At 44.8% G+C, this 72089-nt stretch overlaps 1 protein-coding gene across 1 annotated transcript; it reads right to left on the reverse strand.

Annotated features, from left to right (window-relative positions):
* Positions 1-26887: 26887 nt before the first annotated feature.
* On the reverse strand, positions 26888-52879 carry LOC128901903 (uncharacterized). The gene is given in 3 exon segments (XM_054184051.1): positions 26888-27096; positions 27099-27849; positions 52823-52879. Coding segments are annotated over 3 exon segments (1017 nt in total).
* Between the last annotated feature and the right edge of the window lie 19210 nt (positions 52880-72089).

Below are 72089 nucleotides of genomic sequence, written 5' to 3' on the forward strand. Positions count from 1 at the left end.
TCTGGGGGTTTTATATTGCTAACTTTTCTGAAGGCAGGACTTCATACCAAACCACTTCCTCACTTAGACTTCAGGATAGGAAACAAATTCTTCTGAGATATGCACTTTTTTCTAAAGCAAAAAGAAAGAAAAATCATGGCTTTCCTCACTCACCACAGACATCTTCAACGAATGCACTTTGACCCTACATCACATCTCTCAGCCATTTGGAGCTCATTTTTATATCCACTGCTTTTCCCAATAACTTCCTCTCCACTTCAGCCTCAGGTAAAGGGCAGAGGCAGCCCTGAACATCTCTGAGGTATCAGTTCTTGACATCAGTGGATTTCTGCAGTACCAAGAGAAGAAGCCAAGCTAGAGAAGTACAAATCTGAGTGACAACTCATTTTGAATAATCTATTTAATTATCTATCCTCACCTAAGCTGGTAATTTAAGCTTCTAGTTTCCCTTTCCTATAAAGATTTGCTACTTCATTCTTTGTGACACTGAGACATTGCAGGATATGGGTAAGGATGAGTTTATTTACTCCCCCACTCAGTTTTTCCCCCTCTCAATTAATATAATTCCCCCCGTCTAATATAATTATATATTAGACATTTTTATGTCATTATACAGATATTTTTAACTCTTATCATCCCTTATGATACAGTGGTAAATCTTTGGAAGTCACTGACAATCACACATGTACTTCGGTAATATAACTCAAAACAGACCATTCTTCATAACTTAGACAGCATATACTCATATACACAACTGTCATGGTTTGGGCCAGGTGGGCCAATGACAAGACAACAGACACTATCTCCCACCTCTCACTCTAAGGAGAGAAAGAAAAGAAGTAAAGAGATTTGTGAGTTTAGAAAAAACTAAACTAATGAATTATCAATAATAAAATAAAAAGGAAATAATGAAATAGACACAATATATACAAATACACACAAAACTGTATCAAGCTCCCAGGGAGATGTCACTGGCAGGCACTGGGGAAGTTTCAGACTGGACTCAGCAACAAATGGGAACTGGAACACACTGACCAGAATCAAAAGGCAGATAAGCTGACAGGGTCCTCCTCAGACATGAGCCGTTGAAGAGAGCCGTTGAAGAGAGCCATTGAAGAGGATTGTGTTACGTGGAATTCATTAATCCAGTTTCAAAAATGAACCTTACTTTAAAATGAGTTTACACAGTAATTTATCCCTTGAATAACATAACAATTTCACAGGATTTACTCAGTGACTACAATAATGTATTTCTTCATATCAAAAGTCCACACATTTTAAATACACATATATCTTAAATATGTATATATTTTAACCTAAAAACAGTGGAATTGTCTCATTTTTTCAATAAATGTTTGGAAATTAAAGACTAACATAACTGTTTTGTGTCTACAGAATCCAAACAATGCTAAACTCTGAATTTAGAAACTCTAGACTGTAAAAAAATGTCATGAATGATTTTCCCTACCGCAGAACATAAATGGCTAAGAAAATAAAAGATCTTTTATCTCCAAATCAGAATGGTTAATTAGGAATGAATATTCAAAACCGATTTTTTTTTTCTTTCACAACTTAAAGAGAATACTGATAGTGAATAGTGCGAGTGCTTTACAACACAACTGAACCAAGAAAGATGAATTTCTTATACGTGACTATGATGTAACAGCTAGAGTTGTTTGAAATTCAGAAATCCCACCTCAAAAGAAATTTGACATTTAACTTTTTATTTTTCATCCTAGGAAGGAAAAGTTGCAATTTTCCACATAAGGGAGAATTTCAAATAATGTTATTTGGAAATATCAGCATGTTTTGATCTAGATAAAATGCCAGACATTAAAAAAATTGAAAGATTTGATTAAAATTTGTCGCAACAGTTCAAAATGCTAAATTTCCCTTTGCCATGTTGTATAAGGGGTTTGGACATCTGATTTCAGTTCTCTCTGCTGGATCATGTCCTCAGGGGTGGCCGTATCTCCCATAACATACACATACAAGCAGACTATTATGCACCTGAAATTATGGAGCAGAAGAATGTGTTCTGTGGCATATTTTTTCTACCACTATGTGGGTAAAGAAAAATGTGATTTTTCACTACTTATTAATTAGTCATGGGTTCTGTGTTTTACCAGAAGACAAGAAACTACAGAAGATGGGCCACAATCTGAAAACTGGGTAGGATTACAATTAAGGTTTCTAGAAATTAATTCACAAAATTTGACATGATATAATTAATGTGTTTGGATCTTTTGGCTTAATGTCTTATTCAGTAAAAAATTAGATGACTGTATTTAACAACAGTGTTAATTAGGAAACAACATTACCTGTACAGCAAGCATTATAAATCCATCATAAAATAAAATTCTCTATATACCGTCCTTGGCTTCAATATTAACCTGAGGAAGTGACTCACAGTCAACTCACTGGTTGCTTTTCCTTACTGCCCCAGAACAGATGCCCCACTCAAACTGATTTCTTTGGAGGAGCTGTATTTATAAGCAGGGAATAATTCAAATGTCATTTGGCTAGAATGAGGCCAAGAATGAATCTCTGTTCCAGTTCCTAGGATAGCCACTTTGAATATGGGAAAATGTCTGGGTCATGCTCCAGTGATTCCTGTAACTCAGGTGAAACTCTGAATAAAATTAATGTAATGTAATATAATATAATCTTAAAAAAGTAATCAGAGTGAAGTCCAAAATGAGCTTCTGTCCCCATCCTCCCAATAGGAGCCCTGTTCACTAGCTTTTTTTCCTCTTCCCGACTTAACAATTCTTACTGAGCAACAGTACATGTTTAGCAAAAGATGTAAAAAAACACCCTGATGTCATTGCAGTCTCTTCCACACTTGTTTGCAGGACCATAAAACAACTCAGGTTGTATTTGGGGGTGGAAGGAACCTCAGGAGGTCTTTAGGCCAGCATCTGCCTCAAAGTAGGGACAGCTAGGAGGTCCAGACAACATTACTCAGGGCTTTATTCCATTCAGTGTGGCCTTTTTAGCCTGATCATATAGCCAGTATTTTGTCCATCTGGTTGCCCACCCATACCATACATCCTAACTGGGATACAGAAGTGCTGTGGGAGAGTGGTGAGAAAAGAGGGAAATAGCATGGATCTCTCATTTGGAGTGTGTTCCCCAATCACAAAACTACTGGATTTGGAGTTGGTGACAGGGAAAAAGGTGAGAAGTAACAGCAATATTTCTTCCTTTTGCTACATTTCCAAGTGGTAGTAGCATTTAGGGAGTTGCCCAAAACTGCTCTGGAAATATCTTCTGGACTTTGATCCCTTCAGCAGGTTTTGAGGAAGGAGCATGTAGCTCCTGTGCCTTGGCCTTGCTCCACATGCGCCAGGCTCTGCGCTGCTTTGTTTTGTCAGCTCTGGGAAATCGCTGGGTGTGCACAGGCACAAAGATGTTAGTGTCTGGGAAGCTAATGTCAAAATGATAGTCAGTGACAGCCTGGAGTGCCTTTGGTTTTGGCAGTGGTTAAGGGGCTCCCTTTAGGTTGTAAATTTAGATTCACATAACAAGATTCTACCTATGTCCCATTTTTGGCACCATAACTGTGAGGAGAGGGTTCATCTAACACCATTATAGAACCCAAATAGACTACAGGTAAAAGGGGAAAGTAGGGCTGTCTACAGAATTAAGACTGAGATTTTCAGACCATTTTAGTGTATGAGTTTTAATGGAAGATTTGTAGGTAAATGCTTGTCAAGATGTATAACTTTAGGCATTGATATTTAAAATGAATCTTTCAGGCTTGGAGCTGTAACTGAACTCAACTATACACAATATTATCTCTTCACTGGAGTGCTGCAGCACAAAAAGGAAAGGATATTCTTCTGGAGGGAGAAGTAGGCTGTAGTTCTGTCTTCTAGAAGGAGAAACTTCCTACTGGGAAGGTTACATTTAAGGAAATTCTATTATGCAGCTGTCCATTTACAGCCATTTAGTATGAATTTTCCATGTGAAAATCAAAAAACTGTTGAAAAACTATGAAAACTATGATGTAGTCGCCATCACGGAAATGTGGTGGGATGACTTGCACTGGAGTGCTGAATTAGATGGCTACACCTGTCTCAAAGGGGGAAAAGGATCTTTACACAGGAGTTGTCAGGGCTCATCAAATGGGCTTTAAACTAGATCTGAAGGGGGAAGGGGATGAATCCAGCAGCAGAGACACAAGGGTCGTTGATGGGTTAGAAACTATGGCTGCGCCTGGGAATCATAGAATCATAGAATCTTCATGGTTGGAAAGGACCTTTGAGATCATCGAGTCCAACCATACACACACACAAAATAAAAACAAACACCAAAAAAAACAACCTACAATCTCTGCCACTAGAGCATGCCCTGAAGTGCCAAATCTAGACGTTTCTTAAACACCTCTAGGGATGGTGACTCAACCACCTCCCTGGGCAGGCCGTTCCAGTGCCTGACCACTCTTTCAGTAAAGTAATTCTTCCTAATATCTAATCTCAACCTCCCGTGCCGCAACTTCAGACCATTTCCTCTGGTCCTGTCAGAGGACAGGAGGAAGGAGGTCCTGTCAGAGGACCTGGGAGAAGAGGCCAACACCCAGCTCTCTACAACCTCCTTTCAGGTAGTTGTAGAGGGCAATGAGGTCTCCCCTCAGCCTCTCTTCTCCAAGCTGAACACGCCCAGCTCCCTCAGCCTCTCCTCGTATGACCTGGTCTCCAGACCCCTCACCAGCCTGGTGGCTCTCCTCTGGACATGCTCCAGCACCTCAATGTCCCTCTTGTACAGAGGGGCCCAGAACTGAACACAGTACTCGAGGTGAGGCCTCACCAGTGCCAAGTACAGGGGGACAATCACTTCCCTGGTCCTACTCACCACACTATTCCTGATACAGGCCAGGATGCTGTTGGCCTCCTTGGCCACCTGGGCACACTGCTGGCTCATGTTAAGCTGGCCGTCCACCAGCACCCCCAGGTCCTTTTCTGCTGGGCAGCTCTCCAGCCACTCTTCCCCAAGCCTGTAGCGTTGCATGGGGTTGTTATGACCCGAGTGCAGGACCCGGCACTTGGCCTTGTTGATCGTCATACCGTTGGCCTCAGCCCATCGATCCAGCCTGTCCAGATCCCTCTGCAAAGCCTTCCTACCCTCAAGCAGGTCGACACTCCCATCTGACTTGGTGTCGTCTGCAAACTTCCTGAGGGTGCACTCAATCCCCTCATCCAGATCATTGATAAAGATATTAAACAAAACTGGCCCCAAAACTGAGCCCTGAGGGACACCACCGGTGACCGGCCGCCAAGAGGATTTCACCCCATTAATCACAGCTCTCTGGGCACGGCCATCCAGCCAGTTTTTAACCCAGCGAAGAGTATGCTTGTCTATGCCATGATTCACCAGCTTCTCCAGGAGAATGCTGTGGGGGACGGTGTCAAAGGCCTTACCAAAGTCCAGATAGACAACATCCACAGCCTCCCCCGCGTCCAGAAGGCGGGTCACATGGTCATAGAAAGAGATCAGGTTGGTTAAGCAGGACCTCCCTTTCCTAAACCCATGCTGGCTGGCCCTGATCCCTTGGCTGCCCTGTACTTGCCCTGAGAGCTCACTCAAGATGATCCTCTCCATGATCTTTCCTGGTATCGAGGTCAGGCTGACAGGCCTGTAGTTCCCCGGATCCTCCTTCTGACCCTCCTTGTAGATGGGCGTCACATTAGCCACCCTCCAGTCATCTGGTACCTGCCCTGTTGACCAGGATTGTTGATAAATGATGGAGAGAGGCTTGGTGAGCTCTCCCGCCAGCTCCCTGAGTACTCTTGGGTGAATCCCACCCGGCCCCATAGACTTGTGTGTGTCTAGATGCAGAAGCAGATCGTTGACTACTTCTTCCTGGATTATGGGTGGGTTGTTCTGCTCTCCACCCTTATCTTCCAGCTCAGGAGGCTGAACACCCTGGGGATAGCTGGTCTGACTGTTGAAGACGGAGGCAAAGAAGGCATTAAGTATCTCAGCCTTCTCCTCGTCCTTGGTTGCAACTTTCCCCCCCGCATCCGGTAAGGGATGGAGATCCTCCCTGGCTCTCTTTTTGTTGATGTATTTATAAAAATTTTTTTTGTTGTCCTTAATGTTAGTGGCCAGGTTGAGGTCCAGCTGGGCTTTTGCCTTCCTAATTTTCTCTCTGTATAACCTCACGAGATCTCTGTACTCCTCCTGAGTTGCCTGTCCCTTCTTCCAAAGGTGGTAAACCCTCCTTTTATTCCTAAGTCCCATCAGAAGTTCCTTATTCATCCAGGCTGGCCATTTTGCCTGCCCTTTAGACTTGCGACACTTGGGGACGGCCTGCTCCTGGGCCTTTAAGATTTCCTTCTTGAAGAGCGTCCAGCCTTCCTCGACCCCTTTGCCCTTCAGCACTATCTCTCAAGGGACTCTCATTCCCAAGGGAATGGTCAGGTAGAAGTTAAGGCTGCTTCCAGCAAAAAGGTGGCAGGACCAGTATCCCAGCTGAAGTGCTTCTACACTAATGCACGCAGCATGGGCAACAAGCAGGAGGAGCTGGAAGCCATTGTGCAGCAGGAAAACTATGATGTAGTCGTGGTGGGATGACTTGCGTGACTGGAGTGCTGCATTTGATGGCTACAAACCCTTCAGAAGGCATAGGCAAGGAAGGAGAGGAGGTGAGGTGGCCCTGTATGTTTGGGAGTGTTACGAATGTCGAGAAATTAATGATGGTGACAATAGGGTTGAGTGTTTATGGGTAAGAATCAGGGGGAGGGCCAACAAGACAGACATCATGGTGGGAGTCTGTTATAGATGAAATATTCTACAAGCAGGTGGGAGAAGTCTCAAGATCACTCGTCCTTGTGGGAGACTTCAGCCTACCAGATGTCTGCTGGGAATACAATACAGCTGAGAGGGAACAGTCTAGGAGGTTCCTGGAGTGTGTTGAGGATAACCTCCTGACACAGCCGGTGAGGGAGACGACTAGGGAAGACACCCTGCTGGACCTGTTGACACACAAGTCTACGGGGACGGATGGGATCCACCCAAGGGTACTGAGGGAGCTGGCGGAAGTGCTCACTGAGCCACTTTCCATCATTTACCAGCAGTCCTGGCAAACGGGGGAGGTCCCAGTTGACTGGAGGCTAGCAAATGTGACGCCCATCCACAAGAAGGGCCGGAAGGAGGCTCCAGGGAAGTATAGGCTTGTCAGTCTGACCTCGGTGCCTGGGAAGGTCATGGAACAGATCATCCTGAGTGCCATTATGCGGCACGTGAAGGACAACCAGGCGATCAGGCCCAGTCAGCATGGGTTTATGAAAGGCAGGTCCTACTTGACAAACCTGATCTCCTTCTATGACAAGGTGACCCGCTTGGTGGATGGGGGAAAGGCTGTGGATGTCGTTTACCTGGGCTTTAGTAAGGCCTTTGACACAGTTTCCCACAGCATTCTCCTGGAGAAACTGGCTGCCCATGGCTTGGACGGGAGTACTCTATCTTGGGTAAAAAACTGGCTGGAGGGCCGGGCCCAGAGAGTGGTGGTGAATGGAGTTAAATCCAGTTGGCGGCCGGTCACGAGTGGTGTTCCCCAGGGCTCGGTATTGGGGCCGGTTCTCTTTAATATCTTTATCAGTGATCTGGATGAGGGGATGGAGTGCACCCTGAGGAAGTTTGCAGACGACACCAAGTCAGATGGGAGTGTCGACCTGCTTGAGGGTAGGAAGGCTTTGCAGAGGGATCTGGACAGGCTGGATCGATGGGCTGAGGCCAACGGTATGACGATCAACAAGGCCAAGTGCCGGGTCCTGCACTCGGGTCATAACAACCCCATGCAACGCTACAGGCTTGGGGAGCAGTGGCTGGAGAGCTGCCTGGCAGAAAAGGACCTGGGGGTGTTGGTCAACAGCCGGCTGAATATGAGCCAGCAGTGTGCCCAGGTGGCCAAGGCAGCCAACAGCATCCTGGCCTGTATCAGGAATAGTGTGGTGAGTAGGACCAGGGAAGTGATTGTCCCCCTGTACTTGGCACTGGTGAGGCCTCACCTCGAGTACTGTGTCCAGTTTTGGGCCCTTCACTACAGGAAAAACATTTTGATTCTGGAGCAAGTCCAGAGAAGGGCAACAAAGCTTGTGAGGGGTCTAGAGAACAAGTCTTTTGAGAAGCAACTGAGGGAACTGGGGTTGTTTAGCCTGGAGAAAAGGAGGCTGAGGGGAGACCTTATCGCCCTCTACAACTACCTGAAAGGAGGTTGTAGAGAGGTGGGCGTCGGTCTCTTCTCCCAAGTAGCAAGTGATAGGACAAGAGGAAATGGCCTCAAGTTGCTCCAGGGGAGGTTTAGGATGGATATTAGGAAAAATTTCTTCACAGAAAGGGTTATTAAGCATTGGAACAGGCTGTCCAGGGAAGTGGTGGAATCGTCATCCCTGGAGGTATTTAAAAGACAGTTAGACGTGGTGCTCAGTGACATGGTTTAGTGATGGTTTTTGTCAGTGTTAGGTTGATGGTTGGACTCGATGATCTTAAAGGTCCCTCCCAACCTAGACAATTCTATGATTCTATGATTAATTTGGCTCTAGTTCATACAGATTGTGCATATATTTATTTTTTAAAAGCTCTTAAAATATTCAGCAGCAACAAAGAAACTGTGCTTTGGCTTTAAAGCCTGAATGATTCCCTTTGTGCATCATAATGATATTATCAATACTGATTACATGGGATTATGCATACATTAGAGTTTATAAAAGAGATCATTTGCATACTAAGCTTCATTAATCATTGAAATCCAACATATTAAAAATGCTACCTTGATAGTATTTGTATAACATAGAATCATAGAATGGTTTGCGTTGGAAGGGATGTCATGTATTTATACTAGAAAACTCGTCAGACTATAACATATAATCGGCTATATACTCAGCTGGCAACTCTAATGCTTTACAGCAGCTGACAATCCAAGCTAATACTCAACATATGTGAAGTCCTTAGTGCACAGAAAATCAATAGCAAAATTTCCCACGGTTAGGTTTTGTGTCTCAACTAATTTTTGAATATTTCTAGGTCTTTCTATTTCACTGAGGATTTAGAAATGTCCAAAAGCTGCTTTGTTTCAGAAGAATGTAACCAGAACATTTCACAATTTCACATTTTTCCATGAAGGAAAATCTTGGGAAAAATGTTTTCACAGAATCACAGAATCACAGAATCTTCAGAGTTGGAAGGGACCTCTAGAGATCATCTAGTCCAACTCCCCTGCTAAAGCAGGATTGCCTAGAGCACGTTACTCAGGACTGCATCCAGGCGAGTCTTGAAAATCTCCAGAGAAGGGGACTCCACAACCTCCCTGGGCAGCCTGTTCCAGTGCTCTGTCACCCTCACCGTAAAGAAGTTTTTCCGTGTATTTGAACGGAACTTCCGATGTTCCAACTTGTGCCCATTGCCCCTCGTCCTGTCACTGGGAACCATTGAAAAGAGTCTGGCACCATCCTCCTTCAACCCACCCTTTAGCTACTTGTATGCCATAATAAGGTCTCCCCTCAGCCTTCTCTTCTCCAGGCTAAAGAGTCCCAGCTCTTTCAGCCTTTCCTCATAAGGGAGATGCTCCAGTCCCTCAGTCATCTTAGTTGCCCTTCGCTGGACTCGCTCCAGCAGTTCCCTGTCCCTCTTGAACTGGGGAGCCCAGAACTGGACACAGTATTCCAGTTGTGGCCTCACCAGTGCAGAGTAGAGGGGGAGAATGACCTCCTTCGACCTACTGGCCACACTCTTCCCTATGCAGCCCAGGATTCCATTGGCCTTTTTGGCAACAAGGGCACATTGTTGGCTCATGGATAATTTACTGTCTACCAGGACCCCCAGATCCTTCTCCTCAGAACTACTTCCCAGCAGGTCCACCCCTAACCTATACTGGTGCCTGACATTCTTCCTCCCCAGGTGCAGGACCTTGCACTTGCTTTTGTTGAACCTCATTAGGTTCTTCTCTGCCCAGCTCTCCAGACTGTCCAGGTCACACTGGATGGCAGCACGGCCCTCTGGAGTGTCAGCCACCCCTCCCAGTTTGGTATCATCAGCGAACTTGCTGAGGATACACTCTGTCCCCTCATCCAGGTCATTAATGAATATACTGAACAAAATTGAACCGAGTATTGACCCCTCGGGGACACCACTGGTTACAGGCCTCCAACTAGACTCTATGCCGCTGATCACAACCCTCTGAGTTCTGTCACACAGCCAGCTCTCGATCCACCTCACTGCCACCTCATCTAGTCCACACTTCCTCAGCTTCCTAATGAGGATGTTATGGGAGACAGTGTCAAAAGCCTTGCTGAAGTCAAGGTAGATGACATCTACGGCTCTCCCCTCATCCAGCCAACCAGTTATAACATCATAGAAAGCTATCAGATTGGTCAAGCATGATTTACCCTTGGTAAATCCATGTTGACCACTTCCAATGACTTCCTGTTCCTCAACGTGTTTGGAGATGACATCCAGAATGAGTCGCTCCATTACCTTCCCAGGGACAGAGGTGAGACTAACCGGTCTGTAGTTCCCTGGATCCTCCTTCTTGCCTTTTTTGAAGATTGGAGTGATGTCAGCCTTCCTCCAGTCCTCAGGCACCTCTCCTGTTCCCCATGACCTTTCAAAGACGATGGAGAGTGGTCTAGCAATAACATCTGCCAGCTCTCTCAGCACTCGCGGGTGCATCCCGTCAGGGCCCATGGACTTATGAATGTCCAGATTGGCCAAGTGCTCTCTGACCCGGTCCTCCTCAACTGAGGGAAAATCTTCCTCTCTCCAGACCTTCCCCCCTTGCCTCCAGGGTATGGGATTCGTGAGAGACAGCTTTAGCAGTGAAGACCGAAGAAAAGAAGGCATTCAGTAACTCTGCCTTCTCTGTGTCTTCCACCACTAGGGCACCCGTCTCATTCGTCAGTGGGCCTACATTTTCCCTAGTCTTCCTTTTTCTATTGATATACTGAAAGAATCTCTTCTTATTGTCTTTAACTGCAGTGGCCAAGCTGAGTTCTGATTGAGCTTTGGCCCTTCTAATTTTCCCCCTACGTAGCTTTGTTATATCTTGATAATCCTCATAAGTTGCCAACCCCCTTTTCCAGAGAATGTAAACTTTCCTTTTTTTCCTGAGGTCCAGCCAAAGCTCTCTATTTAGCCAGGCTGGTCTTCTTCCCCGTCGGCTTGTTTTTCGAGACATGGGGATGGCCTTCTCCCGTGCATCTAAGAGCACCTGCTTGAAGCATGACCAGCCTTCCTGGGCACCTTTGCTCTTCAAAACTGCCTCCCAAGGGACACTCTCGACCATGCTCCTAAACAGGCTAAAGTCTGCCCTTCGGAAATCCAAGGTGGCAGTTCTGCTGGCTCCCCGCCAGCGGGTAGTAGTTGCTTTCTAATTTTTCTCTTAATTTCTCAGAATGTACAAAGGAAACTGGCTGGATTTTGTGTAGCACTTCTGTTTCTATGGCACTGTATTTTCAAATGAAGAATGATCTGGCCAGTGTCGCTCTGAGCATCTGTGCGTGCGGGTTGGAACTCTTGGCTCTGGGCTGGTCCTCTCTGTTTGAAACATCTGGAATTCTGTTTGGGGTGAAAGACAAGAGAAATCGGCATTCTTGTCTTTTTCAGGCTTGCCTGCTATCAGTAGAACAGAATACTACTTGAAAGGTTGAGCTTGGTTAAGGACAATCTTTGTGAAACCACAAAAACTTTTTTCTCAATAATATATACCTAAGTGATAAAGAAGAGACATGCCTCAATCTAGGAAAGTTTTGATTTACTGTCAAATAAAAGCCTAATCTATGATAGGCATTAACAAAGTCTAAAAGGAGAGCTACTTTGACAGGTTAAAAGAAATGCTTGGTTTTGGAAGTAAGTGGAATTTCATTCAATTGAAAATGAAGCAAAGTTTAGTGTTTTGCAATTCTAATAATTTTGTTTTTATATATAGAGGAAGTGTGAGAAAGAATGCATTGTACACTGATGACATTTGCCAGGAAACAGAGTTCTAGAGAAAGATAAGATTATTTTCAGATGGACCTTTTCACATTTAATAGACTCACAGGATTACTAGGTGCTTTAAATGGTAGATTAAATACAAAGAAAAGGTGGGCAAAGACTGAAGGGGAATATACCTTTGTAAGTTATGCTGCCTGGTTTAGAAACATTGAACAAGGTTATTAAAATTCTTTGGAAGAAAGTTTAAGAGCAGTGAAAACCACAAATTGCGTTCTGAGATATATAAAATATTTTATTTTGGCAGCTATCTGGTCACGCCCACTATAGAACAGTTTCCATTAAAACTCCCTGTTTTCTCATCACTTTTATGAAAATGCAACCTTTGGGGTTGAATCACTGATCTTGTCTAAAAGATTTTTTTTCAGTATCAACCATTTTTTATAGATGCCAACCTTTTCCCCATTTCCCTAAATGCCTAGAGCAGGCTAAGACTGCAACAATTTATAGAAGAATTACAGTTATTTTCAGTGAATATAGCTCTGGCAAAAGAAAGGGGAAAATGCATTAATCTTCCACTCTTCCTCCTCAGAATTCTGCAATATTTTATCATTCATCATTTTGGTGTTTTATTATTGCCATTGTCTTCTGTACCCTTTTTCATAGACAACCTTCTTAACGTGGTTACTAAAGATGGACAAGGTACTTCAGATCCTTTTCTCAGATAGCACTGAAGAATCATTTCTTCTCGTTTTTTGTGTGTGTGTTTGACTTTCTAACTGTAGTATCTTGCCTTTGTCTTATCTTGTATATTTTTGACGTTTTTCCACTCAGCTGACATTTTCCTGATTCTAATATTATCCAGTAAACTGCCTGTCTCTCTCTGTTCTTTTATTCCATTATTTAAATTGTTGATTAGACACAGCTATTTGGACACACAGACCTCAACGTGTTCTCTCTCGGACTGTCCTCTTATTTTGACAGCTTCCTTCTCTGTTTTTTGAAATTAAATCTTGCATCCTAGAAGATAATAATTAATAGCACTGGGATGGTGCTGGTTAGTTGTTTACAAATTTACAAATTCCAAAGTAAACTTTGTTTGACTGATTATACCTAGAGGAAACACTCTTTTTCTTCTTTTTTTTTTTCTTCTTTTTCTACTGCTCCTTCATGTAAAGTGCACTTAGGTCACATCATTAGACATTAAATATATAACATACTTTATTGAGAAAGTGCCTAATTAAGGTACTTTGACTGCCACTGCATATCTATTAATAAACATCAGATTAAACAGATAGGGGTAGAGTATCATGTGATATATAAATGCAGCTAAATTTCCTTTATCATCTTCTTTCACCACTGTGTTCCTACAACCTTTCCTCCCTACCATTTTTGTTCTTTGTCACTTGCAATCTCTTTTGCTTCTTAATCATTTTGGTTTTATACACATTTTCTGTGAACTGTTCCCTAGTAATTACTCTGGCTGTATGTTTTACTTCCCATGATCACTACTCCATTTTGACTTTTAGATTCCATTGATATAACCACAACGACTTTTTATCATGCTTCTTATCCCTCTTGTATCCCACATGTATCTTCAGTATAGTCTGCGATGGAGTCTCTGGTGGGCTGTTCCTAGACAAACAAGAAAAAGAAAAACTGTCCTCGGTTCAGCTCGGGAACCGGGCTTACTGTTACTAAAAAGATGGGACAATCCATCTAGTATTGATTTTATGTTCTTTGCCTAGGGCATCCTTCGCTACCCAGGCATACTTATTAAGAGGCATGCTCAACACTAGGGGAACTGCCCCTATAGTAGGTAGTTCTACCAGGACTGGTTGTCCAGGGTAATGTGAAGGTTTAGTGGGGTGGTCCGGGCCAGATGTCGCCGGGACTATCGTAGGGGCTTGTGGGCAAAGGGCAGTAATTTTCGGACACCCGTTCGCTCCCCATTGACTATTGACGTGCGTGACAGCTTCCCAAAGAAGCCTGTCCCATCCTGACTCATGGGGCTTGAGGAATCGTTTGAGGAGACCATTAGTGCGTTCCACTATTCCATTGGCTTGACGGTAATATGGAGTGTGGAACATCCATTGAATTCCTTTCTCTTTTGCCCAGTCTTGGATGACCTTGGCAGTAAAGTGGGAGCCATTGTCTGACTGGATCGACTGTGGCTTAGGGAAGGTACTAAACCACAGTTGCAAGGCCTTAACAGTGCTTTCTCCTGTGGCACGGGTAAAAGCCTCAGCTTGCACCAGGCCTGACACAATTTCCACCCCTACTAGTACATAATGTTTCCCATCAGACCTTCAGAATGGGCCAATGTAGTCTATTTGCCAGGCATCCCATAGTCCTTTACCTGTTCGAACATGTAACGGGCCGTCTTTAAGAGGGTGTCTTTCTAACCGCATACGGCATTGGCCACAAGCTGAGATACAAGTCTGGCAATGTTCTCGAGTGCCTGGCCAACCTCTTGTTTGAGCTTCCCGATACAGGTCTTTAGCCCCCGAGTGCCCTCTTTTCACATGTAACCACTCTAAGAGTCGTTCACAGTTCTCCACCACTGGTTCGTTCTGCAAAGGGGCAAGTCGGGCCAGCTCGTCGGCTCTGTTATTCCATCAGCTAGCTGGAGTTTCATTGGCCTGGTGGGAGGTGACCCATGCTATTGCGAAGTTCCCTTGTTTAGCAATAGTTAGAATGTCTTGCCACTTTTCTTTTTGCCACACGGGCACCCTATTGACCTCCCACCCATTCTGTTCCCAAAATGGAAGCCACTCAGTGCACCCTTTAAAAACAGCAAAAGAGTCAGTATAGATGTAGACAGGAGAGGTAGATTGAGCTTCATGTTGGAAAACACTCCACACAGCCACTGATTCTCCCACTTGTGCACTGCCTTCCCCTTCAGTGACTATTTTTTGGTCTGTGTCTATCTGTAGTGCAACTGCACGATATTTCCAGCTCTTGCCTTCTCATTTGGCAGAAGCGTCTGTAAACCAGACATTTTGCAATTGTTACGAAAATGGGGGGGGGGGCTACTTGCATGACAGGAGGGGGTGTGTTATCTTCCCGATCCAGGGCCACTTCCTCTTGAATAACCAAATTCTTGATAGTGCTTTCAGACACCTTAAAGATATCGCAGTAATGTTCTATTTGTGCATACCATTTTCGTACTGAAGCTCTTTGTGCCACCCTGTCAGGGGGAAGCGTTCCAGCTAAACCAGTGTTAATTACCTTAAAAGGGCCTCTAAGCACTGTTGGCTGTTGGCAGATGGTATGTTCCGCCTCCCGCAAGGCTAAGCTAACCACAAACAGTCCCTTTTCCCATACAGTATACCGTTTCTCTGCACCCTTGAAGCTGCGGGAGTAAAACCCGATGGGATGAGCGGGTCCTTCAGGGCCTTTTTGCCAGAAGTGCATCGACCATCCTGACTGGGCAAATCCCCACTCAATTTGCACAGGGTTGGTAGGATGTATTGGGCCAAGGGCCTGGTGATTAGCCGCCTCAAATACCAAAAGCTGCAAGGCTTCCTCATGGACTGGAGTCCAGTCCCAGGACGCCCCTTTTCGCAATAAATCATATAATGGACTTGCAACGATAGAAAAGTCTGGGATATGTTTTCTCCAGAATACAAGTAACCCTAATGCATGCTGCAACTCCTCCTTTGACTCAGGCATCTTTACCTGATCTAGTGTGGAAAGGGTATCTTTAGGGATGCACGTCTGCCCTGGTTCCGGCAGGGACAGGGTTAATTCTCCCCAGGCTCCGGCAGGGACACAGGTATTCCATCCCACGTGAGCCATGCCCACTCTGAGCTGCCAGGGGAGGGGACAGGAAGTTGCGGCTTGGAGCGGGCTGGGGTGTCCCGGGTCCGGTCGGTGAGCGGCAGTGAGCGGCGGTGAGCAGCATTTCCGTAATCGTGTTTGTATATTCCTCTATCCCTGGTATTGTTGTTGTTTTCTTGTTCCCTTTGCTGTTCTGTTAAATTGCCTTTGTCTCAACCCACGAGTTTTGCCTTTTTCTTCCGATTCTTCTCCGTATTGGGGAAGCCCGAGAGAGCGGCACGTGGTTCTTCGTTGCCGTCTGAGGCCAAACCACGACAGTCCTTTTTGGTGCCCAATGTGGGGCTCGAGGGTTGAGATAACGACAGAATCCAACTAGAGCTTGTAAAATGCTATGAGAGCTCGGAAATCAAGTATAGTGATGACGGGGTTGAGAGTGTTTGGATTAGGTTAAGGGCCAATTAAGCTGATATCGCTGTGGGAGTCTGCTATAAACCTCCCAACCAAAGCAGTGAGGTGGATAAAGCTTTCTATAAGCAGTTGGGAGAAATCTCGCAGTCACTTGCCGTTGTTCTTGTGGGGGACTTTAACCTCCCGGGTATCTGCTGGGAATACAACACAGCAGAGAAGGAACAATCCAGGAGGTTCCTGGAATGTGTGGAGGATAACTTCCTCACACAGCTGGTAAGTGAGCTGACCAGGGAAGGTGCCCTCCTGGACCTGCTTCTTGTGAACAGGGAAGAACTTGTGGGGGAAGTAAAGGTTGGTGGCCGTCTAGGGCACAGTGATCATGAGATGATCGAATTTCTGATTCTTGGAGAAACAAGGAGAGAGAGGGGTTAATAAAACTGCCACCTTAGACTTCCGGAGGGCAAACTTTGACCTGTTCAGAAGGCTGCTGGACAAAGTCCCTTGGGAGGCTGCCCTGAAAGATATAGGAGTCCAGGAAGGCTGGACATACTTCAAGAGAGAAGTCTTAAAGGCACAGGAGGAGGCTGTCCCTGTGTGCCGAAAACCAAGTAGGCGGGGAAGGAGACCGGCCTGGCTAAATAGGGACCTTTGGCTGGACCTCAAGAACAAAAGGAGAGTCTATGACCTCTGGAAGAGGGGGCAGGTCTCTCATGAAGACTATAAGGATATAGCGAAGCTATGCAGGGAGAAAATTAGGAGAGCCAAAGCGCAGCTAGAGCTCAACCTAGCTACAGCTGTTAAGGGTAACAAAAAATGTTTCTATAAATTCATTAACAACAAAAGGAAGATTAGGGAAAATCTCCCTCCCTTATTGGATGCAGAGGGAAACATAGTCACAAAGGATGAGGAAAAGGCTGAGGTGCTCAATGCCTACTTTGCCTCAGTCTTTAGCAGTGGAACTAGCTGTTCCCTGGGCACCCAGCCTCGTGAGCTAGGAGACAGGGAGGGGAAGCAGAATGAGGTCATCACAAGGAAAGAGGAAGTGATGTACGACCTGCTACACCGCTTGGATGCGCACAAGTCTATGGGACCGGATGGGTTACACCCAAGAGTGCTGAAAGAGTTGGCAGACGTGCTCGCCAAGCCACTTTCCATGATCTACCTGAAGTCATGGCTAACTGGGGAGGTCCCAATGGACTGGAGGGTAGCAAATGTAGCGCCCATCTACAAAAAAGGCAGAAAGGAGGATCTGGGAAACTATAGACCTGTCAGTCTGACCTCGGTAGCAGGGAAGGTCATGGAGCAGATCAGCTTGAGTGCCATTACAAGCCACATAATGGACAAGCAGGGGATCAGGCCTAGTCAGCATGGGTTTATGAAAGGCAGGTCCTGCCTGACGAACCTGATCTCCTTCTATGACAAGATGACCCAATTATTGGACGAAGGAAAGGCTGTGGATATTGTCTACCTAGACTTTCGAAAAGCATTTGACACTGTCCCCCATATAATTCTCATGGAAAAACTGGCGGCTCATGGCCTGCATGAGCATACGATCTGCTGGATCAAGCACTGGCTGGCTGGACGGTCCCAAAGCCAGCTGGCGGCCGGTCACAAGTGGTGTTCCTCAGGGCTCGGTGTTGGGACCATTTCTGTTTAACATCTTTATTGATGACCTTGATAAGGACATGGAGTGTATCATCAGTAAGTTCGCAGATGACACCAAGTTAAGCGGGAGTGTTGATCTGCATGAGGATAGGGAGGCTCTACAGAGAGACTTGGATAGATTGGATCGATGGGCCAACGCTAACGGTATGAGCTTCAACAAGGCCAAGTGCCGGGTCCTGCACTTGGGCCACAACAACCCCATGCATCGCTACAGGCCTGGGGAATTGTGGCTGGAGAGCTGCCTGGCAGAAAAGGACCTGGGGGTTCTAATCAACAAGCGGCTGAACATGAGCCAGCAGTGTGCCCAGGTGGCCAAGAGGGCCAATGGCATCCTGGCTTGTATTAGAAATAGTGTGACCAGCAGAAGTAGGGAGGTGATTGTCCCCCTGTACTCAACACTGGTGAGGCCACACCTTGAGGAGAAATAACTGGACTCCAGACGATCCAATGTGAATCAACAGAAGCCGTTTATTAAGCACAGATCATCATCTTTTATACCCTGTGTTGTAGCCGTACACGCGACTCGCTTATTTCTGATTAGCTAGTTACACTGTCCACGCGCTGTGCATGCAGTTCGTTCACGCATCAGATTGGTTACAAGAATTCGCATAGTAAATTGCTTAGTCATTAGCACAACATGTTTTCTGCCTTCTCAGTTCCCGTTTTTCCCATGTACTAATTCCGTCTTCTACCACCTGTTTTGCCCTTAATCTAATCTCTCACAGTAGGGAGGCTGGCTCACATGACCATTTTCTCTCAGATACATTCCTACAACACCTTGAGTATTGTGTCCAGTTTTGGGCACCTCAATACGAGAGAGATATCGAGGTGCTGGAGCGAGTGCAGAGGAGGGCAACGAAGCTGGTGAAGGGCCTGCAGAATAAATCTTATGAAGAGCGATTGAAGGAGCTGGGACTGCTTAGTTTGAGGAAGAGGAGGCTGAGGGGAGACCTCATCACTCTGTACAACTACTTGAAAGGCCATTGTAGAGAGGTTGGTGCTGGTCTCTTCTCACAGGTAATTAGCGATAGAACAAGAGGGAATGTCTCCAAGCTGCAGCAGGGTAGGTTTAGGCTGGGCATGAGGAAAAAATTCTTCACAGAAAGAGTGGTTAGACACTGGAATAGGCTGCCCAGGGAGGTGGTGGAGTCACCATCCCTGAATGCGTTTAGGAGTCGTTTAGATGTGGTGTTGGGGGATATGGTATAGGGAAGAACTTTGTAGAGTGGGGTCGATGGTTGGACTCGATGATCCCAAGGGTCTTTTCCAACCTGCATGATTCTATGATTCTATGAAAAATGAATTTGTTGTATGCGTTTATTGTATTAGGTAAATAGTCGCTGGTCACCATGTTGCTTGGTTTGTTCTCATGGCTGTGTTATGTAAATTCCTATATGGCTTATGTACTCCCCGCGATGATGTTTGTTACCTCTGGGAGAGGGATCAGAATTATCATTTTGCTGTCCTGTGCGATATCGCCTTATGATATCATAACATCACTGTTCAGACAGTTATTTTGGGGCGTTTATGTGGTATTGCTGTCCTGCCTGTACCTTGGGAACCGTCTCTCAGAATTTATTAATAATCACACCCAGTCTATGGGGGAAACAGGGGGGGACCCTTTCCCCAGCTCTTTTGCCTCCCTTTTCTCCTTCAGGTCAGGTATGACAGCTTTTGAGAATTTTGAATATCCTTGGGATGCTCAAACCAGCATGTTCCTAGTGTTATGTCTCCTGAATGTGTTCCAGGTCCTGTTTAGGGTTAAACGACTATTTAAGACTACCACCCAGAGATCTGCTCCGAGGCTGGATAGTCAGGGGTGGCATGGCATGTGGGAGAACATGGGCAGGTACCCAGAGAACTTCTCACCTCCCATGGTCTGGGACTTCACCCCTGAACAATTACAGGACCCTGATAAAGTGGTAGAATATCTGAAGGGAAAATGCTGTGGCTATTCCAGAGAGGCACAACTCACCGCGCTGTGCTGGGCCCTGGCCAGTATCTACCAGGCACTGCTCAGTGTTACGCAGCACCCTCAGGGGGAAGAGATGGAAACCAGACCGACAGACACTGCGGCTACTGCAACCCCTGGTGACAGGAACTGCGGCTACTGCAACCCCTGCGGCAGCCACTGCCGCTGAACCAGGGAATCAACACATGCCAGTATCAGTTGCCCCCATACAGAAGAAGAAGAAGTACACAAAGAAATCAGTTCGCTTAGTAAAAGATGATGATGAACCAGGGCCATCACGAGAGCAGGAGGAAGAGGCAGAACCAGAGATAATCACCCGATCCCTATCCTTGAGTGAGCTGCGGGATATGAGAAAAGATTTCAGCCGACTTTCAGGCAAGCACATTGTCACCTGGCTGCTCCGGTGCTGGGATAACGGGGCCAGTAGCCTGGAATTAGAGGGTAGGGAAGCCAGGCAGCTGGGATCCCTGTCTAGGGAAGGCGGCATTGACTAGGCAATTGGGAAGAAGACCCAAGCCCTCAGCCTCTGGAGGCGACTCCTGTCAGGCATGAGGGAAAGGTACCCCTTCAGTGAAGATGTTGCATGTCACCCAAGCAAGTGGACTACCATGGAAAGAGGTAGCCAGTACCTGAGAGAATTAGCGGTGCGGCAGATGATTTATTATGACTTGGACAATGCAGACTTACCCACAGACCCTGATGAGGTGCGATGCACAAGGCCCATGTGGCGGAAGTTTGTACGGAGCGCACCATCGTCATATGCCAACTCCCTGGCAGTAATGGAATGGAAAGGCGAAGAGGGACCAACAGTGGATGAGGTGGCTGGCCGGCTCCGGCGATATGAAGAAAGTCTCTCTTCCCGCCTTGTCTCAGCTGTGGAGAAACTGTCCCGGAAGGTCCAGCAACTTGAAGAGAATTTATCCTGCTCCCCACCTGTATGGGCCAGCATCTCAGCTATTAGGAGCAGGCATTTCCCCACTCGAGAGAGAGAGTACAGAGGGTACACACCACGAGGCACCCTGTGGTTCTACCTGCGTGACCACGGGGAGGACATGAGGAAGTGGGATGGACAACCTACCTCGATCCTGCGGACACGGGTACAGGAGTTGCAAGGAAGGACCACCACAAAAGGGGATCCCTCCAGGAAAAGTGCCGCCCCAGTTTCCAGCGGGCAGTTCCCCAGACAGAGCAGAAGGCCTGATCTTGCTTCTGATCCTCTTGAGGGAACTTCCAAGTCATTTCTGCAAGAAGTGAGTAACGGATACTATGACCAGGATTAGAGGGGCCCTGCCTCCGGCCAGGTGGAGGAAAGGGACAACCGGGTTTCTTGGACGGTGTGGATTCGATGGCCTGGCACATCGGACCCACAGGAGTATAAGGCTCTAGTGGACACGGGTGCACAGTGCACCCTAATACCATCAAGCTATAGAGGGGCAGAACCCATCTGTATTTCTGGGGTCACAGGGGGATCCCAAGAGTCGACTGTACTGGAGGCGGAAGTGAGCCTAACTGGGAATGAGTGGCAAAAGCATCCCATTGTGACTGGCCCAGAGGCTCCATGCATCCCTGGTATAGATTACCTCAGGAGAGGGCATTTCAAGGACCCAAAAGGGTACCGGTGGGCTTTTGGCATAGCTGCCTTGGAGACAGAGGAAGTTAAACAGTTATCTGCCTTGCCTGGTCTCTCGGAGGACCCTTCTGTTGTGGGGTTGTTGAGGGTCGAAGAACAGCAGGTGCCGATTGCTACCACAACGGTGCATCGGAAGCAATATCGCACTAACCGAGACTCTCTGATTCCCATCCATGAGCTGATTCGTCAACTAGAGGTTCAAGGAGTGATCAGCAAGACTCGCTCACCCTTTAACAGTCCCATATGGCCGGTGCGAAAATCTAATGGAGAGTGGAGGCTAACTGTAGACTGTTGTGGCCTGAATGAAGTCACGCCACCGCTGAGCGCTGCCGTGCCGGACATGCTAGAACTCCAGTACGAACTGGAGTCCAAGGCAGCCAAGTGGTATGCCACGATTGATATAGCGAATGCATTCTTCTCAATCCCTTTGGCAGCAGAGTGCAGGCCACAGTTTGCTTTCACTTGGAGGGGCGTCCAGTACACCTGGAATCGACTGCCCCAGGGGTGGAAACACAGCCCCACCATTTGCCATGGACTGATCCAGACTGCACTGGAACAGGGTGAAGCTCCAGAACATCTGCAATACATCGATGACATCATCGTATGGGGAAACACAGCAGAAGAAGTTTCTGAGAAAGGGAGTAAAATAGTCCGAATCCTTCTGAAAGCTTTTTTTGCCATAAAAAGAAGTAAGGTCAAGGGACCTGCGCAGGAGATCCAGTTTTTAGGAATAAAATGGCAAGATGGACGCCGTCAGCTCCCAATGGATGTGGTCAAAAAAATAGCAGCTATGTCTCCACCAACTAGTAAAAAGGAAACACAAGCTTTCTTAGGCATTGTGGGGTTTTGGAGGACGCATATCCCAGATTACAGTCCAATTGTAAGCCCTCTGCATCAAGTAACCCGGAAGAAGGACGATTTTAAATGGGGTCCTGAGCAACGAAAAGCTTTTGAACAAATCAAACAGGAAATAGTCCATGCAGTGTCCCTGGGGCCAGTCCGGGCAGGACAAGATGTTAAATATGTGCTGTACACCGCAGCCAGGGAGAACGGCCCTACCCGGAGCCTCTGGCAGAAAGCACCAGGGGAGACTCGAGGTCGACCCCTAGGGTTTTGGAGTCGGGGATACAGAGGATCCGAAGCCCGCTACACTCCAACAGAAAAAGAGATATTGGCAGCATATGAAGGGGTTCGAGCTGCTTCGGAAGTGGTTGTTAAAGAAGCACAGCTCCTCTTGGCAGCTCGACTGCCGGTGCTGGGCTGGATGTTCAAAGAAAGGGTCCCCACCACACATCATGCAACTGATGCTACATGGAGTAAGCGGATTGCACTGATCACACAGCGGACTCGAATGGGAAACCCCAGTTGCCCAGGAATTCGGGAAGTGATCATGGACTGGCCAGAAGGCAAGGATTTCGGAATGTCACCAGAGGAGGAGGGTGACGCGTGTGGAAGCGGCCCCACCATACAATAAACTGCCACAAAATGAGAAAAAACATGCCCTGTTCACTGATGGGCCCTGCCGGATTGTGGGAAAGCATCGAAAGTGGAAGGCTGCTGCATGGAGTCCTACATGACAAGTTGCAGAAGCCAGTGAAGGACAAGGTGAATCGAGCCAGTTTGCAGAGGTGAAAGCCATTCAGCTGGCTTTGGACATTGCCGAGCGAGAAAAATGGCCAGTCTCTATAATGGGTGGTGGCAAATGCTCTGTGGGGGGTGGTTAAAGCAGTAGGAGCAGGGCAACTGGCAACACAGAGGCATACCCATCTGGGCTGCTGAACTGTGGCAAGATACTGCTGCCCGGATAGAGAATCTGGTTGTGAAAGTATGTCACATAGATGCCCATGTACTGAAGAATCGGGCCACTGAGGAACATCAGAACAACCAGCAGGTGGATCGCGCTGCTAGGATTGAAGTGGCTCAGGTGGATCTGGACTGGCAACATAAGGGTGAACTCTTCATAGCTCGGTGGGCCCATGACACCTCAGGCCATCAAGGGAGAGATGCGACATATAGATGGGCTTGTGACCGAGGGGCGGACTTGACCATGGACACTATTGCACAGGTCATCCATGAATGTGAGACATGCGCTGCAATCAAGCAAGCCAAGCGGTTAAAGCCTCTTTGGTATGGAGGACGATGGCTGAAATATAAATATGGGGAGGCCTGGCAGATTGATTATATCACACTGCCACAAACCCGTCAAGGCAAGCGCCATGTGCTCACAATGGTGGAAGCAACCACTGGATGGCTGAAAACATACCCTGTGCCCCATGCCACCGCCCGGAACACCATCCTGGGCCTTGAAAGACAAGTCCTGTGGCGACATGGCACCCCAGAGAGAACTGAGTCGGACAACGGGACTCATTTCCACAACAGCCTCATAGACACCTGGGCCAAAGAGCATGGCAATGAGTGGGTATATCACATCCCCTGTCACGCACCAGCCTCTGGGAAGATAGAACGATACAATGGATTGTTAAAGACTACACTGAGAACAATGGGTGGTGGGACCTTAAAACATTGGGATGCACATTTAGCAAAGGCTACCTGGCTAGTTAACACCAGGGGATCTACCAATCGAGCTGGCCCTGCCCAATCAAAACTTCCACGTACCATAGAAGGGGATAAAGTCCCCGTAGTGCACATGAAGAATATGTTAGGGAAGACAGTCTGGGTTAGTCCTGCCTCAGGCAAAGGCAAGCCCACCCGTGGGATTGCTTTTGCCCAAGGACCTGGGTGCACTTGGTGGGTGATGCGCAAGGATGGGGAAGTCCAATGTATACCTCATGGGGATCTGATTTTGGGTGAGAATAGCCAATGAATCAAATTGCGTGTTGTTGATTGCTAAGTAACCCTGCCACTGTATGTCCTCATTTCTATAATTTCTATCACTTGTACTACAAGTAAGAATCACCCAAATTAAGGACAGATGGACTTTGATGAAAAACCGAGTAAAGCACAGCGGTGATGGGATCAGAACTGACCTCAGCAGCCGGCGTCCAGAAACTTCCTCAAGATCTACATCTTCAGCCCATGTACTGTGTGCATGAGCCACACCGGGTACACCAGCTACAAGCTCCGAATATACAGCATGCAACAGTCCAGTACCACACAGCATCTCACCTGCCCTGAGAGACTGTTCTAGCAGATGGAGCCCAAAGCCATGGATTAAATGAACTCACCGGACCCTTTGGAGGGATGGCCCATAAACTAAGGGCATTATATCTGCATGAATATATATGTGTATATATATATGACAGGGGAAAGTGGTGGCAATTCATTGGAACCTGTAAGATCTGGGCATGGCAAAGATGGTATGGAATAAGGGGTGGATAATGTCCTGGTTCCGGTGGGGATAGGGTTAATTCTCCCCAGGCTCCGGCAGGGACACAGGTATTCCATCCCATGTGAGCCATGCTTACTGTGAGCTGCCGGGGGAGGGGGCAGGAAGTCGGGGCTTGGAGCGGGCTGGGGCATCCCGGGTCCGCTTGGTGAGCAGCGTTTCCGTAATCGTGTTTGTATATTCCTCTGTCCGTGTTATTGTTGTTGTTGTTTTCTTGTTCCCTTTGCAGTTCTGTTAAATTGCCTTTGTCTCAACCCACGAGTTTTGCCTTTTTCTTCCGATTCTTCTCCGTATTGGGGAAGCCTGAGAGAGCGGCACATGGTTCTTTGTTGCCGTCTGAGGCCAAACCACGACAACGTCATTCCCCCTTTTCACCAAATTCCTAAGTATTTAACCTCACTAGAGGGGGTCTGGATTTTCTCAGGTGGGATTTTTAATCCCAAGCTCTCCAGATAAGCGATAATATCATTTTGTGTTTTTTGAACCTTTTCCACCTGGCTCCCTCCTATTAGCACATCATCTATATATTGGTAAATTCTAACTCCTTCCTCTGGTGGGATTTGTTCTAATTCTCTCATTAAGGCATGCTGGGCTAACGTGGGAGAATGCTTGTATCCTTGAGGGAGCCGTGTAAAAGTAAACTGCTGTCCCTCCCAGGTAAAAGCAAAACAATCTTGGTCCTCAGGTTGCAAAGGGACCATAAAAAACATATCCTTAACATCAGTGGTTGCCATAATAGGGTGTGCTTGCTCCTGAACAGTGGCTATGAGATCGGCAATGTTTGGCACCCAAGCGGTTAGTGGGCCAGTATTTGCATTTAGTCTCCGATAGTCTACTGTCAACCTCCATTTGCCATTTGGCTTTCGGACAGGCCATACTGGGGAATTAAAAGGGGAGTGAGTAGGAACCACAAATCCTTGTTCTTTTAAGTCTTCTAGCACTGGGGCTATTCCCTCCCGTGCCCCAAGAGGTAAAGAGTAGGGTTTGATACTTGTTAGTTTCGAAGGGGGAAGTAATGGCGCGGTTTGTAAGAGCCGTAGCTCTATCAGCAGGGCGCCAAAAGACCAGCTTCCTCCCTTATCATCTATCCACACTTTGCCTTTCAGGATGTCAAGTTCCAAGAGCTTAAGCGGAAACAGCCCCATGACCATTGCCACCGAAGTGGCTACCTCTTCCCCTGGTAGCCGTAAACTGACCATAGCCAATGCTTGTGCCTGAACGTTACTGAACGCATCTGCCACAAACAAATCACAGAATCATAGAATCATAGGGTTGGAAGGGACCTCTGGAGATCATCTAGTCCAACCCCCCTGCCAGAGCAGGGTCACCTAGAGCAGGTTGCACAGGAACACATCCAGGCAGGTTTTGAATGTCTCCAGAGTTGGAGACTCCACCACCTCTCTGGGCAGCCTGTTCCAGTGCTCTGCCACCCTCAAAGGAAAGAAGGTCCTCCTCATGTTTAGGTGGAACTTCCTATGCTCAAGTTTGTGCCTGTTACCTCTTGTCCTGTCCCCGGGCACCACTGAAAAGAGCCTGGCCCCATCCTCCTGACACCCACCCTTTAAGTATTTATAAGCATTGAGAAGATCCCCCCTCAGTCTTCTTTTTTCCAGACTGGAGAGACCCAAATCCCTCAGCCTTTCTTCATAAGAGAGGTGTTCCAGTCCCCTAATCATCTTCGTAGCTCTCTGCTGCACCCTCTCCAGCAGTTCCCTGTCCTTCTTGAACCGGGGAGCCCAGGACTGGACACAGTACTCCAGGTGCGGCCTCACCAGGGCAGAGTAGAGGGGGAGGATGACCTCCCTCGACCTGCTGGCAATGTCGCTTGGACAATGATATGCAGCTGCGTTCTGCATCTTTTGTGTTAATAGCTGAAATTTGGGCACCGGTATCTACCAAAAACATTATTGGGATTTGCTTAGGTCCTACAAAACAAGTAAGCATAAGGTCGCCTCGCTGATTCATAGTGAGCTGTCTAACATGTACCCATCCTCCGCCCCCCCCCCCCGCCCACTGTAGGGGAGCGAAGGGCTTAGTTTCCCACCGGCACTGGCAGTTTCCCATCAGTTAAATCTATGAGGGGCACCGGGGGAGCATTAGGGATAACATCGCTATCCCAAGGTTCTTTTGACTTCCCTAAAATTAAATCTCAAGGGATCACCAGTTTCTTTGGCCATCCCCTAATTAACTTTTCTAGCTTGTCTGTTTGTAGCCCATCCATAAGTTCTCGGGGGATTCCTTTTCTCCATCCCATGGTCCATAGTGCGCTCCGCCTATTTGGTATATCCCTCCCGCCCGGTGGTTTAGGGAGGGGTGTCCTTCTCTCGTGGTTGGGGTGCGGGGGGGGGTTTTCAATTCCGCCCATCTTAACCCTTTCGGGTCTTGTTTGGCAGAGGGGACACTAACATATTTCCTCCCATAATTCATTAATTCCTGGGCAACTTCTCCCCAAGTCCACACTTTCAAATTTTGCAGTTTGCGACTGGGGGTTACTAATCCTTCTAGTGCTGCTGTTACTCTTTCACCTTGAGGCACAGCTTTGATTGTACTCTGCAATTGTATGCCAATAGGCTTTAAAGATTCAGGGAGGCCCCTTATCAAGGGAGTCATCTGTTCAGGGTCAACTGCCATCATCATGGGAGACTCTTGTCGGGGCCTAAGCTCCTGGTCATGCATCATTTGTAAGCATGCTGCTTTTTGCACATTTTCTACCAATTGATCAACTGATCCCGTAATAGTGAGAGGGTCTCCCCGTTCCAAGGGATTGAGACCTCCAGCCCAATAGGCTGCCCTCTGAGTTAGGGACCAAGGGGCATGGTGATTGCCAGTAGTTAAAAACACCCCGGGCCCCCAATACCCTTCAGCTTCCTTTTCACTTAGTAGTATCTGGTCCCTGCCTGACAACGACACCCTCCACGCATATTCCGTTTCCAATTCTTTAGGGGTACGACCAAACTCCTTCTTTAGTTTGGCTAATTCCATAGCGGTGTATGGCACTTCCTTAGTAGTAATTTGGGGGGAGTCGTCTTGGTCATCGTCATATGCATATTCTGTCTTGACCAAGGGTTGGAGCGAGTGAGGAGGCATTTCTAATTTGTCTAGCTGCTTCTTCTAGCCCTTCACAGGGTGTTGCGTTAAGGGGCAAAACGGTTTTGGCAGAAAATAAACCCCCTTGCGTTCTAACACTCCTCACTGGGAGTGAGGCACTGGGAGGCTAGGTGTGGCTAGGTTTAAATTCTGAGTGATGCCCAATTCAGCACTATCAGTCCAGTTGCGTTTAATATATTAAACTGTTACGATTCTGGATACGCTAATAGTGGACTGCACCTTCAGTCTAGTTGTGCTCCTGAACTAGCACGGCCACTCTCAAGTCTTTGGTCACGTTCAATGAGAAACCAAAACGACTAGCTACTTAAAAAAGTGCAGTTTACTTAAGCAACAGATATATGGGTTCTTATGGTTGCCGGTGATAAATACACTGTCTGCAAAGCACGTGCCAATAAAAATATTGTTAATTATACAAAACGTGCAACAAAGTTATATACAATACAGCCTGGCTATAAATATAGGAAAGAGACTCTCTAGAGAGGTTTCTAAGTTTCCTGAGGAAGCACTCAGTATAGTCAAAGTCTTACCCAAAGGTGTCCCTATGGGGGGGGGGGGGGGGAGCGGGGAAGAAAGGCTCAGCCCATCGACTGGTCCCGGAAGTCAAAGGCAGTCTGTGATGGAGTCCTCCTTGACTAGTTCACGATGGTGTCTTCCCTGATATCAAGGTGGAGTTTGAGTGACTTTAGTCATAAACACCTTTCTTATGATTGGTGTAAAATTCTCTCGCTTCACATTTAAAGGTATAGTTTACGAAAAATTCAGGATGCAGACTCAAGGAGGAGTGGTCGCACCTTGGAGGTGGGTAGCCTTTGGGATGGAGGTGTGTTTTGGTATTATAATGACATTATGATGAGCAAAGTTCGCGCAAAGGACAGCATTTCATCAAAATTCGACAGACTGTTGGCTCAGGGTAGTAAGTTCGCAGCTTATCAGTTCCATAGTCGCAGATTCTTCGCATACCAGCTGCGGCTGTATTCTACCCTAGAAGCTTTTTGATTTTATACCTTTCCTTAATGTGTGAACAATGCTGTATTTTGCACCTAAGATGGCGCATATTATAGATTTCCCTCTTCCGGGTCAGAGTTTAGCGTCCTTTTGCAAGGCACCAATTTGTTTGGTAACACTCTGCAGATTATGACAATTTTCTCGTGCCCGGTCGTTACCTGGTATGGAGGGGTGTGCACTGTGTTTCTCTAAAAGGTTATACAGCACATCCCTGCCTGCAGGGACAGTGTAATCATCGTTCATTTTCAACAATAGGGGAGGGGCGGTCGCCTCAGGGAGGTAGCACACAAGTAGCAATTCTATAAAAAGTCCCACCCCGAACATCCCTGAGGGGCATGCACGTAAAACAGACCAAAAGTAAAACGGGCAAAAAGTGCAACACTTTCACAAAAACGGGGGTAGTCGCCTCGAGGAGGCCCCACAGTAGTAATCAGTTCACACAGATTCCCACCCCCTTACGTCCCCGAGAGGCACACTCGTACACACAAAAGCGGATAGCAGCTGCGGCACTCTCACATCAAGGAATCCTGTCTGTGACGCCAGTTAAAATGTTAGGTCCCGGTCCGACTACGTTGGGCCCGGGAGAGGTTCGCAATGATTCCAAGCGTGAGATTAAGACACAAACAAGGTCAGATGCTGCTTACTGTAGCTTTATTGTTATTCCCCAGCAATAGTCACTGAGACGAACAATAGAGTAAAGGCGGAAGTAGAGGAAAGGCAGAAAGGAGAAGCAGTATTATGGAGCACAGCAAGAGTATAGTCACCACCACAGGCCCAACGGCGTCCCAACGGTCATCTGGAGTTCAGCGGCATCCCGTTGATCCGTGGTTCTCAAGTCATGATGGTGGTGGGGGTCCCGGTCCCAATTGTGGTGGGTCACTGTAGGAATGTGTCTGAGAGAAAATGGTCAAGTGAGCCAGCCTCCCTACTATGAGAGATTAGATTAAGAACAAAACAGGTGGTAGAAGACGGAATTAGTACATGGGAAAAACGGGAACTGAGAAGGCAGAAAACATGTTGTGCTAATGACTAAGCAATTTGCTATGTGAATTCTTGTAACCAATCTGATGTGTGAATGAACTGCATGCACAGCGCGTGGACAGTGTAACTAGCTAATCAGAAATAAGCAAGTGGCATGTACGGCTACAACACAGGGTATAAAAGATGATGATCTGTGCTTAATAAACGGCTTCTGTTGATTCACATTAGATCGTCTGGAGTCCAGTTATTTCTCCTCAGATGGTGACCCCAACGTGATACCGATTGGCACTTAGCTTGAGCAACGGAACGCGAGGGGCGGAAGACCCAGAAGGAGACCCACCGGCTGGAGGACGGCTCAGCTGGACTGAGACCGGGCGGATTGGGCGGCAATCCGGAATAGAGGAAACAGACGACGTGGCCACGGACACCCAGAGAGAGGTGAGCAGCCGGGGCAGGAGATGGGGCAACAAGTAACAAAAGAAGAAGGGGCTGTATTAAGACTTCTCCTGCATATCCTCTCTACGAGAGGGGTGAAATACGATGAGCGTATGCTCCGAAGGCTGTTAACCTGGTGCAGAGAGAACGGATTCGCACCAGAGCCCCAGACAGCTTTTAAACCAGGAATATGGGAGGCTGTTGGGAAAAAACTGTGGGAAGTGATAAGTAAAGGAGACAAAGAGGCATCACTGTTAGCGACGACATGGCGGTTGGTGTTATCGACCTTACAAGATATGAAGGCGGAGCGAGCCACGGCGGCCGGGGCTTTTGCAGCATTACAACCCACGGGAGGGGGATCGAACAGGCCAGGTCCGAAGGTCTGGGACAATCCCCTGCTGATCCCCTCTGCTCCACCTGAGGCCGAGGGAGGAGGCAGAATGTCAGCAGAGAAGGACAGAGCCGGAGCTGTTTGCTCCTGCCATTGCCCGCCTCGCCCCCTCCCCTCCCCAGTCGTCTCCCTGAGATAGAAGTGCTGGTTTTGTATGTCTGCTGTGTAAGTGTGTGTGGGCGCCAGCTTATACCTGCTGATCAGCATGTGTGCTACTGTTTGCTTTTTGTTGTGTGCAGTGTCGTTAGGTGACTCCACTTGAGCAGGTGTTCTGCCCGGTGTGGTACTGTTCTCGTATGCAACTAGGGCTGACACTCCGTCAAGTGAAGAAGTTTGTATATACACAATGTTTAGATGTAAGGTGAGCGCGCCCCAGGTAGATACACCAGGATGGGCTGTAGAACCGATGGAAGTCCTGAAATATTGGGGGAGTTTTCACCAGCCGACACGCTTACGCTCTTGGGAACGGCTCGCCCGTGCAGGGTGTATCGCTGGTTGTTTCTTGTTTGTCTATAAGACCATGGTTGATTGGGAAAAGGAGTTGAGCCAAAATCTATAGGATGCTCTGTAGGAAAATGAGAAACTTAAGGAAAAATGAGAACCTGAGCTCTTGTTGCAAAGGCAGACTTTTATGTCAGTCGTAAGTGATGGAAAAAAAAAAAAGAAAAAAACAGAAAAAAGAAAAAAAAAGAAAAAAGAAAAAAAGAAAAAAGAAAAAAGAAAAAAGAAAAAAAAAGAAACCAAACAGGAACAATTAGATGGGAAATGTGCCACGTTAGCACAAAAGTATGCCATACACATGACGAGAAAGCATCAGAAAAAGAGAAATAGGACACCTGATTCAAAGCAGTACCACAGAGATATGGTTTTGTTTTTTTCCTCTATGTGTCTATGTTATTGCATGCCTTAGTAGATTGCTCTGTGTTATACCCTGCGAGACTAAAATGAACCCAGCAGAAGCGGTCTCTTGAGCAAGGGGGTGGAATATGGGAAAGCAACGGAAGATCAGCGAGGAGGACTGTAAATACACTCAAGGGACTCACACCCGGGTGCTGGAAAATACATATATCACACCAATTGTTATTCAGCCTCGGGTGCTGGCAAGAAAAACATTTGGATGACATAAGCCTGTAATGGACTCACAGACACCTTATCCAGCTGCTTGAGAATCTTGGCCTGTTGTGGAAGAAGATCAAAGCGCAGTACCAGCGAGAACAGGGAGTCCGCATGCGCTCTTGCTAACGAGGACTCTTTTGCTGCCAAGGATTCGTGATAACAAGGACTCTCTCGCTGCCAAGGATAAGTTTAACAATGCTACTAGTACAGCTATTTCTGAGTTATTGCTAGATGTAGATAGTATTCGATATGCGATGTTGCAAAACAGAGCTGCTACTGATTTTTTGCTTTCAGCTCACGGACATGGTTGTCAAGATTTTAAAGGACTGTGTTGTATGAATCTAAGTGACCACTCCAAATCCATCCATGCCCAGCTGCAGGAACTGCACCGACCGAACCAGCAACTTGTGGAGACCACTGGGTGAAATCTCTTTGCTGGATGGACTTGGGGGTGGGGTTGGTTGAAGCAAATTATACTCATTGCCTGTGTGAAAGGAATTTGTCTGTTATGTTTAGTATGCTGTTTGCCGTGTTTAATAAGCATTATACGATCAGCTGTAAATGCCACTTTGCATCGTACCCTTGTATGAGTTGTAGAATACATTGCTCTAAAAACTGTGTGTGTATCCATGAGAACCTGACCTTCACAGAAGAAGATAGCAAGAAGGGATCACAACAATGTAGTCACGTATCAGACAGCTGCTGTTAGCAAAGCTGGATCATGAGTCTGGTGAGACTCGCTGCATACGCTGGCCACGCGTGCAGCGACTCTTGCCTGTACTTCTCCACTCAATCCAGTGCAGGATATAGGGGGGCTGTCTCGGGTCAGAGAGGGGGAGAGAGACATGAGCGCACTTTGAAGATACAGGGGATGCCCTGGAGCGCTGTGTCTGCCCCCGCCCGCCCCCCCCCCCCCCCCCATAAGTTCTATGTTCATTAAGCCAAACAGCTCCAAAGGCATTACAGCATGTTGCAAGATAAGATATAGTCTACTACTGCTGCAAGACGCACTGAACACCTTCCTACAAGAATTTCAACTTCATGCCCTGATAGGACAGTGGGATGATGCACTCACAAAGAGCCTGACTGCATTAGAGTGGGTATTTTTGCCACATACCTTTTCAAAATCAGTAACTATGATGATTGAAATGTTACCACGATTGTTTTTCCAGGGTCGTTTGTGCTGTCACCAGCTTTCTGGAATGGATCCAAGCCACATACACGTCCCCATCAAAAAGAATGACCTTGACCCTTGGTTATCACAAAGTCTTAACCTTCTTAGTACATTATATTGGGCAAATAAATTATTCTTTCCCCTAGCACAGACTGTTACAGTCACTTTCACAAATTCCTTTACAGCCGCGCATCCTGTGAGCACCAAAGCCTCTTGATGGCACCCGTTCGGTGTTTGTAGGTGGTTCCGGGACACAGTAAATGCTTTTGACTTATTTCAACAGGAACTGTTAAATGTAGGCAGAATCTCAATACGTTACTGGTATTGTTCAAAGACTTGAAGGAGCATTTATAAAACAAGTAGAGAACCAATTGTTATTTAGTCTCTTACTGCAATTAATGTTGCTTTTATGAAAAAGACAGTTTCGTTATTTTATTGTCCACATACGTTCTCACAGCTGTTTACTTGGTCCTTTAACTGAGGGAAAGACAGTTGCGGATTATCACACTGTTGGTAACAACTCTGAACATTTTGCAGCAAGCTGAAATGTCACATGATTTTTTTTTCATCAAAATGCGAAGGCTTTGAGGAAGCTTTTCTTTAACACAACAACAAGCACATGATATTGTGTGAACTTGTGCTGATTGTCAACCATTTATACCTAACTTCAACCCAGGCGTCAGTCCCCGAGGGCATGGACCTTTGGAGTTCTGGCAGACTGATGTAACCCATGTGTCAGAATTTGGAAAACTGAAATTTATACACCTGAGTGTAGACTGTTATTCAACTGCAATTTGGGCAACTGCGCAGACTGGTGAATCTAGTAAACATGTACAAAAGCATTTGCGATCCGCGTTTGCGGCCTTATGTGTACCGCGTGTGATAAAGACTGATAATGGCCCAGGGTATGTAGCCCGTTCAACAGAGGTATTTCTACAGCTGTGAGGCATTACACATGTGACTGGCACACCACATTCTCCGACGGGTCAAGCCATAGTGGAACGCATGAACCAGTCTTTAAAAAATTTGCTTCAAAAACAGAAAGGGGGAGAGCAAGGGCTGAGTCCTGTAGATCGACTGAACAAGGCCGTTTACGTCCTGAACTTCCTACGCCTTCCCCAACACTGCCTTGTACCTCCAATCGTGCGGCACGGCGCAGGCCTGCAGAGAGACCTGGGAGATTTTAGGCAGGAAAATGGCATGGTAGCAGTTAAAAACAGTGTGACGGGGAAGTGGGAAGGACCGTGTAGACTATTAACCTGGGGTCGAGGATATGCCTGTGTCGTTACAGATGCCAGAACCAGATGGGTACCAGCCAAGTGGATAAAGCCCTGGTTTGAGCAGACGGATTCAAATGAGTTACCCCACAATACCAACAACGACGATGAGGGCTGAAGAAGTGCAGTGCCCTAGGTGTGGAACTGTGACCCATAGATCCTTGTGCCTTGTGAGGATTGTCGAGGCCGGTGGTGGTTTGAAAGACCACATGCTGCGGCCTGGTGTGCTGTGTATTTTAATTCTAGTGTGCTGTGTATTTTAATAAGGAATTAGGTAAAGTGACGGGATATGCTGTCTGTTTTTAATCCGGAGTGCTGTGTATTTTAATTCCGGTGTGCTGTGTGTTTTAATAAGGAGTTAAGTAAGGTGACAGGGTGTGCTGTGTGTTTTAAATCCGGTGTGCTGTGTGTTTTAATAAGGAACTAAGTAAGGTGACGGGTTTAATTCATTTAGCTATTGCAATAGAGTACATAGAGTCAGGTTCACCTCAACACGAGCTGGCTGAGCGACAGGAGATTAGGGAAGTCTACCATTCACAAGGATTGGTCAAGGTGTGGCATACAGTGCTGTTACACAGTGCTACTGCCAGAGGTTTGGTCGGTTCCGGAGGACTAGTGGGAACAGGTAGTACGTCACCGTAGCAACAGGTTCGGTCATCTACAGCGCAGAAAGAAGGGCAAGGGTACTGATATTTGAAGATGCCACTGAGAATTAGTGTTGGGCTTATCCTTGTGATTGGAAGTTGCAGCTGAGCACAAAATTGAGAACCCTTGGTATTTCGGCTTCTTTTAATACAGCAGGATTCAATTCAGTCTACCTAACATTTAACACGACCCTAGTGAACTTTTGTGGAGACACCACAGGGGTGATGATTGATTTTTGCTGTAGGCTCAGGGTCATGGATGTGAAGATTTTGAAGGTATGTGTTGTATGAACCTTTCTGACCACTCATCATCCATTCATAAGCAGTTACGGGATCTGAAGGATAACATGTCCAAATTAAAAGCAGTTAAAAACGGTTTCGATGATTGGTTAAGCTCATGGGGTATAACGGGATGGTTATCAGACTTCCTAAAGCAAGGGCTCATGCTATTGTTGGTTATATTATTATTGATTATGGTAGCCTCGTGTGTTGTCCGCAAAGTGACTGACATGATAGAAAATGCCATGCATAAGGTCTGGCTGGCTCAAGAAGAAAAAGGGGGTATTGTAGGAATGTGTCTGAGAGAAAATGGTCACGTGAGCCAGCCTCCCTACTATGAGAGATTAGATTAAGGGCAAAACAGGTGGTAGAAGACGGAATTAGTACATGGGAAAAACGGGAACTGAGAAGGCAGAAAACATGTTGTGCTAATGACTAAGCAATTTGCTATGTGAATTCTTGTAACCAATCTGATGTGTGAATGAACTGCATGCACAGCGCATGGACAGTGTAACTAGCTAATCAGAAATAAGCGAGTCACGTGTACGGCTACAACACAGGGTATAAAAGATGATGATCTGTGCTTAATAAACGGCTTCTGTTGATTCACATTGGATCGTCTGGAGTCCAGTTATTTCTCCTCAGGTCACCATACCAGTTATAGTCTAGGTCGGTCCATAGCTTGACCTGGTTGCGTGACGGTGGCCTTTGCCCAGCTAATCGTCGTTTCACACGATTGCCGTATGAGCTCTTCCTGCCTTTGTTGGTTCAGCACAGTCATCGTGCCTCAGCAAGTTTGGGGTAGACAGGGTCTGGCCACTCTGATAACCAAAGGCCTACGCCCTTTTCAGCTGGTGGCAACACACCCTTTTCAGCTGGTGGCAATCTTGGGTGGTGACTGATAAGCAAAAGAATGGTCTGCAGAAAGCGCTAAATAGACACAAGCAAGCTTCTTATTGGGCCGCAAGCCTGCCGTCGATTTGCAGAAGCTTAAGCAAGCTTTGAGACGATTATTTTGAGGTTCCAGTCTCTCACACCAGGACCTGCCTATTAGCTAGAACTGAATTTAAATTAGCCATTCATAAAACCTTGAAACAACGTTGCATACGTTGATCCACTGCTTGTGTGAAGACTTATATGCTGCAAGTATGATAAACTTTGATGTGTCCAGTTCTGGGCTCCTCAGTACAAGAGAGATATGGACATACTGGAGAGAATCTAGCAAAGGGCCACAAAGATAATTAAGGGACCGGAGTATCTTTCCTATGAGGAAAGGCTGAGAGAGCTGGGACTGTTTAGTCTAGAGAAGAGAAGGCTCAGGGCAGATTTCATCAATATGTGATGAGATCTGCACCATCTGAAGGCAAGGTGCAAAGAGGACAGAGCCAAGGCTCTTCAGTGGTGCCCAGTGACAGGACAAGGGACAATGTGTACAAGCTGAAATGGAAGAGATTCCATCTGAATATCAGGAAACACTTTTTTACTGTGAGGGTGACTGATCACTGGAACAAGTTGTCCAGAGAGGTTGTGGAGTCTCCAACCTTGGAGATATTCAAAAGCCATCTGGACATGGTCCTGGGCAACTGGTTCTAGGTGACCCTGCTTGAGCAGGGTGGTTGGACCAGATGACCTCCAGACCTCCTTCCAACCTCAACCATTCTGAATTTTAAAAAAGCTCTATCTTAAAAGCAGAATTTGAACACCAGAAGTATTTTTTAGCATCATACGTAAGCAGTGAGGCTAAGAAGAAATACTGAACAGGTTTTCATCTACTAAGGATCGTCAGTCCTGCACAGTATATGGCCTCACATTTCTTAAGGATAAATTAGAATGTGATAATGAAATTAAGGTCTGCATTATAATGCATGTATACTATAATGCATGTATACTAACCAAAGGTTTTACAGATAGAAAATTCCAGCATTTCCTTTTTCTCAGTTATTGGCATTGCTATATTTTAATTTTTTTAAACATATATTTAATATGTAGCAGAATTTATATTGAAAGAAAAAGTTAACAAGGGGACATCAAAGCCTTTTGGACAGGAGAAAAGGAAATAAAAGTGCAACAAACATAAGGCATAGAAGAGTAATTTCTTTGCACAAGGACCCATTAATGCATGTAATAAATTTCCAAGGTCAACAAACAGGAGAAGTTAGCACAGTTTCATAAAGGAGCTAGGCAAGAACTTCTAGGGAGACAATGCTGTCATTTTTACTAGGAATGGCACAGGACAGATCAGGGTATTTTCTCCTGTTAGGTAGCCCTGTTCACGGCACATTCTTTCTTTAACCTGCTGCTCTATTAATGGATCTTTACAACAGTAATAAAAAACCAGAAAGGATTTAATTATATGCAATGGAGGGGGACATGAGACACGTTCAAAGCGAGTATATTCTTCCCTGGATTTGTAGGTCTAACTGCCTCATGTATATTAAAAATGATCACTTCATTTTAGATATATTAATGGACTTACTTCCAATCTATTTCTGCTTGTCAGATGTGTCACCTCACATCCTTAGAGTACAAGAATGGTAACACTCTCTTTGCTTTACAAGTGAACAAAAATGGAAATCAAGGTATTTCCATACAGGTTTTTCAAAGGAATTTACCATTATAACTGGCACGGGGATAGGAACTTTCTGATATTCAGAAAGATCCCTGCTGAGCAGGAGACTATTTGTAATCAATGATAAACACGCAAAGTTTCTGATAAGGTCAAAAGCACTAAATTATGCTTTAAATGGTGTTGATTTTATTTTTTGTTATGAAAACTTTTTGTTTAATTTTCCCAAAAGATTATAATGAAAAAAATGTAATTGTGCACAATTTTACACACAGCAAAAATCTTTTCCTCTGATCACCATTCTGCCCTGCCTGGTTAAAATGCTGCAATTCATTTTACTGGAAGACCACTTTATTCTTTTTTCCACTTTTCTTGCTATTAAAACTGTTAGAGAGATGATGTAATTTGGAGCTGTACTGCAACAGGTGTTGAATTAGCCAGTGAAAGATTTCTTCTTGCCTGACTCGAAGTAGTAACCAAAGCACCCAAGGAAAGTGCCTGACAGCCAAATAGGATTTCTTATTTAGTGACCATAATGCTGTTGCCTAGCATCTCACTGGGCTACTGTTTTTTAAACTTTTATGCTGCTATTGTACTTATGTAGATGTTTTGGTTAATGTATCATCCAGTTGCTGATATTAATCTTTGCTTATTGTGCTCACTCTGTATATATATAAATGATGTGAGATATTCTTCCTTCGAAACAGATGTATAACTCTCATGTCTAATGCATTTTATCACGGTTTAGCAGTACAGACTTTTATACTTGGTCAGCAAAATATTTATAATTGTGAAGAAAGTTATGCATAGAACAGTACTTCAGAATATGTTGAAAATGTGTATGTATGCTGCATAAACCTGCTTTAAATCAGATTTTCATATTAATATATATTTTATTATATTGTTTAACATTAATTAGAGTAACTGTGCATAATCATAAAGGTAATACATAAGGCATGCCATTGTTTTAGATGATTTACATGTACATAATAAGAGATAGCGTGTGCTCAAAAAACCTAGATCTAAGCAAAACACAAACACCCAGGAGCGTGTATTCATACTTGCAAAATCTGTGCAAAGGAATTTTTGTTTGTTTGCTGTTTCAAATTATGTCTGGTGGCCTAAACTTTACTAGACTGATACCTGGCATGAGATCATATAACTATACGGTAATACAGTCAATAACTGAACTTTGATCTCCCGTACTGTGATCAACTGCTATGACAAGATTTTCCTAGTTCAGAAGAGTGAGAGGGCTATGCACGGTAAAGAGGAAAACACAACCCCTTCCTCTGCTCTATTTGTCCAAAAGGCAAAATGGTAACAAATCCCATCAGTGCATGGAATGCGGTGTCGATATAGTTATTTACTATTTTATGAACTTTTGAAATTAATAACTAATATAAATTTGGAAAATAGTACACTACTTAAAAGACATTTTGGAAAAGGTAGGTTTGAGAATTGTGGAATAAATACTAAATTGGATAAAAAATACAAAAGTACAGCATTGTTCACACATTAAGGACAAGCATAAAATCAAGAGGCTTCTGAGGTAGAAAATAGCCGCAGCTGGCATGAAGAATACAACACCTGTGGTTCCCTGATAAGGATGCTTGTGAAGCTACATGAGGTACGGGACGGGATGCAATTATTCCGTGGCTTTACCTTATGATGTATAGCGGATACGGGAATGGGATGATACCATGAAACAGATAAGCTGCCAATTAGCTGCCCGCTAGATGCTCAGAGCCAACATTTTGTCAAATTTTGATGAAATGCTGTCCTTTGTGCGAACTTTGCTCATTCTAATGTCATTATAATACCAAAACACACCTCCATCCCGAAGGCTACCCACCTCCAAGGTGCGAGCACTCCTTCTTGAGTCTGCGCCCTGAATTTCTCGTAAACTATACCTTTAATTGTGAAGCGAGAAAAATTTACACCAATCATGATAAAAGTATGTATGACTGAAGTCACTCAAACTCCACTAACAAATAGTATAAAAATAGCCCGAGAGAGGGGGGATACCCAGGGAAGACACCATTGCAAAGAATTACATCACTGACTTCTGGGATCAGTCGACGGGCTAAGCCTCTCTTCCCCCCCATAGGGACGCCTTTGGGTAAGACTTAGATTATACCGAGTGCTTCCTCAGGAAACTTAGAAATTTCTCTAGAGACTCTTTTTTCTACATTTAGAGCCAGGCTGTATCGTTTATAACTTTTTCGCGCATTTTGTATATGTAACAATACTTTCATTTGCACGTGCTTTGCAGACAGTGTATTTATCACCGGCAATCCTGAGAACCTATGTATCTGTTGTTTAAATAAACTGCACTTTTTTAAGTAGCTAGTCATTTTGGTTTCTCACTGAACACGACCAAAGACTCAAGAGTGGCCATGCTAGTTCATGAGCACGACTAGACTGAAGGTGCAGTCCACTATTAGTGTATCCAAATCGTGATAGTTTAATACATATTAAACGCGATTGGACTGATAGTGCTGAATTGGGCATCACTCAGAATTTAAACCTAGCCGCACCCAGCCTCCCACCTCGGTGAGGAGTGTTAGAACGCAAGGGGGTTTATTTTCTGCCAAAACCGCTTTGCCCCTTTTCACGCAACAAGAATCTACAAAGAAAGAAGCAGATGCAAAAGAAAATATTTCAGAAATGAGAACAAAGATGAGCCTGTCTGGTATGAAACCAACTCCAAACACTGAGGTAGGAAAATGGTGGTGGCTGCAGAATGCACTTGAACAGATGTGAGAAGTCGTGGTTGAGCCTTAGCCGGCAACAAAGAACCACGCGGCCACTTGCTCACCCCCCCACAGCTGTGGGGGAGAATCAGAAGAAAAAGGCAAAACTCGTGGGCTGAAATAAAGGCAATTTAACAGAACAGCGAAGGAAAGAGGAAACCAACAATAATAATACTGATAAAGGAACGTACAAAACACAGTTACTTTACCACCACTCACAGACCTGTGCCAGGAAGCCCCAGCCTGCTCCCAAGAATCGAATTCCTGCTCCACCCACCACCCCCGCCCCCAGCCCCCCTCTCCGGCCATATGGTATGGAATACCTGTGTCCCGTGCCAGCTCCTTGGGAAAATTAACCCTCTCCCCGCCGGAACCAGGACATCATCCACCCCTTATTCTGTACCATCTATGTCATGCCCAGATCTTACAGGTTCCAATCAATTGCCACCACATTTCCCTGTCTTTGAGATTTATATATATATATGTACATATATATTCATACAGATATAATGCCCTAAGTCTATGGGCCACCCCTCTAAAACGTCTGTTGAGTTCATTTAATCCATGGCTTTGGGCTCCATCCGTTAGAACAGTCTCTCGGGGCAGGCAAGATGCTGTGTGGTGCTGGACTGTTACATGCTATATTTTTGGAGCTTGCGGCTGGTGAATCCAGTGTGGCTCATGCCCACAGTACGTGGGTTGAAAATGTCAATTTGAGGGAGTTGCTGGGTGCCAACTGATGAGGTTAGTTCTGATCCTATCACCGCTGCACTTTACTTGGTTTTCATTAGTTTGGGTGATTCTTACTGTAGTAGAACTGATAGCAATTATAGTAATGAGGACATACAGTGGCAGGGTTACTTAGCAATCAACAACACACAATTTGATTCATTGGCTATTCTCACCCAAAATCAGATCCCCATGACGTACACATTGGACTTCCCCATCCTTGCGCATCACCCACCAAGTGCACCCAGGTCCTTGGGCGAAAACAATCCCACGGATGGGTTTGGCTTTGCCTGAGGCAGGACTAACCCAGACTGTCTTCCCTAACATATTCTTCATGTGCACTACGGGGACTTTATCCCCTTCTATGGTACGTGGAAGTTTTGATTGGGCAGGGCCAGCCCGATTGTTAGATCCCCTGGTGTTAACTAGCCAGGTAGCCTTTGCTAAATGTGCATCCCAATGTTTTAAGGTCCCACCACCCATTGCTCTCAGTGTAGTTTTTAACAGTCCATTGTATCGTTCTATGTACCCAGAGGCTGGTGTGTGACAGGGGATACCCACTCATTGCCATGCTCTTTGGCCCAGGTGTCTATGAGGCTGTTGTGGAAATGAGTCCCGTTGTCTGACTCAGTTCTCTCTGGGGTGCCATGTCGCCACAGGACTTGTCTTTCAAGGCCCAGGATAGTGTTCCGGGCGGTGGCATGGGGCACAGGGTATGTTTTCAGCCATCCGGTGGTTGCTTCCATCATTGTGAGCACATGGCGCTTGCCTTGACGGGTTTGTGGCAGTGTGATATAATCAATCTGCCAGGCCTCCCCATATTTATATTTCAGCCATCGTCCTCCATACCAAAGAGGCTTTAACCGCTTGGCTTGCTTGATTGCAGCGCATGTCTCACATTCATGGATGACCTGTTCAATAGTGTCCATGGTCAAGTCTGCCCCTCGGTCACAAGCCCATCTATATGTCGCATCTCTCCCTTGATGGCCTGAGGTGTCATGGGCCCACCGAGCTATGAAGAGTTCACCCTTATGTTGCCAGTCCAGATCCACCTGAGCCAATTCAATCTTAGCAGCGCGATCCACCTGCTGGTTGTTCTGATGTTCCTCAGTGGCCCGATTCTTCAGTACATGGGCATCTATGTGACATACTTTCACAACCAGATTCTCTATCCGGGCAGCAGTATCTTGCCACAGTTCAGCAGCCCAGATGGGTATGCCTCTGTGTTGCCAGTTGCCCTGCTCCTACTGCTTTAACCACCCCCCACAGAGCATTTGCCACCACCCATTATAGAGACTGGCCATTTTTCTCGCTCGGCAATGTCCAAAGCCAGCTGAATGGCTTTCACCTCTGCAAACTGGCTCGATTCACCTTGTCCTTCACTGGCTTCTGCAACTTGTCATGTAGGACTCCACACAGCAGCCTTCCACTTTCGATGCTTTCCCACAATCCGGCAGCACCAGTGAACAGGGCATGTTTTTTCTCATTTTGTGGCAGTTTATTGTATGGTGGGGCCGCTTCCACACGCGTCACCCTCCTCCTCTGGTGACATTCCGAAATCCTTGCCTTCTGGCCAGTCCATGATCACTTCCCGAATTCCTGGGCAACTGGGGTTTCCCATTCGAGTCCGCTGTGTGATCAGTGCAATCCGCTTACTCCATGTAGCATCAGTTGCATGATGTGTGGTGGGGACCCTTTCTTTGAACATCCAGCCCAGCACCGGCAGTCGAGCTGCCAAGAGGAGCTGTGCTTCTGTACCAACTACTTCCGAAGCAGCTCGAACCCCTTCATATGCTGCCAATATCTCTTTTTCTGTTGGGGTGTAGCGGGCTTCGGATCCTCTGTATCCCCGACTCCAAAACCCTAGGGGTCGACCTCGGGTCTCCCCTGGTGCTTTCTGCCAGAGGCTCCAGGTAGGGCCGTTCTCCCCGGCTGCGGTGTACAGCACATATTTAACATCTTGTCCTGCCCGGACTGGCCCCAGGAACACTGCATGGACTATTTCCTGTTTGATTTGTTCAAAAGCTTGTCATTGCTCAGGACCCCATTTAAAATCGTCCTTCTTCTGGGTTACTTGATGCAGAGGGCTTACAATTGGACTGTAATCTGGGATATGCGTCCTCCAAAACCCCACAATGCCTAAGAAAGCTTGTGTTTCCTTTTTACTAGTTGGTGGAGACATAGCTGCTATTTTGTTGATCACATCCATTGGGAGCTGACGGCATCCATCTTGCCATTTTATTCCTAAAACCTGGATCTCCTGCGCAGGTCCCTTGACCTTACTTCTTTTTATGGCAAAAAAAGCTTTCAGAAGGATTCGGACTATTTTACTCCCTTTCTCAGAAACTTCTTCTGCTGTGTTTCCCCATACGATGATGTCATCGATGTATTGCAGATGTTCTGGAGCTTCACCCTGTTCCAGTGCAGTCTGGACCAGTCCATGGCCAATGGTGGGGCTGTGTTTCCACCCCTGGGGCAGTCGATTCCAGGTGTACTGGACGCCCCTCCAAGTGAAAGCAAACTGTGGCCTGCACTCTGCTGCCAAAGGGATTGAGAAGAATGCATTCGCTATATCAATCGTGGCATACCACTTGGTTGCCTTGGACTCCAGTTCGTACTGGAGTTCTAGCATGTCCGGCACGGCAGCGCTCAGCGGTGGCGTGACTTCATTCAGGCCACAACAGTCTACAGTTAGCCTCCACTCTCCATTAGATTTTCGCACCGGCCATATGGGACTGTTAAAGGGTGAGCGAGTCTTGCTGATCACTCCTTGAACCTCTAGTTGACGAATCAGCTTATGTACAGGAATCAGAGAGTCTCGGTTAGTGCGATATTGCTGCCGATGCACCGTTGTGGTAGCAATCGGCACCTGCTGTTCTTTGACCCTCAACAACCCCACAACAGAAGGGTCCTCCGAGAGACCAGGCAAGGTAGACAACTGTTTAACTTCCTCCGTCTCCAAGGCAGCTATGCCAAAAGCCCACCGGTACCCTTTTGGGTCCTTGAAATGCCCTCTCCTGAGGTAATCTATACCAGGGATGCATGGAGCCTCTGGGCCAGTCACAATGGGATGCTTTTGCCACTCATTCCCAGTTAGGCTCACTTCCGCCTCCAGTACAGTCGACTCTTGGGATCCCCCTGTGACCCCAGAAATACAGATGGGTTCTGCCCCTCTATAGCTTGATGGTATTAGGGTGCACTGTGCACCCGTGTCCACTAGAGCCTTATACTCCTGTGGGTCCGATGTGCCAGGCCATCGAATCCTCACCGTCCAAGAAACCCGGTTGTCCCTTTCCTCCACCTGGCCGGAGGCAGGGCCCCTCTAATCCTGGTCATAGTATCCGTTACTCACTTCTTGCAGAAATGACTTGGAAGTTCCCTCAAGAGGATCAGAAGCAAGATCAGGCCTTCTGCTCTGTCTGGGGAACTGCCCGCTGGAAACTGGGGCGGCACTTTTCCTGGAGGGATCCCCTTTTGTGGTGGTCCTTCCTTGCAACTCCTGTACCCGTGTCCGCAGGATCCAAGTAGGTTGTCCATCCCACTTCCTCATGTCCTCTCCATGGTCACAGAGTTAAAACCACAGGGTGCCTCGTGGTGAGCACCCTCTGTAGTCTCTCTCTTGAGTGGGGAAACGCCTACTCCTAATAGCTGAGATGCTGGCCCATACAGGTGGGGAGTAGGACATATTCTCTTCAAGTTGCTGGACCTTCCGGGACAGTTTCTCCACAGCTGAGACAAGGGGGGAAGAGAGACTTTCTTCATATCGCCGGAGCCGGCCAGCCACCTCATCCACCGTTGGTCCCTCTTCACCTTTCCATTCCATTACTGCCAGTGAGTTGGCATATGACGATGGTGCGCTTCGTACAAACGTCCGCCACATGGGCCTTGTGCACTGGACCTCATCAGGGTCTGTGGGTAAGTCTGCATTGTCCAAGTCATAATAAATCATCTCCCACACGGCTAATTCCCTGAGGTACTGGATGCCTCTTTCCACGGTAGTCCACTCGCTTGGTTGACATAAAACATCTTCACTGAAGGGGTAGTCACCTCCAGAGGCTGAGGGCTTGGGTCTTCTTCCCAATCGCCTTGTCAATGCCCCCTTCCCTAGACAGGGATCCCAGCTGCCTGGCTTCCCTACCCTCTAATTCCAGGCTACTGGCCCCATTATCCCAGCACCAGAGCAGCCAGGTGACAATGTGCTCGCCTGAAAGTCGGCTAAAATCTTTTCTCATATCCCGCAACTCGCTCAAGGATAGGGATCGGGTGATTATCTCTGGTTCTGCCTCTTCCTCCTGTTCTCGTGATGGCCCTGGTTCATCGTCATCTCTTACTAAGCGAATTGATTTCTTTGTGTATTTCTTCTTATGTATAGGGGCAACCGATACTGTCTCGGGTTGGATTTCTGGTTCAGTCGCATTGCCTGTCACCGGGGTTGCAGTTGCCGCAGTGCCTGTCACCAGGGTTGGAGTAGCCACAGTGCCTGTTGGTCTGGTTTCCCTCTCTTTCCCCTGAGGGTGCTGCATAATATCCAGCAGTGTTTGGTAGATACTGGCCAGGGCCCAGCACAGCGCGGTGAGTTGTGCCTCTCTGGAATAGCCACAGCATTTTCCCTTCAGATATTCTACCACTTTATCAGGGTCCTGTAATTGTTCAGGGGTGAAGTCCCAGACCATGGGAGGTGAGAAGTTCTCTGGGTACCTGCCCATGCTCTCCCACATGCCATGCCACCCCTGACTATCCAGCCTCGGAGCAGATCTCTGGGTGGTAGTCTTAAATAGTCGTTTAACCCTAAACAGGACCTGGAACACGTTCAGGAGACATAGCAATAGGAACATGCTGGTTTGAGCATCCCAAGGATATTCAAAATTCTCAAAAGCTGTCATACCTGACCTGAAGGAGAAAAGGGAGGCAAAAGAGCTGGGGAAAGTATCCGCCCCTGTTTCCCCCATGGATTGAGTGTGATTATTAATAAATTCTGAGAGACGGCGCTCGAGATATGGGCAGGACAGCAATGTTGCATAAACACCCCAACATAACTGTCTGAACAGTGATGTTATCATATCATAAGTTGATATTACACAGGACAGCAAAATGATGATCCTGATCCCTCTCCCAGAGGTGATAAACAGTTTCGTGGGGAGTATATAAAGCATATAAGAACCACGCAGCTTCTCGCTCACCCCCCCACAGCTGTGGGGGAGAATCGGAAGAAAAAGGCAAAACTCATGCGTTGAGATAAAGGCAGTTTAACAGAACAGCAAAGGAAAGAGGAAAACAAGAACAATAATACTGATAGAGGAATTACTGTACCACTGCTCGCTGACCTGACCCGAGAAGCCCCAGCCCGCTCCCAAGTGGGCATGGCATCACATGTTATGGAATACAGGAAGGATGGGGAGACTCTTTTTCAGGGAGTGTAATGATAGGACGAGGGGTAATGGTTTCAAACTGAAAGAGGGGAGATTTAGATTGGATATTAGGAAGAAATTCTTTACTGTAAGGGTGGTGAGACAATGGAACAGGTTTCCCAGGGAAGTTGTGGATGCCCCATCCCTGGAAGTGTTCAAGACCAGGCTGGATGAGGCTTTGAGCAGCCTGGTCTAGTGAGAGGTGTCCCTGCCCATGGCAGGGGGGTTGGAACTAGTTGATCTTTAAGGTCCCTCCCAACCCGAACCATTCTATGATTCTATGATAATACCTGTGTCCAGTGACAGCTCCTTTGGAAAATTAACCCTGTCCACACCAGAACCAGGACATAAGATTACAACCAAGGAGTCCAAAGAGATTCCCACTATAACAGTCAAGCAAAAGAAAAGTCACAACAAATGTAGTTTTTAGAATCAAGAAAAAATCCCTCTTTCTGAGAAAAAATATCCACAGCAACAGGACTATGGGTAAATTCTGCAAAATTTCAGTCTGCACACAACGCTCAAACCCCAGCAAGTGTTAGCAAGCACACACCCGGTCATTTCATGGGTTCAATAATTGCAATTAGGCTGACTTAATGTGACCCAGGATTTAAAATAAGATTTCTTATATCTGGAACCATCCTGAGACAGAAAATTCAAATAATTACTCTACTGAAAATCTAAAAAATATAATTGCTGCAATTTATATATATTTAAAAAGTTAGCATTCCATAAGTGATATGAATCACACATTCAGTTATATTCGGTTACCATATATATACTATATACTTACTGAGTTGGAGATAAAAGCTGTACTCATCATGAACTTTGCTCAGATAAAGAGTTAGAAGTTCAATGATTACTTTTTGGGAGATTTGTGCAGCATTTGTGGCAATAGCTTGGTTTTTTGGTTGTGAAGAATACATACATTTTTAAGATATTGTCCCTTTAAAACGCAATATGCTTAACAAATGTGAATTATTTGCATTTTTGGCAATTACTTATTTTACAAATAAGAGCACATGCTTCTTTAAGAAGGTACTTGTCAATCCATAGATGGACTTAATTTTCTGCTACTGAACTGTACAGAAAATAGCCATCAGAGTCTAACCATTTGAGTTTAAAATTTACATACCCCAGATCTCCAGAGACTAGATATATTCATCAAGTCATTTCTAATAGAAACTAATTGAAAAGATTAATGACTATAGTGTACTATCCAAAACATACCTGTTTGGTGGAGGAAACAAAATAAATAAATGATTCACTGTGTGGCAATTAGGCACGGACTCTGTTTCGGTGCACAAACGAAATCGCTTTATTTTAGGCAACAGCCTCCTTAAATACCTTCTGCTACAGAGCTAGTAATTTCCCACTGCTACATCCTTATCATATGATTACACAGCACATACCACACATACCACATACCATACATGGTGTAAACAAAGACAAACTATTCATCTTTAGCAACCCAGCTGGCTGTCAGCACTCTCTCCTTTTCTTCCTCTACTCATGGCCCAGGTCCTGTGCAGCTAGGGCTTGTTTACTTATCCCATGGTTTGCCGCCAGTGAGAGCAATGAGATCTCCAGGGCTCGTTCCGGGTGCCGCGTCCGCAGGTTCTTCGGCATCCACACACTGTTTTTGTTAAATCCTGGTCAGGCTGCTCCACCTTTTAAATATATCATTAATTCAGAATATATACAGCAACCTGAACTGCCAAATTGGCATAAGTTAGTGAAGGGTATACTAGCTAATTCTCATAAAACCTACAATTTTCTTTCATAACCATTAACATTCATAGTTGTCCAAAATCTTTATTTATTTCACTAACTTTTCTGACACAGACATTTCTTTCCTTGGAAATAAATTTTTCTTGGAAATGGAATTAAAATCAATTAAAAGTATGGAATTAAAATCAATCATGTATTTTTTTTCCAAATGCCATAGTTATATCTCAGGTGTTTCTATATATTGGTTAGCTAAATAATGCACTACTTCAATTTTTAATGGGCTAAGGAATTAAGTAAACAAATATAGTTAAAACTTTGAAAGGAATTTGTGTGCAGGAACAAATTATTCATAAATTACTATGGTGGCTGATCAGTACCATTCATATTTCATGACAACATATGGATCTAAATAAACATGATTGTAACCATATGTGTTTCCTAATTATCCCTTGTCATGATTAACATAGCAATATTTGTGATCATAAAGTGTCCATAGTTAAGCATTATCTTTCTGATGAGGAGCCAGGAGTCAAGGCAAATGTTATTAATCTGGACACAGAAGGTCCCAAATGCCTTCAGATAAGATGTTCTGGCACTTTCGCAAGTGCAGAAACAAGAATTAGAAAATAAAGTTCAATGGAGAAGCCTTAGGAAAAGACTGTGCCTTATCTTTCTAGATGGAAATCTAGCTGTAGATCATTTAACCTTTCAATCATTTTTTCCCTTTTTTTTCTTGTTAAACATAGTTTCCAAGTTTGAATTTGGCCAGTCTTAAAACATAACAATCTTCTGAGCCATGGTCTTTTGTTTGGGCAGGTTCTTCGGCATCCACAATTCCCCCTTCTTTGTTTACTACAAAAACAGTGGCTAAGGTTTTGTCTATAAGACGCTGCGTACACTGTAGCATACAGGGAATACAAAGCATAATGCACAAGAATATGCTTATGCAAAAAAGCAAGAATTTTAGAGCTGATTGCAACCATCCAGTTAAGCCCCAACTGTTAAAAAAGGTTATCCAGCCATCCCCAACTTCCCCCCATTCATAATTTCTGCACATTTTGCTCTAACTGTTGTATACTTTTATGGATTGATTCAGAGTGGTCTGATAAATTCATACAGCACATGCCATCAAAATCTTCACATCCATGGCCATGTGCTAATAACAGGAATTTTTGCAAAAGTTGCATGGCGTACTGAATCTACATCTAATAAAAGGCCAGAAAGAGCTAATGAAGTAGCATTACTTTGTTTCGCAAGCCAACAACCTAGCTTTTTTAAGAGCGTTAGCGCTTTCGCAGAAGCCACGCCGGGAGCAAAGAAAGAAGAAATGGCAACCACAGGCAGTTGCCAAAAGTGTACCTGGTCGTCACAATTTGACCCGAAAGCATGAGTTACCAATCTTTTATTTCTATGGTAGTCGTTCACATGAGTGTGATTTAATATCATTGTGATATTAGGTGTCAGCATGGTTAATTTTTCTATAGTACAAGGCCCTCCCATAATCCGAGAGGGAATCCCTGAACATGCACGATGTCCACAAATAAAAAACACGCCCTGGGGCAGTTTCCGGGGCACCGGATCCCCAGGGGCAACGTGAGTGGATGTCTGATTGCACCATTTTGATTGATTCCGATATGTATAATCAAGAGGGGTGACCTTTTGGAGATATGTTGCATTTTGAGGATATTTGGTAAAGTTAAAATACTTACAAGCATCCATCTGAATTGAGTCTAGAATATCAATCTCCTGTGGCTCTAAAGGCAGGGGAAAGAATAATTTATTTGCCTAATATAATGTACTAAGGCAATTTGTAGGTTAAGACTTTGTGATAACCAAGGGTCAAGGTCATCCTTTTTGACGGGGACGTGTATGTGGCTTGGATCCATTCCAGAAAGCTGGTGACAGCACAAACGACCCTGGAAAAACAATCGCGGTAACATTTCAATCATCATAGTTACTGGTTTTGAAAAGGTATGTGGCAAAAATACCCACTCTAATGCAGTCAGGCTCTTTGCGAGTGCATCATCCCACTGTCCTATCAGGGCGTAAGGTTGAAATTCTTGTAGGAAGGTGTTCAATGTGTCTTGCAGCAGTAGTAGACTATATCTTATCTTGCAACGTGCTGTAATGCCTTCTGAGCTGTTGGGCTTAATGAATGTGGAACCTACGGGGGGAGGGGGAGAGCAGACACAGGCTCCAGGGCATCCCCTGTATCTTCAAAGTGCGCTCATGTCTCTCTCCCCCTCTCTGACCTGAGACAGCCCCCTTATATCCTGCACTGGACTGAGTAGAGAAGTGCAGGCTAGAGTCGCTGCACGCGTGGCCAGCGCGTGCAGCGAGTCTCACCAGACTCATGATCCGGCTTTGCTAACAGTGGCTGTCTGATACATGACTACATTGTTGTAATCCCTTCTTGTTGTTTTCTTCTTTGAAGGTCAGGCTCTCATGGATACACACATAGTTTTTACAGTAACATATTCTACAACTCATACAAGGGTATGATGCAAAGTGCCATCTACAACTGATGGAAACGCGAATCCAGAAAATTCACATGCAGCCATAATCCCAAAAGAAAGGGCCTTGGATTGACTCTTGTTTAAATTCATTGCCTACATGTAGCTATATACTGCCTCCAAGCTGCAGCAGTTTTTTACTGGTGCCTATAAGTGATGTACAGGAGAATCAAATAGCATGCAGGACAAAAATGTCCAGAGATCCACTGACTTTTCCCCATATAAATTCTTTTCTCCTCCTCTAAAAGGGTAAAGTGTGGTCTGCAAGTCACTTTTCAAAGATAAGCATGTGTGAATCTGACAGTATAATTTTGCCCTTAATAAACAGAATTTATAGTGTAAGCTATTCCAGAAGCCATGATAAATGAGATAATTGGACATTATTCCATATTGTAACACAGATGGTCAAAATTATACCATTTAAAACACTTAAGAGGATATGTTTGACTTCTTCAAAATATACTTTTACAATAATGAAATTCAAAGTATATACTTTTCTTCAATGAGAAAGGTATTTTGAGAAATCCATCAATTATCATTCTAAATGTATCTTTGTAAGCCAGTGTATATTGACAAGAATACTGAAATATAATTCAAAGCTTGACTTGTAGTGGCATTGAGAATTTTCATGTAAAATTATAGCATTATTCTTTGCTCTTTACTTTTATTTCATAGGTATAAAAATCAATGTTCAATCATGTAATATTCAATATATTACATATTTATTATTTTGTCAATATGCAGGGAAAAGGCATAAATGGAACATAAAATATTAATACAATCATTTGCACAGGCCTGTGAAATCTGATGTGCATTTAAAACGCAATATGCTTAACAATATGCTCAACAATATGCTCTGTAAGCTCATCTGCTTTTGATGCCGGTCAGTGTGTTCCTGTTCCCACCCGTTGCTGAGTCCAATCTGGAATTTTCCCAGTGCCTGCTGGTGACATCTCCCTGGAAGCTTGATACAGTTTTGTATATATTGTATGTATTTCATAATTTCTTTTTTTATTATATTATTAATATTTCTTTAAAGTATTTTAGTTTTTTTCTGAAGTCATAAATCTCTATCTCTCTTCTTCCTCTCCTTGGAGCGAGAGGTGGGGGAGAGCATCTGTCATCTTGTAATTGGCCAGCCCAGACAAAACTGCAACACTCAGCCATTTTTTTTTTGATTTCTCAGTGTTCTGGTTTGAGGTAAAACAGAACATACTTTCTGTTCAGTAATTTTACTTCTTAGCTAGGCCTCATCTAACTCTCTGAAATTAACAGCATGTTGTGTCTAAAATAGTTCGTTCAGAGTGATAAGACAGTTTGTGCCAAGGAATGGTATGCAGAGAGGATCTTGCTTATACTTATTGCTATAACAACCAAGGTCAGCTAATTTAATTATTTGCCACATTGGAGGGTCAAAAATGGAAAAGCATAGAGGGGTCCCACCTGCAGGGAGGAACGGACAGGCCAGGTGACCCAAAATTGACCAACCAGGTACTCCATCCCATCTGCCCCATGCTCAAGTATAAAAGCTGAGGGATCAAAGGGGCAACGCTCTTCCTTCAATGCCTGACATCTGAGGAGGACCCTGTCTGTTCATCTGCCTTTGATCCCGATCCATGTGTTCCTGACTCCATCTGTGGAACCCAGTTCCCACCTGTTGCTGAGTCCAGTCTGGGACTTCCCCAGTGCCTGCCCGTGACATCATCCTGGGAGCTTAATACAGTTTTGTATGTACTGTATCTATTTTCATTATTTTCCTTTTTATTTTATTATTAATATTTCATTAAAGTAGTTTAGTTTTTTCTAAACTCGTAAATCTCTTTATCTCTCCTCCTCCCCTCCACGTACAAGAGGTGGGGAGAAGCATCTGTCGCCGGCCATTGGCCAATTTGGCCAAAACCATGACTCTCAGCCATTTTTTCCATGGCTGCCACAGTAATGGGACGAGAGACTGTCTTCATACTGTCGCACCTTATTAGCCACCTCATTTACAGTTGGTGTATCAGCATCAGAGCCTCCCCAGACCATTGTTGACAAAGTGTGGGAATAATTTGATGGTGCACTCTGCACAAACTTCCTCAACAAAGATCGTTTGCATGCATTTCATCAGGGTCTATAATCATTTGCCAGTTGCTATAAAACACCTCTCGCACAGCCATTTCCCTCAGGTACTTAATACCTTTTTCCATGCTGGTCCATTTGGTTGGATGGCATTCGATATCATCCTTAAAGGGATACCTGCCATTCATAGCTGATAGCAGTCGCCTCCAGAGACTGAGGGTGTCTGCCTTTCTCCCAATCGCTTTATCAGTCCCTCCATCTTTGGCCAGGTTTACCAATTGTTTAGCCTCTCTGCCTTCTAAGTCGATGGAATCAGCCCCATTGTCCCAGCATTGGAGCAACCAAGAGATAAGTGTCTCCCCTTCGTGACGACTAAAGTCCTTTCATATATTTCACAACTCCTTCATAGAGAAGGATTTAATGATTATCTCTGCATTTGAGTCCTCATCCTGTGTTAATGCTGCCTGAGAAGGACCCTCTCCTGAATCTGCTTTAGAAGGACTCTTTCCTTTATCTTCGTCAGAGGAACCCTCTCCCATGCTGTCTGGCTTTAGCTGGTCTTTGTCATAAGAGGCAGGGGAACGAGCTGATCTCCTTTTCTGCTTCCTGGTCACCGGGGCAACTTGTGCCGGTTCTGTTGGAGTTTGAGTAGCAGCACTACTCGTTGTCGGAGCAGCTGAAGTAGTGACAGTGCTCGATGTCGAGGCTGGAGCGGCTGGTGCTGATACGAGCAGGGGAGGGGCTTGCGTTACAGGTCGGGGGTGCAGGCGGCAGAGTAACTTTTACCGCACGCTGCTGAGTGACTGGTGCCAGGATGGGCTGGGGCGTGGCTGTGGCCGGTGTTGATATGGCCAGGATCAGTGTGGGGGTAGCAGCCGGTGCCGCTGGGGCAGGTGTGACTTGGGGAGTGGTTTGTGTCTGTGTTGTCTGTGAATTGGCACGTGGGATTTTAATAGCAGCATCACATGTCACATAATACTCACTCCTGCACTGATATTTAACAGAAAAACACTTCTGCAACACATTCAGGAAAACCAACAACAAAATCATGATCTTTTGAAAGTAACATTCATTTTCTAAACAGCCCAAAAGGTTTCTATCCCCTAGCCCTGATGATGTCACTTTGGCATAAGCATTAAAGGGCAAAGTAAACCTTCCCCTGGTAAAACAGAAAGTGTAATTAGTAATAGAATCCATCACATGATGCCCGAGATATGCAGGTAGAATTGTTATCCAAGTAATTATATTATACATCTGAATGCAAATCCACACCAAAATAGCATGCTTAAACCACTGCATAAAGCACAAAGAGCAAATAAGCCATGCAATATATTTGTCAAGTTAAGCAGCACTGCATCAATTAACTTCATACAAAGCTCTCTAAAGGCACAATATAACATTTTGCTTAAGAACAACATGATGTGAGCTGTCTGTTCTCCCTGAGCAATCTGGAATTCAACTATTCAGGCAATCTATCAGAGCTCTGGTCGAGCTCCGTTTGAGCCCCACAGTTGGGCACCAATACATCTGTTGTGGTTTAGGCCAGATTGGCCAATGATGGACCACAGATGCTCTCCCCCACTTCTCAATCCAAGGAGAGGAGGAGGAGAGATAGATTTACGAGTTTAGAAGGCACTAAACTAATGAAATATTAATAATAAAATAAAAAGGAAATAATGAAATAGATACAGTATATACAAAACCATATCAAGCTCCCAGGATGACGTCACTAGCAGGCACTGGGAAAGTCACAGACTGGACTCAGCGATGAGTGGGAACCGGGTTCCAGAGCTGGAGTCAGGAACACATGGATCGGGATCAAAGGCAGATGAACAGACAGGGTCTTCCTTGGATGTCATCCATTGAAGAAAAAGAGGGTTGACCCCTTGATCCCTCAGCTTTTATAGTAAGCATGGGCAGATGGGATGAAATACCTGGTTGGTCAATTTTGGGTCACCTGTCCTGTCCACTCCTCCCCACAGGTGCAACCCCTCTATGCTTTTCCGTTTCTGACCCTCCAATGGGGCAAATAACGAAATTAGCTGACCTTGGTTGTTATAGCAATAAGTATAAGCAAGAGCCTCTCTGCATACCATTCCTTGGCATGAACTATAAACATAGGTCTTATCACTCTGAGAACTAATATTTTTCTGCACACTATGCTGTTAATTTCAGAGAGTTAGAAGAGGCTTAGCTAAGAAGTAAAATTACTGAACAGAAAGTTGGTTCTGTGGTTCTGTTCTACCTCAAACCAGGACAATGACCAAGAGAACAAGAGTTTGAAAGTGACACAAATGATGGTGTTTTGTAAGAAGAGAACAGGAGCGGCAAAATGTGTTGCCAATATCCTGGGTTCTTGTTATAGCAAGGAAATTCTTAACAGAAATATGCAGCTGACTCTTGGAAGTGGGTCACACTTCATGTTAAAAAGGAGTGAAATAAATCTCATGCTTAACTTCAAACCATACTAACTTAATGCTGAGAAGGCCAAGAAAAAAATCTGACATGAGGAAAAATTACGTTCCATCCCTAAATCTGACAGTTTGTTTAACTCAGCGTATCTGAGCAAAGCACATCAGCCTTTTTTAAAAAAAATACAGAAACAGATATTAGTAGTTGTAAGAGGCAGTATCAAGTTGTTTGTATACAATAATCTGTAAGAGGTATTCTTGAGGCAATGGTAACAGAGATAATACATTCTTATTGTAGATAGTGGATGATGCAAGAAATAAAGCTATTGACCCAGGTGAGCTAGGATTTCACCCACTGACTTCAGCATTGGATCATTTCTGGAAGACTAACTTTTTTTAATGACATGATCTGTTAATGCAACACTGGTCGACTCATTGTAAACCACTAATGCTGCTGTGATAACTAAATTGACACACTTAACAGTCTTATTCATAAACCGGAGCAACAAAACTATGTTATGTGAATAAAAACTCCACTGAATTGGATATATGAATTAAAGCTGATCTTGTCTGGAAGTATAGTGCCCGAGCACCCCATGACCTTGCCATCATTGCAAGAACAACTTCTGAACAGCAGCAGCGTGTTCTTCAGGAGTTTCTGCAGTACACTAGACTTGTATTATAGAGGTTTTCTCACAGTACCAGGCAGACCTTGGCTCTTGTTCTTGTTTTTCTTTTCAGCCACAATGTTTACTGTAGGCTGTGCCAGAATGCTCTGTTCTCCATTTCTTGGCTCTTAGTATCTTGAGTTTGCTGTTTACAGCAACAAGGACAACTCTTTAAGACACCGTAACATCTGCTGTTTTATCACTTTCAGTACAGAATGAGACTAGATTGACTTCTTATAAAAGGCATGGATATGTGTTCCCAGACTCAGGACATACAGGAAAGGAAACACAGGTAGAAGAAAAGAAATTATGGCAAGTAATGAGGAGGGAAAAAAAAAAATCACATCCCAATTGCTTCTATAAATTTTGTGTGAGTACCAGCATTTAGCAAGCATTTTATCCACCTTAAAGCATAGGACCCTGTATCTGTACTTCTCCATAATACGTGAATTTCTCAAAATATCTAAAATTATGCTGGAACAATCTTACAAATAGATTATTCATAAGACTATATGGTACTTTATCTTTCTAGAGTACCTCAAACAGTGAGAATTGCTCTTCTAATAGAGTGTAGTCATTTCTTGGTCTGCAAATTTGTCACGAATAATCTTATTTGATCCTATATACACATTTTTCCATGATTCAGATACAGTATTTCCATCCAATGTCTGTATTTTCATCTTCCCTATAGAAACTCTAGTTTACTAGAAGACCAAATGAACTTAATTTAAAGTTGTTTCCTGTAACATGCAAGCTTTTTCCTCTTTTTCCCTTCTTTTCCTTCTGACAGTAACATCATCCTCCTTATCACAATATTTTTAATTTTTTTCCTGGAATTTCTCGCATTCTTATTTGATTCAGCAATTCTTATATGATAACTATATAAGGAACTTCTTGTATAACATTCCTTTGGATGGATCAGAGCATTTTCAGTGAAACTCAATTTGATTTCAATTTTCTCTTCTGTCAAGGGCAAATATTAAACAGTATTAGACTCAATTTAGTATTCACTAGAACGGTTTAAAATTCTGTAGGTATTTCTGATTCCATAGGAACGAAGTTTGATCTTAGCCTTTGTTCTGGCCTTCTTTTTCCTTCTATGTCACATAGAAAGCCTCATTTGTCCTTCCAAAACAGGACATATATAAGGTTTGCTGCAGCTTAATTATCATGCTCATTTTCTGTAGACATATATATTTTACCCAGAATTATTTTCTTTCCTTCTAATGCACTCTTATTTTACCAACCTCTTTATAGCACTGTCATTTACTGTGTTTCTCAGCCACCTTATTTCATTAAACTCTATAGCCAATGCATCACATTGGTAAAATTTATTTGTAACTTAATGCAATAACTTTGACTGAATGGCCTGTTTCCACTAGAACCAGTTTAGATGTAGCCAGAAATACAAGGCACACAGGAAAACTTTAAAATAGTAAAAGCCTTATTAAAGGTCTTAGAATTCGGTAAAAGATTAAATGAGTTCTTTGTAAGATATAATTTTTCCATATTTTAATAACAATGCAGTTTCATTTTAATCCTTTTTAAGTGTTTATACTTGTTTCTGCAGATTACAGCTGTGCAAAATCACAAATGCCTGTAATGAAGAGGTGTTTGATTGCTAAAAGGCAGATTTTGTTATGGATTAGGTAGACTGAAAATGTTTTCCGCTCTAAGAAAGTTTCAGGATTTTTATCATGTTTACTTCAGGAATAGGAATAATAAACACTAATGTATCAAATGATAAATTGCAAAGAGTTAGAAAGTTATCTGAATAGGTGCAAACTGCTCAAAGGTGATTAACTGGCAGCTTGGGCATTGCTCTGACTTGCAAAGATTCAAGCTATATCTGACATAGTGAATGAGGGTAATGATATATGCTTCATTCACCAAAGAATCAAATGTTTTGTTTCCCTACTGATTCCATATTTTGCAGATACCTACAGTGGTATAATATGCACTAGCATTATTGTAAACCAAGAGTTTATTACATGGCTAAGTTGACCTTTGTAAAAGTGCACAAGTGCATTGAAATAAAATAAAAACTACTTAATCCAATCTTCTCTCATACTAGTTCTTTCAATAACAGACACAGCCTGTTAAAATAACAAAGAATGCAGAGTTTCCATTTACATTCACAAAGTGTCCTCATTCAAACCTCTGATCTAAAGCTACCTTTCCTCTTCTCTTGACTTTCTTTGCAGTGGAGAAATGTGATTCCATGGAAACAACAGTGATGATGTTTTATGTTAATTGGCAGAGCTTTTCAAGCCTTGCAGACCTGGTGACACTTAAATGGCCCACACTTTGGATTGTCTTGTTGTGTGGAAAAGGTAGATAAGGGGAGGAGGAGAAAAATAAAACATGTGGGCAAGGGCAAAATGGCATTCACAAACATTTCTTAGATGAGCATAGGGATGATGATCATTTCTGAGATAAAACAATTGCTGTAGTGAAATGACATCACACAAGGTGTTATATTACTTATGAAGTCCTGAGAATTCTGTAAAACCTGTCAAGCAAATCACATGGAAAAAAAGTAAGATCTTCTGAACTTTTAGCCAGGAAATCAACAGAAAATAATATAGTCTAATGGTAATTAGTCTAATATATGCCGCATGTAGAACTGCTGCCAATAATACCATGTAGTAACTGTTGTAAAATGCTGTTGTGGTTTTGGCAAAATCGGCCAATGGCCAGCGACAGATGCTCCCCCCCAGCCTCTCATGCACGGAGAGGAAGAGGAGAGATAAAGAGATTTACGAGTTTAGAAGAAACTAAACTACTTTAATGAAATATTAATAATAAGATAAAAATGAAAATAATGAAATAGATATAGTATATACAAGATCTTATTAAGCTCCCAGGATGACATCACTGGCAGGCACTGGGGAAGTCCCAGACTGGACTCAGCGACGAGTGGGATGGAATACCCCTGTCGGTCAATTTTGGGTCACCTGTCCTGTCCGCTCCTCCCTGCAGGTGGGAGCCCTCTACGCTTTTCTGTTTCTGACACTCCAATGGGGCAAATAACAAAATTAGCTGACCTTGGTTGTTATAGCAATAAGTATAAGCAAGATCCTCTCTGCATACCATTCCTTGGCACAAACTGTCTTATCACTCTGAACGAACTGTTTTAGACACAACACGCTGTTAATTTCAGAGAGTTAGATGAGGCTTAGCTAAGAAGTAAAATTACTGAACAGAAAGTATGTTCTGTTTTACCTCAAACCAGGACATTCCACCCCTTATTCCATACCATTTGTGTCATGCTCCGATCACTAATACTTTTATCTATCAAATCTGTACATACACCATATATATATATAAATGGATATATGCAGGTTACTCAGTTATGATTTTATCTACAAAAGTCCACTAAGTCCATTTAGTTCATAACTGTAGGATTTCATCTCTCATAGCAGGATCTCAGGGTAGAAAAGATGAATGAAGTTTTCAGGGATGAATGAAATTCATTGTGGTTCGTGCCCAGGAGTAGTATGTCCATCTCAAAGAGTTTTGCTGGATGCCACTTGATGAAGCTGGTTCAGGGTCATCACCACTGTGTTATCCTGAAAAACACTTATAGAACACTGTTAGTATCCTATAACAACTAATATCATACAACTCAGAATTAAGTATTCTCATCCAGGGTCAAATTTCCTTGAGGTACACATTGAGTTTCTCCATTCTCCAGCATTACCCACCAAGTACATCCTGGTCCTTGAGCAGAAACAGTCCCAAGAATGGGGTTGCCTTTGCCTGAGGCAGGAAAAACCCAGACTATCTTCCCTAACATATTCCTTTCATGCACCACAGGGACTTTATCCCCTTCTACTGTATGTAAAAGGTCTGATTGAGCAGGACCAGCTCGATTGATGGATCCCCTGGTGTTAACTAACCAGGTAGCTTGTGCTAAATGCTTGTCCCAATTTTTAAAGGATCCACCACTCATTGCTTTCAGGGTAGTTTTTAACAATCCATTGTATCGCTCAATTTTCCCTGAAGCTGATGCATGATAGGGGATATGATATACCCACTCAGTGCCATGTTCTTTTGCCCAAGCACTTATAAGACTGGTTTTGAAATGAGTCCCATTGTCTGACTCAATTCTTTCTGGAGTACCATGTCACCACAAGACTTGCTTCTCAAGGCCCAGGATGGTATTCCAGGCAGTAGCATGGGGTACGGCGTATGTTTCCAACCATCTGGTGCTTCCTTCCACCATTGTAAGCATATAATGCTTACCCTGGCGGGTTTGAGGGAGTGTGATGTAGTTAATTTGCCAGGCCTCCCCAAATTTATATTTCAACCATCGTCCCCCATACCGCAAAGGTTTTAACCTTTTAGCTTGCTTGATTTCAGTGCATGTTTCACAGTCATGGATAACCTGCGCAATAGCGTCCATGGTTAAATCCACCCCTCGGTCACGAGCCTATTTGTATGTTGCATCCCTTCCTTGATGACCTGAAGTATCATGGGCCCACCAAGCTAAAATCAGTTCACCTTTATGTTCCCAGTCCAAATATGTCTGGAAAATCTTAGCAGCCTAATCTACTTGCTGATTGTTTCAATGTTCCTCAGTGGCTCGACTCATAGGTATGTGGGAATCTACATGGCGTACTTTCATGACTAGTTTCCCCAGCCGGTCAGCAATATCTTGCCATAATTCAGCAGCCCAGATGGGTTTACCTTTGTGCTGCCAGTTGCTCTGCTTCCACTGCTTTAACCACCCCCACAAAGCGTTGGCCACTGTGTGAGCCAATGTAGGCAGGACACAGGAACAACCACAAACCACGGATGGAAAGCAAAGAACAAATTTAATCTCGATACCTCACAGACCAGGGAATCTCCCAAGCAACACCCGGGCAGAGGGACACAAGCAGGGACTGCAGGCACAGCAGCGCGAGAGAGAGTCCTTGTTAGCATGAGTCCTTGGCAGCGAGAGAGTCCTTGTTAGCAAGAGTGGGCGCGGACTCTCTGTTCTTGCTGGTATTTAAAAGGGTTCAAACAGGCATAGTTTTCCCACTGTGCTTTGATCTTCTTCCACAACAGACCAGGATTCCCAAGCAGCTAGATAAGGTGTCCCTGAGTCCATCACAGACTTCTGTTATCTAAGTGCAAGTGTTTTTCTTGCAAGCACCCAAGACTGAATAACAATTAGTGTGATATATGTGTTTTCCAGTACCCCAGGTGTGAGTCACTTGAGCGTATTTACAATCCTCCTCGCCGATCTTCCGTTGTTTTCCCACAGCCACCATCCATTAATCAGTATAGAGATAGAGTATTGGCCACTTTTCTTGTTCAGCAATGTCTAAGGCCAGCTAGATAGCTTTTACCTATGCAAATTGACTCAATTCACCTTCTCCTTCAGTAGCTTCTGTGACTTGTCATGTAGGACTCCACACAGCAGCTTTCCACCTTCGATGTTTTCCTACAATACGACAAGATCCATCAGTGAACAAGGCATACTGTTTCTCATTATCTGAGAGTTCATTATATGGTGGGGCCTCCTCAACACGAGTCACCACCTCCTCAGGCGGCATTGTAAAGTGTCTGCCTTCCGGCCAGTTTGTGATCACTTCTACAATTCCTGGACTACTGGGGTTTCCTATTCGAGCTGGCTGTGTGATTAAGGCAACCCACTTACTCCAGGTAGCATCAGTGGCATGATGAGTAGAAGGAACTTTACCCTTGAACATCCAGCCCAGCACTGGTAATCGGGGCGCCAGGAGGAGCTGTGCTTCAGTACCAATTACCTCTGAAGCAGCTCCGACTCCTTCATATGCTGCCAAGATTTCTTTCTCAGTTGGGGTATAGTTGGCCTCAGAGCCTTTGTATCCTCGACTCCAGAATCCTAGGGGTCTCCCCTGGTGCTTTCTGCCAGAGGCTCCAGGTAGGGCCATTGTCCCTGACTATGGTGCAGAGCATATTTTTAATGTCCCATCCTGTTCGGACTGGTCCAAGGGCTACTGCATGCACAATCTCTTGGTTAATTTGATCAAAGGCCTGGCATTGCTCAGGACCCCACGTAAAATTATTTTTCTTTTGAGTCACTTCACAGAGAGGTTTCACAATCTGACTATAACCTGGAATATGCATTCTCCAGAAACCCACAACGCCTAAGAAGGCTTGTGTTTCTTTTTTGTTAGTAGGTGGGGACATAGCTGTTATTTTGTTAATCACATCCATTGGGATCTGGCAACCACCATCTTGCCACTTAATCCCCAAGAACTGAATGTCTCATGCAGGTTTCTTGACCTTACCTCTTTTTACAACAGAACCTGCTTCCAAAAGAATCTTGATTATTTTCTTACCTTTCTCAGAAACAACTTCTGCTGTATAACCCAACACAATGATATCATCACCGTATTGCAGGTGTTCTGGAGCTCCACCCTTCTCCAGTGCAGTCTGGATCAGCCCATGGCAAATAGCAGGGCTGTGTTTCCACCCCTGGGGCAGTCGATTCGATGAACTTTCACAAATTCCTTTACAGCCGCGCTTCTTGCTAGGGCCAAAGCCTCTTGCTGGCACCCTTATGGTGTTTGTAGATGGTTCAGGGACACAGTAAAGGCTTTTGACTTATTTCAACAGGAACCGTTAAATGTAGGCAGAATGTCAATATGTTACTGGTATTGTTCAAAGACTTGAAGGAGCATTTATAAAACAACTAGAGAACCAATTGTTATTTAATCTCTTACTGCAAATAATGTTGCTTTTATGAAAAAGACAGTTTCCTTATTTTATTGTCCACATACGCGCTCATGTTTTAAATTTTCTAAACATTTCTTCTTTGTCATCCACAGCAGTAGAGCGACATTTCGTAAGAACTGTTGAATGGCCTGAACAACCGAAGGTGTATTATAAGCACCTTAAGTCGGGGTGCATGCTAACCACAGATAATACTGCAACAAATAGAAGTTGTGAGCAAGACAATTCTGTAATGATTTGTACTTCTCATCCGTCTGTTTGCTTCGGCTCAAAATGCAAGTATACAAGAATGTAATCAATCTCATTGTGTAAATTTAACGCGAGTAAGGTATAAAACAGCAGTAATATGGATAGGGAATCAGCAAAATGCATTAAAAACACGTCTTTCTCTGTTTTGCGTTTGGGAGTACAACTCTCGAAGACTTTGTGTTACATCTCTCCCCTGGAATACGTCGCTACATGGCTGAGAAATGGTTAAACACCATCTCCAAGGTGCTTTTGACATGTCGTTGCAACAAAATATTCATCCTTTCCATGATCAGCTAAAAGCTCAAATACTAAAGATTCAAGACTTAATGAACCGCAATGTATTTGAAATATTACAGAATGATTTCTCGTGGGTAAATCCAAAGAAATTGGCTCTCTGGGCTAAATTTAGGAATCTGGGTATTTATTGCCTTAGCAGGGTTCTTCTTGATTCTGTTTTTAATTGTGTTTAGTATATAACCTGCTAAGAGCGTCACAAGGAGTAGAAGCACAAGTCATGGCGACCTTGTTAATAAATGGTCTGGTGTTAAACAAAAAAGGGGGAGATGTGGCAACACGAAGATGTCAAAGACACAGTGAGCAGAGCACACAGTAAATACAGAGCCAAGAGAACAGTTCATACCTTCACTCCATCCTGTGACGACCCTATAACATTTTCGAATCTTGGACAAAGAATAGGGCTAAGTATTCTCCCTTCGCTAGGAACAGCAACGGCATTAAACATGTTGAATAAGATAGGGTGTTGGGCAAGTAAACAGATAAACCTTACAACTGAAATCCTATCTAGCTTGCTTACTGATGTTGATAGCATTCGGCATGCTACGTTGCAAAATTGAGCGTCTATTAAATTTTTGCTGTTAGCTCAGGGTCATGGATGTGAAGATTTTGAAGGTATGTGTTGTATGAATCTTTCCGACCACTCATCATCCATTCATAAGCAGTTACGGGATCTGAAGGATAACATGTCCAAATTAAAAGTGGTCAAAAATGGTTTCGATGATTGGTTAAGCTCATGGGGAATAACGGGATGGTTATCAGACTTACTAAAGCAAGGGCTCATGCTACTGTTGGTTATATTATTATTGATTATGGTAGCCTCATGTGTTCTCCGCAAAGTGACTGACATGATAGAAAATGCCATGCATAAGGTCCAGACCTGGCTCAAGAAGAAAAAGGGGGTATTGTAGGAATGTGTCTGAGAGAAAATGGCCATGTGAGCCAGCCTCCCTACTATGAGAGATTAGATTAAGGGCAAAACAGGTGGTAGAAGACGGAATTAGTACATGGGAAAAACGGGAACTGAGAAGGCAGAAAACATGTTGTGCTAATGACTAAGCAATTTACTATGCGAATTCTTGTAACCAATCTGATGTGTGAATGAACTGCATGCACAGCGCGTGGACAGTGTAACTAGCTAATCAGAAATAATCGAGTCGCGTGTACAGCTACAACGCAGGGTATAAAAGATGATGATCTGTGCTTAATAAACGGCTTCTGTTGATTCACATTGGATCGTCTGGAGTCCAGTTATTTCTCCTCAGTCAAGTCCACCCCTCGGTCACGAGCCCATCTACATGTTGCATCTCTTCCTTGATGGCCTGAGGAGTCAGGGGCCATCGAGCTATGAATAGTTCACCCTTATGTTGCCAGTCCAGATCCACCTGAGCCAATTTGATCTTAGCAGCCCAATGCACCTGCTGGCTGTTCTGATGTTCCACAGTGGCCCGACTCTTGGGTACATGGGCATCTATGTGACATACTTTTACAACCAGATTCCCTATGCGGGCAGCAATATCTTGCCACAGTTGGGCAGCCCGGATGGATTTCCCTCTGCACTTCCACTGTGTGACCACCCCCACAGAGCATTTGCCACCATCCATGAATTAGTATAGAGATAAAGTACTGGCTCTTTTTCTCGTTCAGCGATCTCTAAAGTCAGACACGGTGGGGCCTCTTCCGCATGTGTCACCTCCTCCTCTGGTGATATTCTGAAATCTTTACATTCTGGCCAGTCCATGATCACTTCCAGAATTCCTGGGTGAATGGGGTTTCCCATTCGAGTTCACTCTGTGATCAGTGCATCAGTTCCATGATGTGTGGCAGGGACCCTTTCTTTCAACCAGCAGTTGAGGTGCCAAGAGAAGCTGTGCTTCCATACCAACCACTTCCAAAGCAGCTTGAACTCCTTCATTTGCTGCTAATATCTCTTTTTCTGTTGGAGTGTAGCAGGCTTTGGATCCTCTGTATCCCCGACTCCAAAACCCTAGGGGTTGACCTCATGTCTCCCCTGATGCTTTCTGCCGGAGGTTCCAGGTAGGGCCGTTCTCCCCGGCTGCAGTGTAGAGCACATTTTTAACATCTTGTCCTGCCCGGACTGGCCCCAGGGACACTGCATGGACTATTTCCTGTTTGATTTGTTCAAATACTTGTTGCTCAGGACCCCATTTAAAATCATTCTTCTTCTGGGTTACTTGATGCAGAGGGCTTACAATTAGACTGTAATCTGGGATATGCATCCTCCAAAAACCCACAATGCCTAAGAAAGCTTGTGTTTCCTTTTTACTAGTTGGTGGAGACATAGCTGTTATTTTGTTGATCACGTCCATTGGGATCTGGCGATGCCCATAGGTCCCTTGACCTTACTTCTTTTTATGGCAAAACCAGCTTTCAGAAGGATTCGGACTATTTTACTCCCTTTCTCAAAAACTGCTGTTGTATTGCAGAATATGTCAATGTATTGCAGACTTTTGAGCTTCACCCTGTTCCAGTGCAGTCTGGATCAGTCCATGGCAAATAGTAGGGCTGTGTTTCCACCCCTGGGGCAGTCGATTCCAGGTGTACTGGACGCCCCTCCAAGTGAAGGCAAACTGTGGCCTGCACTCCGCTGCCAAAGGGATTGAGAAGAATGCATTCGCTATATCAATCGTGGCATACCACTTGGCTGCCTTGGACTCCAGTTCATACTGGAGTTCTAGCATGTCCGGCACGGCAGCGCTCAGCGGTGGCGTGACTTCATTCAGACCACGATAGTCTACAGTTAGCCTCCACTCTCCATTAGATTTTTGCACCGTCCATATGGGACTGTTAAAGAGTGAGCGAGTCTTGCTGATCACTCCTTGAACCTCTAGTTGACGAATCAGCTTATGTACAGGAATCAGAGAGTCTCGGTTAGTGCGATATTGCTGCCGATGCACCGTTGTGGTACCTGTTGTTCTTTGACCCTCAACAACCCCACAACAGAAGGGCTGGGAAACCCCAGCCCTCTCCCAAGCAGCAACTACCCCCTCCCCCAGCCAGCTCCCTGGCTATGTACGGGCATGGCTTCACATGGTATGGAAAACCCGTGTCCTGTGCCAGCTCCTTGGGAGAATTAACCCTATCCCCAACGGAACCAGGACTATCCATAGCGTTGTATTCTTTGAAAGTTGGTACAACTCCCTCAGTGATCAGTTAAAGTTATAAGCTAAATCTAATGCCTCTGAGCTCTTTATCATAGAATCATAGAATATCTCAAGTTGGAAGGGACCTATAAGGATCATCGAGTCCAACTCCCTGCTCCTCACAGAACTACCTAACACTAAATCATATGACTAAGGGCATCATCTAGACGCTCCTTGAACTCCCAACAAGCTTGGTGCCATGACCACTTCCCTGGGGAGCCTGTCCCAGTGACCAACCACCCTCTCAATGAAGAACCTTTTCCTAATGTCCAATCTGAACTTCCCCTGATGCAGCTTCATTCCATTTCCTTGCGTCCTATTGCTGGTCACCAGAGAGGACATCAGCACCTCCCCTTCCACTGCTCCCCTTGAGGAAGTTGTAGACTGTGATGAGGTCACCCCTCAGCCTTCTCTTCTCTAAGGCGAAAAATCCAAGTGACCTCAGCCACTCCTCATAAGTCTTGCCCTCAGGGCCTTTCACCATCCTGGTCACCCTCCTCTGGACACACTCTAATAGTTTGATGGCCTTCTTATATTGAGGCACCCAAAACTGCACACTGTACTTGAGGTGGGGCTGCACCAGTGCAGTGTAGAGTGGGACAATCGCCTCCCTCGACTGGCTAGCTATGCTGTGCTCGATGCACCCCAGGACACGGTTGGCCCTTTTGGCTGCCAGGGCACACTGTTGACTCATGTTCAACTTGCCATCAACCCAAACCCCCAGATCTCTTTCCGCGGGGCTGCTCTCCAGCTTCCTGTCCCACAATTTGTATTTATAAACAGGATTACCTCATCCCAGGTGGAGAATCTGGCACTTGCTCTTGTTAAATCTCATGCAGTTGGTGATTGTCCAGCTCTCTAGCCTATCCAGATCTCTCTGTAAGGCCTCTCTACCCTCGAGGGAGTCCACAGCTCCTCCTAATTTAGTATCATCAGCAAACTTACTCAATGTACATTTGACTCCTGCATCCAGATCATTTATGAAAACATTGAAGAGCAGTAGTCCTAAAATTGAGCCCTGGGGAACCCCACTGGTGACTGGCCACCAGCTTTATGTAACCCGATTTACTATAACCCTTTGAGCCCGACCTATCAGCCAGTTGCTCACCCATTGAATTATGGACTTGTCTAGCTGTATGCTGGACATTTTGTCCAGAAGGATACCATGAGAGACAGTATCAAAAGCTTTGCTAAAATAAAAAAAAAAACAAACCACACATCTACTGGCTTCCCTTGCTCAGCTAGATGGGTGACCTTGTCATAAAAGGAAATTAAGTTAGTTAAACAGGACTTTCCCCTTGTGAGTCAGTGCTGGCTATGACCAATGACTGCATTGTCTGTCCTGGTTTGAGATAGAACAAAACCAATTTTCCTTTTCAGTAATTTTACTTTTTGGTCAAGTCTCTTCTAACTGATTGCACTCTCTGAAATTAACGGTATGTTTTTCAGACAGTGTCTGCTTCTAGCAGATATTGTCTGATGTTTATGTTATGCAGAGAGGCTCTTGCTTATACTTATTCCTATAACAACCAAGGTCAGCTAACTTTCTTATTTACCAAGTTGGAGGGCTGGAAGTGGAAGAGTGTAAAGGGGTTGCACCTGTGGGGAGGAGCGGACAGGACAGGTGATCCAAAACTGACCAACAGGGTATTCCATCCCATGTGCATCATGCTCAGTATAAAGCTGAGGGATCAAAGGGGTCAGCCCTCTTCTCTTCTTCAATGGCTGGTGTCCAAGGAGGACTGTGTCTGTTCTTTTGCCTTTGATCCTGATCCGTGTGTTCCTGAATCCAGTTCCCATCTGCTGCTGAGTCCAGTCTGGGATTTTCCCAGTGCCTGCTGGCAATGTGAACATCATCCTGGGAGATCAATATTGGTTTTGTATATATTTGTATATATTTCTTTATTTTCTTATTAATATTATTATCTCTTTTTTTTTTATTTAATATTTCATTAAAGCTGGTTTAGGTTTTTTTTGAACCCGTAAGTCTCTCTCTCTCCCATATTCTCTCTCCCTTTCCCTTCTGGGAAGGGAGAGGGGTTAATAGAAAACATCTGTCATTCATTTAGTGGCCAGCCCAGCCTAAACCTCGACATTGTCTCTCAAGTGTTTTTCAATAACTCCCAAAATAACCTTCTCCATAATTTTACCAGGCACTGAAGTGAGACTGACAGGCCTGTAATTACTAGTGTCTTCCTTCTAACCCTTCTTCAATATTGGACAACATTTGCCAGCTTCCAGTCGACTGAGACCTCTCTAGACTCCCAAGACTGTTGAAAAATAATGGAGAGGCCCCGCGATGACATCGTCCAGCTCTTTCAGTACCCTGGGATGAATCCCATCGGGCCTCAGAGATTTATGCACATCCAGCTGGAGCAGCAAGTCTCAAACAAGTTCAAAGTTAGCTGGGAGTTTATCATCCCCCCAGTCACGGTCTTCCAACACAGGATTACAGGGGTCCCAGGGCCCATCATCAGTGTTGAAGACAGAGGCCAAGGCAGCATTAAACATCTCTGCTTTGTCTGCATCCCTATTTGTGAGGTGACCGACCTAATCAAGTAATGGCCCAATGTTATCTCTGATCCTCCTTTTGCTGTTAACATATTTTAAAAAGCCCTTTTTGTTGTCCTTCACAGTACTGGCCATCCTGAACTCTAATCGAGCTTTGGCCGCACAAATTTTCTCCCTACAGTGGTGAACAGCATGTCTGTACTGCTCCCATGTTGCCTGTCCTTCCTTCCAATGTCCATACACTTTCCTTTTCTGCCTAAGTTCTAGAAGATCCCTGCTCATCCAAGACAGCCTTCTGCCTCACTTGCTTGACTTCCGATACTTTGGAATTGCCTGCTCTTGCACTCTTAAGACATGGCACCTAAAAAGTGACCAGCATTCATGGACCCTAATACCTTCAAAAGCAGATTCCCAGGTGTCATAGTTTGGGTCAGACTGGCCAATGACAAGACGACAGATGCTCTCCCCCACCTCTCGCCCCAAGGAGAGGAGGAGGAGAGATAAAGATATTTATGAGTTTAGAAGGAACTAAACTACTTTAATGAAATATTAATTATAAGTAAAAAGAAAATAATGAAAAAGAATATATATAAAACCGTATAAAACTCCCAGGATGACGATCACATCACCAACAGGCACTGGGGAAGTCCCAGACTGGACTCAGCAATGGGTGGGAACTGAATTCCGGATCTGGAGTCAGGAACGCATGGATGGGGATCAAAGGCAGACGAACAGAGTCCTCCTTGGACGCCGGCCATTGAAGAAAGAGAGACTGACCCTTTGATCCCTCAGCTTTTATACTGAGCATGGGGCAGATGGGATGGAATACCCCTGTTGGTCAATTTTGGGTCACCTGTCCTGTCTGCTCCTCCCTGCAGGTATGACTCCTCTACGCTTTTCCGTTTCCCACCCTCCGACGGGGCAAATAACAAAGTTAGCTGACCTTGGTTGTTATATCAATAAGTATAAGCAAGAGCCTCTCTGCGTACCATTCCTTGGCTTTAACTATAAACATAGGTCTTATCACTCTGAGAATGAAGAGTTTTCTGCACAATATGCTGTTAATTTCAGAGAGTTAGAAGAGGCCTAGCTAAGAAGTAAAATTACTGAACAGAAAGTTGGTTCTGTTTTACCTCAAGCCAGGATACCAGGGGACTTTACTAACTATCTCCTTCAGCAGCCCAAAGTCTGCTTTCCCCATATCCAGGGTCGAAGTTTTGCTGTCAGTTTTCCTCCTATCACAATTTCATTTTAGAACATCGCATTAGTCTCATTTTGTACCTAAAATACACGACATGGTGTACGTCTGTCTGTATATCTGCCCATTTATCATGCAGTATATGTTTTACGACAAGAATAGTGACATTTGGAATGTACCAAACATACTTATCAGAAACTTAATATGGCTTTCACATAGCACAGGAGTTTCTAGGACAAGCAAGTTGTTCTTGACAGCTTGGATGTATGAGAAATCTGTCACAAATTATCCATTTCAAAAAGAAACCTAGACATATCTTGTTGCATTTCCAGAGATGGAACAAAGATGGTTAAGAAATGGATGTGAGCCAGCAGTCAGTACCCTAACGTGAAAAGTCTAGCAGTTCCTCAATTTCCAAGCAGGAGTCTTCCAGTTCCAAATAATGAACAAATGAAAAAATAAGTACGGCTTTAGTTCTTAGTAATGAAGAGGCATGCTCATCTCAGCTGAATTCCTCAGTGTGCTCTGGGCAAAGCACTCCCTAAGCATGGCATAGAGAGAGCACTCAATATAACATCTGAAGAAACCTGCAACAAATCTAAAGTAGCCTCTCATTTCTATACAGCTGTAAAAGCTCTGCAGTAAGCCCCGAAAGGGAACATTTATGTGGTTTTTGTTAATTTAAAAATGTTTTAAAGCAGTCAAAAGGGAGGCTTAGTCCTGAAGAAATCATAGTCTTAAACCCCCCTTAAGCCAGAGCATGTCTATGATGCTTCTTTTTTCATTAAACTGCAATTCTTTTGTTACTTCTGAAATGTTAGGTATGTTTCATGCAGTTTTGTTTTTTCTTATCACCTTTTATGGGGTGAGTCTCAGCATCCCTAGAAATCCTAATAAGCCTGTCATGCTTTTCAGTCAGGACCTAATATTCTTCTGTTCTTTGTTTGTGGAAGCTCCTTTGCCCATGAGTCTGCGTGCAGTGAGCATGAAATGTGGGTGGAAGCCCTTCAGGCACATTCCCACTTCACTTCCTGTCCTTGCCAAGAGCCTCTTGGCAAGGGCTGTACAATTTGTCAGGTTTTCAAATGGAACAGCAGTGACCAAACTTTCTTATGTTCTTCCCTATATGAAATCTGAAGGAAGCCAGTGCAAGGCTCCTCTGTTTCAGCGTTGGGATCAAGACTGGAGGCTTATTCTGTAGGAACTACACTAACTGGAGACCAAGGCAGTTGTATCTTTTCTCTCTGATAAGTCTCTTAATGCCTCACATCCCTTTTCACCAAGCCTTTAAAATTAGTAAAGATTGCTTTGGAAAGATCTAACACCAATTAGAAATCTGCACACTGAAAGCTATGCAATTTCTGTTAGCTTGTGCAGAAATACTGTAAGTGGGAGTTTTGTCCTTTGATTAAAAGTTATTTGAACTAGAGGGAATGTTTTACTTTTTTCTCCTCTGAAGTACTAACCAATATTAATGGCTCTACCCACGGAAACGATATTAGTAGTGAAAGGACAGATCTGTTCAAATTCACATAGCTGTTCTCCTGGATCCAGCTGGCCAGCAGCTCATGAATTCTGTAGTTGATTTTATACGAATGCAAAGGTTAATGGATTGTTTTCTACTGCTTTTCAGGAGCAAATGTCATCCCTATGGAGGTCCATTGCTCACCAGAACTCAATCTGGAGTCCTAGAATCATTAAAACATAGAGTTGGAAAGGACCTTGAAGATCATCTAGTTCCAACCCCCTTGCCATGGGCAGGGACACCTCCCACTAGAACAGGTTGCTCAAAGCCCCATCCAACCTGGCCTTGAACACTTCCAGGGATGGGGCATCCACAACTTCCCTGGGCAACCTGTTCCAATGTCTCACCACCCTTTTTTCTTTTTTTCTTTACTTTTTCTTTACTGTGGTAAAGAATTTCTTCCTAATATTTAATCTAAATCTACCTTCTTTCAGTTTGAAACCATT

The sequence above is a fragment of the Rissa tridactyla genome, chromosome W (assembly GCF_028500815.1).
Source record: "Rissa tridactyla isolate bRisTri1 chromosome W, bRisTri1.patW.cur.20221130, whole genome shotgun sequence".
Classification (NCBI taxonomy): domain Eukaryota; kingdom Metazoa; phylum Chordata; class Aves; order Charadriiformes; family Laridae; genus Rissa; species Rissa tridactyla.